Below are 72,089 nucleotides of genomic sequence, written 5' to 3'. Positions count from 1 at the left end.
CCTGTTAAATTCCTACTGACAGGCAGGCTTGTCTGGTTACAGTATATAAAGCTACCTGAAGAAAATTACAGGTGTTCTATTTGATCCTATTAGTACCACGGTCAGGCAGCTAGACTATTTACATTTAGTACAGTGCGTCCTGCTCACAGTGTTCAGCTAGATCCGTTCCTGTTATCTTCCTACTGACAGGCAGGCTTGTCTGGTTACAGTATATAAAGCTACCTGAAGAAAATTACAGGTGTTCTATTTGATCCTATTAGTACCACGGTCAGGCAGCTAGACTATTTACATTTAGTACAGTGCGTCCTGCTCACAGTGTACAGCTAGATCCGTTCCTGTTATCTTCCTACTGACAGGCAGGCTTGTCTGGTTACAGTATATAAAGCTACCTGAAGAAAATTACAGGTGTTCTATTTGATCCTATTAGTACCACGGTCAGGCAGCTAGACTATTTACATTTAGTACAGTGCGTCCTGCTCACAGTGTTCAGCTAGATCCGTTCCTGTTATCTTCCTACTGACAGGCAGGCTTGTCTGGTTACAGTATATAAAACTACCTGAAGAAAATTACAGGTGTTCTATCCCAGCTTAGTGCAGCTACAAGCCATTAGTATGTCTGGAAGGCCAAGAAGGAGAGGCAGACAGTCACAAGCCAATAAGAGAGGGCAAGCAGGCTCTGTGTCTAGTGCTGGTCGTGGAGACGGTGCATCCTCATCAGCACGTGGCCATGGGACACGCTTGGCCTTTTTTTCGGCAGCTGGCCGTGTTGAGCCGCAACATGCGGAAGACTTGGTCGAGTGGATGACCAAGCCGTCCTCATCCTCCTCATCCTCTCTCACCCATGCCCAGGGTGCTTTGTCTGGCAAAGCAGCGTCCTCTTCCCTCAGCTCAATGTCATCAGTGACTCCTTCCCTAGCTCCACCATGTCCTCATGAGGATTCCCTCGAACTGTTTGACCACAGTGTTGGGTACATGCTCCAGGAGGATGCCCAGCGTTTGGAAGGCTCTGATGACGATACTGAGCTCGATGAAGGCAGTAACATGAGCACGGACAGAGGGGGTGCCCAAGAAGGACAGTAATCTGGCAGTCATGCTCCCCCTGCTGCAGCATACTGCCAGGTTTGCTCCAGTGATGAGGAGGGAGGGGATGATGAGGTCACTGACTCAACGTGGGTGCCTGATAGGAGAGAGGAGGAGGAGGAGGAGGAGGAGGAGGAGGCGGCGGCACATCACCAACGAGGCAGGATGCCCTCCAGGGGCCAGCCTAAGGGCAGCACATTGACTGCATCACACCCCAAAGCTCCACATGTGCAGGGCGCTGCAGTCTCTGCGCGTTATTCAAAAAGTTCTTTGGTGTGGGCCTTTTTTGAGACGGGTGCATCAGATCGCACCGCTGCTATTTGCAACATATGTCTCAAGCGTATCTCGCGTGGCCAAAACATCTCCCGCTTGGGTACCACATGCTTGACCAGACATATGTTGACCTGCCATGCAGTTCGTTGGCAAGCGTATCTAAAAGACCCACACCAAAGAACAAAGAGGATCTCTCCTTGCTCCTCATCAGCTGAGATTTCCAACCCCACTAGACCTTCAGTCCTCTCTGAGACCTGCAGTGAGAGGAATGAAGGTGTAGAATTAGGTGTGTCACAGCCAAGTACTTGTGGGCAATCTGCTTTTGGTACACCGACGTCAGATTGTACCAGGCAAATTTCCCTGCCCCAGCTGCTGCACCGCCGAAAGAAGTTTGCTCCCAGCCATCCACATGCCCAGCGGTTGAATGCTAGCTTGGCAAAATTGCTAGCACTTCAACTGCTGCCTTTTCAGTTGGTAGACTCTGCCCCCTTCCGTGAGTTTGTGGAATGTGCGGTTCCTCAGTGGCAGGTACCCAAACGCCACTTTTTCTCACGGAAGGCGATTCCGGCTCTCTACCGGCATGTGGAAGGCAATGTCCATGCCTCGCTGGACAGGGCGGTCAGCGGTAAGGTGCATATTACCGCTGACTCATGGTCCAGCAGGCATGGACAGGGACGTTACCTAAGTTTCACGGCGCATTGGGTGACTCTGCTGGCAGCTGGGAAGGATGCAGGACAAGGTGCAGTAGTGTTGGAGGTTGTTCCGCCACCACGCCTCCAAAATGCTGATTGTGACACACCTCTCTCCTCCACCCCCTCCTCTTCTTCTTCCTCCATGGCCTCTTCCTCGGAACCAGCGGTGCTCCGTAGGCGTTCAAGGGGCTACGCAAGTACGCAGGCCAAAAGATGCCATGCGGTGCTTGAGCTGGTGTGCTTGGGGGACAGGAGCCACACTGGGGCAGAGGTTCTGTCAGCTCTGCAGGGGCAGGTTCAGAGGTGGTTGACGCCACGCCAACTTAAGGCAGGAATGGTGGTTTGCGACAATGGCACCAACCTCCTCTCTGCCCTCCGACAGGGACAAATGACCCATGTGCCCTGTTTGGCTCACGTCCTTAACTTGGTGGTGCAGCGGTTCTTGGGCAGGTACCCGGGCTTACAGGATGTCCTGAGGCAGGCCAGGAAAGTCTGTGTGCATTTCCGCCGGTCATATAATGCCAGTGCTCGGCTGACGGACCTCCAAAAGGAGTTTAACCTGCCCAAGAACCGCCTAATCTGTGACATGCCCACCAGGTGGAACTCAACGTTGGCCATGCTGCAGCGGCTGCACACGCAGCAGAGGGCCATCAATGAGTACCTGTGCGACTATGGCACCAGGACAGGGTCAGGGGAGCTTGGTTTTTTTTCCCCACGCCAGTGGGCCATGATCAGGGATGCATGCACTGTCCTGTCACCATTCGAGGAGGCCACGAGGATGGTGAGCAGTGACAGTGCATGCATCAGTGACACTGTCCCCCTTGTCCACCTGTTGGAGCACACGCTGCGCGGAATAATGGACAGGGCACTTGAGGCAGAACAGAGGCAGGAAGAGGAGGACTTCCTTAGCTCTCAAGGCCCCCTTTATCCAGACAGTGTTCCTGCGTGCCCGCCGATCACACAGGAAGAGGACGAGGAGGAAGAGGAGGAGGAGGAAGATTGTGTCAGTATGGAGGTGGAGCCTGGCACTCAGCATCAGCAGCAGTCTTTAAGGGATCAGTCCCAAGAAACACATGGACTTGTACGTGGCTGGGAGGAGGTGGCTGCGGACCATGTCGTTCTTAGTGACCCAGAGGACTCCGGACCGAATGCCTCAGCAAACCTACGCTGCATGGCCTCCCTGATCCTGCAAAGCCTGCGTAAGGATCCTCGTATTCGTGGTATCAAGGAGAAGGACCAATACTGGCTGGCAACCCTCCTTGATCCACGTTACAAGGGTAAGGTTGCGGACCTTATCTTGCCATCGCAGAGGGAGCAGAGGATGAAACATCTTCGGGAGGCCTTGCAGAAAGGTCTGTGCAACGCGTTCCCAGAGACTGGGAGGTTACAAACTCCTGTTTCTGGACAACGTGTTGCTGAGGCTTCGGTCAGTCAAAGAAGGAGCGGTGGAGAAGGTGGCCGTCTGACCGATGCGTTCAGACAATTTTTTGGTCCGCAGCCCCAAGGTATGATCGGTTCCAGCAACCATCGCCAGCGTCTGTTTTACATGGTGCAGGAATACCTAGGGGCAAGATCAGACTTGGACACCTTTCCCACCGAAAATCCTCTGGGTTACTGGGTCTTGAGGATGGATCACTGGCCAGAGCTTGCACAGTATGCAATTGAGCTACTGGCCTGTCCTGCATCCAGCGTTCTTTCGGAACGCACATTCAGTGCTGCTGGAGGCGTGGTAACCGATCACAGGGTGCGTCTGTCCACCGACTCGGTCGATCGGCTGACCTTCATAAAAATGAATGAGTCTTGGATCACCACCAGCTACCAAGCACCTGATGCTGATGTAACCGAATAATTTTTTTTGAAATCTCAGATCCCTTCAAAGACTGCCTATGCTGATGCTGAGTGACTATCCCTGAGTAATTATCCTCTTCCTCCTCAATCATCACGCTGATAGCTTGTAAGAACATTTTTGGTTCTGGGCGCCACCACCAGTGCCTAAGGCACAATTTTTCAGCCCCTGTTTAACAGGGGCGTGTAATTACAATTTTTGATGTAATACTTTGCAGCAGGGCTCGTTCCTGCATTCCAACTAGAGTGTCTGTGAGGGGTTGCAGTGTTGTGGCACCAGCACCAGTGCCTAAGGCCCAATTTTTCTGCCCCTGTCTAACAGGGGCGTGTAATTACAATTTTTGATGCAATACTTTGCAGCAGGGCTCGTTCCTGCGTTCCAACTAGAGTGTCTGTGAGGGGTTGCAGTGTTGTGGCACCAGCACCAGTGCCTAAGGCCCAATTTTTCTGCCCCTGTCTAACAGGGGCGTGTAATTACAATTTTTGATGCAATACTTTGCAGCAGGGCTCGTTCCTGCGTTCCAACTAGAGTGTCTGTGAGGGGTTGCAGTGTTGTGGCACCAGCACCAGTGCCTAAGGCCCAATTTTTCTGCCCCTGTCTAACAGGGGCGTGTAATTACAATTTTTGAAGCAATACTTTGCAGCAGGGCTCGTTCCTGCGTTCCAACTAGAGTGTCTGTGAGGGGTTGCAGTGTTGTGGCATCAGCACCAGTGCCTAAGGCCTAATTTTTCAGCTCCTGTTCAACAGGGGCATGTAATTACAATTCTTGATCTAATATTTCACAGCAGGGCCCTGTGAGGGCTTACAGTGTTGTGGCCACAGCAACACCTAAGGCCCAAATTTCTGCTGAGTATATAGGGCAGGACCCTACTTTCAAACATCTAACTTACAAACGACTCCTACTTGCAAACGGAAGGAGACAACAGGAAGTGAGATGAAATCTACCCCTAGGAAGGGAAATTCTCTCCTGTAAGAGTTAATATGGGAAAACAATTTCTCCTTTCCACTGATGCTTTCCAATCCTTGTTCCACAAAAAAACCCAAATTTTCAAAAAACATTTTTCATTGGGACAAAAAAGTGAGGTGAAATCTTCTGAAGAGGAGGAAAGACAGCAAAACAAATGTCACAGGGGTGATAACCCTTCCCTATGTTTTCCAAAAAGCTTAGAAAAGATTTTTTGGCTGGAGCTAAACACGTTAAAAATGTTCAAAATTACAAACAGATTCTACTTAACAACAAACCTACAGTCCCTGTCTTGTTTGCACCACCTGTATACTGCTGTTCAGAGTATATAGGGCCTGGTGGCCCCACACCTTTCCTTATTTTAATTTGGGTGCGGGGTTCCCCTTAATATCCATACAAGACCCAAAGGGCCTGGTAATGGACTGGGGGGTACCCATGCCGTTTGTCTCACTGATTTTCATCCATATTGCCATGACCCGACATGACATTAAACCCGCAAGCAGTTTTAAATGAGATTTTTTCCTTTAAAAATGACATTTGGTGCAGGGACTGTTCTAAACATGGGAAACACGCGTCACTTTACAGGCATACTATAGACACCCCCCAGGTACGATATTTAAAGGAATATTTCACTTTTTTTTTTTTTACTTTAAGCATCATTAAAATCACTGCTCCCGAAAAAACGGCCGTTTTTAAACGTTTTTTTTGCATTGATACATGTCCCCTGGGGTAGGACCCGGGTCCCCAAACCCTTTTTAGGACAATACCATGCAAATTAGCCTTTAAAATGAGCACTTTTGATTTCGAACGTTCGAGTCCCATAGACGTCAATGGGGTTCTAACGTTCGTGCGAACTTTCGGTCCGTTCGCGGGTTCTGGTGCGAACCGAACCGGGGGGTGTTCGGCTCATCCCTACTTCAGAGCATATGTCTTTTTTGGTCGGTCGGACCAGCATACAGACGATCGGTTTTCCCGATAGGAATTGGGTCCGTCGGAAAGATTCAGAACATGTTCCATTTCTAGGTCCGTCAGATTTAAAAAAAAAAAAAAAGTCTGATGAGGCCTACACATGATCGGTATATACGATGAAAAGCTTCCATCTGACTTTTTCTGTCGGACAGTCCACTCGTGTGTACGCGGCATAAGCCTTGGTTACCAACCATCTTGCCTTTTGTTGTTTTGTCTTTTAATGTGTGTGTTTTCACTTAAGCCTGGGTATGCCCAATTTGTTTGTATTCAAATTGATATTCTTACAGTAAAAAGAATAAAAAACAAAAAAAAACAAAAGAGGTGACAGTTAGAATGACCTCCATTTGTTGCCTGTGTCAGTAAGGTTATCGAAATTGGTACAAATGCTTGCTTGATAGGCACAGGTAGTTGTAATGGAAACTACGACCAGAAAATAGTCATAAATGGTTTATTCAGTTCCCCGCAAAGTGTATTGTCCCCTTGCAATCACAGGTAAAACAACTCATGTAGCTATATCTGAAAATTTGACTGTTGGCTTTTCTATTTATGGGGAAATGATTTGGGCAGCTGTAGAGCCACACAATTCTTTTGAACTATGCAAATTGCATCTGATGATAAACTCCTTGCTGAATGGCTTTTGCATATCAAATCATGAAAGATTTAGAAGGCTGTACAAGATGCCAAATCAAACATTTATCAAGTGCATCAGCGTGACTTTAGGTTGCACCAAGTGACTTTCCTTCCTCCACTTTAGTCACAATCCTATTATTTATTCAATTTTTTTTACTAACCACTTGCCGACTGCCCTATAGCAGATTTACTGCTGAGTGGCTGTTCTGTGTAGAATTGCGTATTTATACGGAATTCTGCACTTCCGCTTAGAGGGCACACGCTGCTTCTGCTGTGATAAGTCACAGCAGAAGTCGATCAGCAGGTGCCGGCCAATGGATGACCTCTGGCACTCGCTGATCATTCAGGAGAGACACAGGACTGAGCTCTGCACTGTTTACATGTACTGTTAGCAGGGATGTGGTGAAATAAAATCCAGCACATTCCTTAGTAAAAACACCTCACTGTGTACACATAAACACTGGTTAGGCACACCTTTGATGGCCCTAAATGTTTAACCTCTTTCCAAACAGTATCATTAGTACAGTGACAGTGCATATTTTTAGCACTGATCACTGTAGTAGTGTTACTGGTTCCCACAAAAGGTCAAAAGTGTCAGTGTCTGCTGCAATATCGCAGTCCCACTATAAGTCTAGGGTTGCCAGCTTTTCTTTAAGCCAAACCCGAACACTTTAGCGGCGCACAGCAAAGGGGAACACTGTTAGTGCAAAGGGGAACTCTGATGTAAGGGAGTTTCTGCTCACCAAACCTCCCACTTACATCAGAGTTCCCAGCATTCCCCCTTAAATTAGGGTTCCCAAATCCCCTCTTACATCAGAGTCCACAGGGCACCCCTTACATCTGAGTCCCTTTTACCTTAGTGTACTCACTCACTTGGAAGTAGGAGAGAGAAGGGAGAGAGAGAGAGTGGAGGCTCAGGCATCGACACCTTTCATCCACAATGTATCTGCCGGTTGCTGAGCTTCAAACTTCCAGCCTACACATCCCCTTCCTGAGGCACAGAATGCTGGGGATTTGTGTGTGGGTGGGCAGACAGAGGGTCAGGTGTGGGAGAAGTAGGAGCAGATCAAGCCCCCTCTCCTGTCTGTGTATGGGGGTGGGGCCTGTGTGCACACCTATGCACTTGGTATGTGTGGTACTTGGTTACTTGGGGAGCCACAGTCCACTTTGAATATTGTGTCCGGGTTTCAGGTGGTCTGAAACCCGCACAAAAAATTCAAAACCCGGACTGTCCGGGCGAATCCCAGACAGGTGGCAACCCTATATAAGTTGCTGATCACCACCATTACTAGTATAAAAAAATAAATAAAAATTCCAGTATATATCCCGTAGTTTGTAGACACTATACCTTTTGTACAAACCAATCAATATACACTGAGATCTTTTTAACCAGAAATATGCAGCACAATAGCACAATATTGTTTATACTGCAAAAAATAAAAAACCCAGTGGTAATCAAATACCACCAAAATAAAGTTCTATTTGCGGGAACAAAATGACATAAATTTAATTTATGTACAGCGTTGTACGACCGCCCAATTGTCAGTTAAAGTAACACGGTGCCGCATAGCAAACAATGGCCTGGTCATGAAGGGGAGTAGATCTTCAGGAGGTCAAGTTAAAGTAGAACTCCATTTCTAGTTTTTAAATCTCCCCTCTCCTGCATTAAAAAACTTTATTGCAAATTCCTACTTACCCCCTCCATGCTCCAGCATTATTATTATTATTATACATGATTTATATAGCGCCAACAGTTTATGCAGTGCTTTACAATGCAGAGGGGGGACAGCACAATTACAGTACAGTTCAATACAGAAGGGACAGGAGGGCCCTGCTCATAGAGCTTACATTCTAAAGGGAGGGGGTGGTGGTACCAAAGGTAATAGATGCAGAGAATGATTTGAAGGGGGTGGCTCGGGGACAGTTGTTAGGTGGGTGTGGGATAGGCTTCCCTGAATAAGTGAGTTTTCAGGGATCTCCTAAAGGTGGACAGGTTAGGGGCTGATCGGATATCCCTATCTCTATCGCACTATCCCTATAGCACTATCCCTAGCTTCCTCCTCAGTCAACTACCACCAATCCTCTTACAGCAGAATGACACTCAAGTATTTCTGTCCATTTCCTGTGAGCCCAGCCTGGGATTTAAATGCTCCCTGGGGGGGGGGGACTGGATTCATAGTATTCCAGGACATGTTGTTCATGAGTAACACTCAGTCCAGGATAGGGTTGCCATGCATACCATATAATACAGGATTGTCCCTGCTTTTAACTGCTTGCCGACTAGTGCACGCCGATGTACGTCGGTAGAATGGCGCTGGTAGGCAAAAGGGCGTACAGGTACGTCCTCTTTAAGAAGCGGTGTCACGGAGACTGCCCGCCGCGGTCTCCGTGACTGCGGACTCGATGTCTGCCGGGTGCCCGCGATCGTGTCACGGAGAGGAAGAAGGGGGAGATGCTTTTGTAAACAAAGCATTTCCCCGTTCTGCCCAGTGACAGGACAGAGATCACAGCTCTCTGTCATCGAGAGCAGTGATCACTGTCCTGTGTGTTAAAGCCCAGCCCCCTAACAGTTAGAATCACTCCCTAGGACACACTTAACCCCTTCACTGCCCCCTAGTGGTTAACTCCTTCACTGCCAGTGTCATTTACACAGTAATCAGTGCATTTTTATAGCATTGATCGCTGTATAAATGACAATGGTCCCAAAATAGTGTCAAAAATGTGCGATGTGTCCGCCATAATGTTGCAGTCCTGATAAAAATCACAGATCGCCGCCATTACTAATAAAGAAAAATGAAAAATGCCATAAAACCATCCCCTATTTTGTAGACGCTATAAATTTTGCGCAAACCAATGAATTTACGCTTATTGCAATTTTTTTTAACAAAAATATGTAGAAGAATACATATTGGCCTAAACTGAGAAAAAAAATAGTTTTTTATATATATTTTTGGGGATATTTATTATAACAAAAAGTAAAAAATAATGCCTTTTTTTCAAAATTGTCGCGCTTTTTTTGTTTATAGCGCAAAAAATAAAAACTGCAGAGGCGATCAAATACCACCAAAAGAAAGCTCTATTTGTGGGAAAAAAGGACGTCAATTTTGTTTTGGTACAACGTCGCACGACTGCGCAACTGTCACAGTGCCGAATCGCAAAAAGTGCTCTGGTCGGGAAGGGGGTAAAATCCTCCGGGGCTGAAGTGGTTAAAGCAAATGCTGAATCCCATGATTATTCAAGATATGATGCAATTTGTCCTGTATTAAACTAGGGTGTCTGCTACTGCTTGCTAGAGCTACAAACGCCTATTGCTGCCTCCTCAGCCAATGGGAGCTGTAACTCACCTCCTACCCCAGCCTGCTGCATGTAACGGAAAACACAAGTGATCAGCAATAAGGAGAAGGTAAGTTGAAGTCTGACCTTTGCGCTTTGTGCATTACTTATGTTTGACCCCTGCACTTTGTATATTACTTACTCCTGCACTCTGTGTAACCTGCTTCTGACCCTCTTACTCTTTGCATTACTTACTCCTTCTGACCCCCATACTCTGTACATTACTTGCTCCAGACCCCCACAATCTGTGCATAGCTGACCCCTGCACTAGGTGTGTTACTTATTCCTGACGCCTACACTCTGTGTATTACTTACTCCTGACCTCTGCACACTGTGTGTTACTCACTCCTTAACATTGCATTTGTGTTTCACACACTCCTGATGCCTGAACTCTGTGTGTTACTTATAAAGACTGTATTTTTGTAATACATGCTCCTGACTACTGTATTCTGTATGCTACACACTCCTGACCCCTGGACTCTATCCATTACACATTCCTGACCCCTGTACTCTACCAATTACACACTCCTGACCCCTGTACGCTACCAATTACACATTAATGACCCCTGTACTACTACCAATTACAGATTCCTGACCCTTGTACTCTATCCATTACACACTCCTGAACCCTGTACTCTATCCATTACACACACTCCTGACCCCTGTACTCTATTCATTACACACTCCTGACCCCTGTACTCTATCCATTACACACTCCTGACCCCTGTACTCTTTCCATTACACACTCCTGACCCCTGTACTCTATCCATTACACACATTCCTGACCCCTGTACTCTACCAATTACACACTCCTGACCCCTGTACGCTACCAATTACACACTCCTGACCCCTGTACTACTACCAATTACAGATTCCTGACCCCTGTACTCTATCCATTACACACTCCTGAACCCTGTACTCTATCCATTACACACACTCCTGACCCCTGTACTCTATTCATTACACACTCCTGACCCCTGTACTCTATCCATTACACACTCCTGACCCCTGTACTCTATCCATTACACACTCCTGACCCCTGTACTCTATCCATTACACACTCCTGACCCCTGTACTCTATCCATTACACACTCCTGACCCCTGTACTCTATCCATTACACACTCCTGACCCCTGTACTCTATCCATTACACACCCCTGACCTCAGTACTCTATCCATTACACACTCCTAACCCCTGTACTCTATCCATTACACACTTCTGACCCCTGTACTCTATCCATTGCACACCCCTGACCCCTGTACTCTATTCATTACACACTCCTGACCCCTGTACTCTATCCATTACACATTCCTGACCCCTGTACTCTATCCATTACACATTCCTGACCCCTGTACTCTATACATTACACACTCCTGACCCCTGTACTCTATCCATTACACACCCCTGACCCCTGTACTCTATCCATTACACACTCCTGACCCCTGTACTCTATCCATTACACACTCCTGACCCCTGTACTCTATTCATTACACACTCCTAACCCCTGTACTCTATCCATTACACACTCCTGACCCCTGTACTCTATCCATTACACACTCCTGACCCCTGTACTCTATCCATTACACATTCCTGACCCCTGTACTCTATCCATTACACACTCCTGACCCGTGAACTCTGTGCATTACACACACCTAACCCCTGAACTCTGCATTATTTACTCCTGACCCCGGAACTCTACACACTGCTGACCCTTACACTCTATGCCTTATATACAGTCTTAGTCCAGAGCATGGCAGCCTCATGTTGTATTTTACCATAGCCTTTAACCGCTTGTCATATGACGGCCAGGTGGCGCGGCTCTCGTTCTGGGAGAGCGTCATATAACGCCCTCGCCTTCCCGGCCTACCAGAGGGTGCACGCGCCACCACCGGCACTCACGCGCACTGCGTCACTGGGGACCCGGTGCGCGTGCCCGGCGGCCGCAATGTCTGCTGGGCACCCGCAATTGCCCGGTAACAGTGCAGGACCGTGGATCTGTGTGTGTAAACACACAGATCCACGTCCTGTCAGGGGAGAAGAGACCAATGGTGTGTTGCCAGTACAGAGGAACACCGATCGGTCTCCTCCCCTTGTGAATCCCCTCCCCCTAGTTAGAATCACTCCCTAGGAAACATAATTAACCCCTCGATCACCCCCTAGTGTTAACCCCTTCCCTGCCAATCACATTTATACAGTAATCACTGCATTTTTATAGCACGGATTGATGTATAAATGTGAATGGTCCCAAAAATGTGTCAAAAGTGTCCCATATGTCCGCTGCAATATCGCAGTCACGATAAAAATTGCAGATCGCCATCATTACTAGTAAAAAAAAATAATAGTAATAAAAATGCTATAAATCTATCCCCTATTTTGTGGACGCTATAACTTTTGTGCAAACCAATCAATATACGCTTATTGCGATTTTTTTTACCAAAAATATGTAGAAGAATACATATCGGCCTAAACTGAGGAAAAAATTTGTTTAAAAAAAAAAAAGTAAAAAATATTGTTTTTTTTTCAAACTTGTCACTCTTCTTTTGTTTATAGCGCAAAAAATAAAAACCGCAGAGGTGATCAAATACCACCAAAAGAAATCTCTATTTGTGGGGAAAAAAAAAATTGTCATTCAAAGTGTGACAGCGCTGAAAGCTTAAAAATGGCCTGGTCAGGAAGGGGGTGAAAGTGCCCTGTATTGAGATGGTTAAACACATTTTTTCTGCTAGTGCATACGTTTGTTTTTTAATAGTGGATGAGTTTTTTTTTTAAATGCTAGAGTTCTTCTCCCCACTGACAACTTCTCACAAGAAAGTTCTTCTACTAACATAAACCACTCATCTCTTTTCCTCCCTCCACACCGCCCCGCAAAATATAGACAAGACATGCGCAATTCGAGTTTTCCGTTACAATTGGACAGAGCTTGCGGCTGTAGACGGCAGGTGTAGTGTCATATTACGCTCCCCATCATAGAATGCTACGGAAGCGACGTTCCATCGCCGCCATCTTGCTACATCCCACACTCGTCCAGAGTAAGGATACACAAAGAAGGGGGAAAGCGGACATGTTGTTACACCCACCGGAGTTTTGCATTTTTACACATATTTATAACAGTAAAGCCAGTTTATATAGTGAAATACAGGACTTTGAACTTCGTCAGACTGCTTAGATGTTGAATTTTAAAAGCAGCGAACTTCTGTCAGATTAGCAAACCTGTGAGATGAGTAGGGTTACCGCTGCTTTTAAAATTCAAGATCTAAGTAGTCAGAGGGAGTTGAGGGTACCATACCTCCCAACATTTTGAGATGGGAATGAGGGACACCTACTTGCAAATGTATGTAGGCATAGGACACGCCCCCCGACACACCCCTTAAAGGAGAATTAACCCAAAAAAGGTTAATTAAATCCACAAGGACTTTTTTTTGCCACTCCTATTCCTTCATATTGGCTTTTAACATTTACAAATGCAGCAATTTTGAATTTAGATGAAATGTTTAGCACTGGGAAACACTTTTTGAAAGATAAAAAGTGCATTTTATATACAACTATATAGATCAGACCAAAATGAGGGACAAATGAGGAGGAATGAGGGACAGAGCTCCAAATCAGGGACAGTTGGGAGCTATGGGGTACTGTATTTAACTATATAAACTGACTTTACTGTTATAAATATGTGTAAAATACACAACTCCAGTGGGTGTAACATGTCCGCTTATCCCCTTCTTACTGTGGACAAGTGTGGGGTGTAGCAAGATGGCGGCGACGGAACGTCACTTCCGGAGCATTCTATGCTGGGGAGTGGAATACGACACTACAGCGGCATTTTTCTGCACACGGAGACTTTGTCCGTGAATAACGTTATTAGTCTTCAAGAACATGTTGGCTTAACGTGTCTTTGTCTTTCGCCATCTTTCGGTGGACAACGTTACAGACACTCTCCGCTGCCATTTTGTTGTAGACTCTGTGCGGAGCGGCCTGGAGAGTTATGAAGGTGAGCAATTGGGGGCTGGAGCCGGGCAGGGGGGATTTAAGTAAAGGGGACGAAAAGGAGAAGGTGAAAATTAGGGGGTGAGGGAAACGGAGGCGGTTGTGTTGGGGTCTTTTTTTCTTTTTGATATATTGGAGGAGAAGAAGAAAACGTATGTGAGAGACCTGCTACCGGGGAGGAGAGTGTGCGTCGTATGTTATGGAGGGGAAGACTTTCCTGCCCTGTCCCCTCCATCCGCTACAACCTCCCTCCATACACACACACTACAACCTCCCTCCATACACACACTACAACCTCCCTCCATACACACACTACAACCTCCCTCCATACACACTACAACCTCCCTCCATACACACTACAACCTCCCTCCATACACACACTACAACCTCCCTCCATACACACACACTACAACCTCCCTCCATACACACACACTACAACCTCCCTCCATACACACACACTACAACCTCCCTCCATACACACACTACAACCTCCCTCCATACACACACACTACAACCTCCCTCCATACACACACACTACAACCTCCCTCCATACACACACACTACAACCTCCCTCCATACACACACACTACAACCTCCCTCCATACACACACTACAACCTCCCTCCATACACACACTACAACCTCCCTCCATACACACTACAACCTCCCTCCATACACACACTACAACCTCCCTCCATACACACACACTACAACCTCCCTCCATACACACACACTACAACCTCCCTCCATACACACACACTACAACCTCCCTCCATACACACACACTACAACCTCCCTCCATACACACACACTACAACCTCCCTCCATACACACACACTACAACCTCCCTCCATACACACACACTACAACCTCCCTCCATACACACACACTACAACCTCCCTCCATACACACACACTACAACCTCCCTCCATACACACACACTACAACCTCCCTCCATACACACACACTACAACCTCCCTTCATACACACACACTACAACCTCCCTCCATACACACACACTACAACCTCCCTCCATACACACACACTACAACCTCCCTCCATACACACACACTACAACCTCCCTCCATACACACACACTACAACCTCCCTCCATACACACACACTACAACCTCCCTCCATACACACACTACAACCTCCCTCCATACACACACACACACACTACAACCTCCCTCCGTGCACACGCTACAACCTCCCTCCCTCCGTGCACACGCTACAACCTCCCTCCCTCCGTGCACACGCTACAACCTCCCTCCCTCCGTGCACACCCTACAACCTCCCTCCCTCCGTACACACGCTACAACCTCCCTCCCTCCGTACACACGCTACAACCTCCCTCCCTCCGTGCACACGCTACAACCTCCCTCCCTCCGTGCACACGCTACAACCTCCCTCCCTCCGTGCACACGCTACAACCTCCCTCCCTCCGTGCACACGCTACAACCTCCCTCCCTCCGTACACACGCTACAACCTCCCTCCCTCCGTACACACGCTACAACCTCCCTCCCTCCGTACACACGCTACAACCTCCCTCCCTCCGTACACACGCTACAACCTCCCTCCCTCCGTACACACGCTACAACCTCCCTCCCTCCGTACACACGCTACAACCTCCCTCCCTCCGTACACACGCTACAACCTCCCTCCCTCCGTACACACGCTACACACTACGGCCTCCCTCCGTACACACGCTACACACTACGGCCTCCCTCCATGCACGCTACAACCCCCCCCCTCCATGCACGCTACAACCCCCCCCCCTCCATGCACGCTACAACCCCCCCCCCTCCATGCACGCTACAACCCCCCCCCCCTCCATGCACGCTACAACCCCCCCCCCCCCTCCATGCACGCTACAACCTCCTCCATATTAAGGATGAGCACCAGCATGTTCACACACGTGCCGAGTCGCCAGGGAGCCGGGACGGTGCTGCGCTAATCACAGGCAGTGAGACATTTCCCGATCTCTGCAGCCGCATATGGGTAAAATGTCTCACTGCCTGTGATTAGCGCAGCGCCGTGCCGACTTCCTGGCGGGCTCGGCACGTGGAGTGTGCAAACACGCTGGAGCTCAGCCTCCTTCCATATACAGACTACAACCTCCCTCCATAGCCTGTCCTGTGTGTAACATGCTGGGCATTGCCTGAACTGCACTGCTCTGTATTCCATGGTATATACATGTATATACAAAGTCTGTGGTTACAGAACGCTGTACATTTATTTGGAATTACAACTTCTCACCCATCAGTGTTATTAAACCACAACGTCACCCAAAAGGGGACGTTCCGCTTCTTTGCATCTCCCCCTCCCCAATTATTGGCACTTTTTTTTGGGGGGGGGGGGGGGGGGCAGGTACCTGTTTTTGACAGATACCCAACTTCCATCTCTTCAGATCACCATGGCGGTTTGAGCAGAAGTCCCCAGCCCCCCTCCCCCTCCTTTCCCTGCAGATTTTTGGGACACATCACAGGTCCCAGTAGACTTTGGACCATTCACTAAGTGCCCTTACCTAAGATATTGGCACCTGGACCCCGAAGCCAGTTGACATATTGGCTTGGGCAAGGACGTGATGGGTTCCCTGGACAGGCAAGTGTCCTTATATTCACCCCTTGGAGCCAGCGCCTCCCGGCCCTTTAAGGAGTTACAGATGCTTGGAGGTGGGGCTGTGTTTATGATCATGTGACTGCAGTGATTAGCCGCTGCAGGGCACGTGCTTTCGGCACAGCTGTGTCTGCAAATTGTTACGCAAATATTCGACCACTCGGTGCCGAGAGGCCGCATGTTTGCATACCGTCAGCAGCTACAGTATTTGTAGCTGCTGACTTTTAATCTTTCTGGTATGGTACCCAAACGTGCATTGCGTGTTGTGCGGCGATTGCCACATGATTTGGAATTGTGACGGTTCTGCGTGTTATACCAAATCGCTATACCCAGTCGCAAAGGATAAGTTCACCTTTGGAACATGTTACATTTTCCACCTGTATTTAGGCTTCGTGCACACAGGATGTTTTTTTTTTTATCTCCCATGGACACCTTTGCTCCAGTGGAGGAAAAAGCGGCTTAACTGCTCATGTAGGAGTATGGTGGCAAAGCAACTCTCCTGTGCTGGTTCCCCTTCTAATACGCCTATATTATACACTGGGGCACGTGCCTTCTTATAAATCGCACTCCCACATTACCTCCCTCACCATTCTGCTTCTCCTAACCTTTGGATACACATCCCCAAACCCTGGGCCTCCATTTAACTGTACTCAACACACCCATTACCCTCTGGCTGCAGCTGCAATCCACACAATTTAGCTCCCATTTCTCTTCTTCCCAAGACCAGAGTCCCTTTTCTCATGCGCCCTTTGGAATGCCTGCTCTGTCTGTAACAAACCCGCCTCTCTCCATGACCTCTTTATCGCTAACTAATTTAATCTACTTACCATTACTAAAACCTGGCTTCATGAATCTGACACTGCGTCTTCTGCTGCCCTATCCCACGGTGGTCTTCTCTGTACTCACTCCCCCAGTGGATGCAAAGGAGGGGGTGTCAGAATCCTTTTAGCCCCACATAGCACCTTTCAGGTACTTCAACCACCTCCCCCTCTGTCACTCTCCTCATTTGAGGAACACTGCATTCGTCTTTTCTCTCCAGTTTCTCTAAGGATAGCTGTGATCTACCAGACCCCTGGACAGGTATCAATCTTTCTTGATGACTTCTCTGCCTGGGTACCCTACTTTCTCTCTTCTGAAATCCCCACAATCATTCTTGGTGACTTCAACATCCCTATTAATACTAACACTCCTGCCACTTCCTTGACCTCGTTTTCTCCCACCTATGCACTTCGTGCAACCTCTCCATCTATCCATTCCCTCTCACTACCTTTTTATTAGTTTCACTCTCTCCCTCTCCTCTCCCTCCAACTGCCTAACAGTTACCCCTAGAAACCTACACCATCTCAACCTTTTTCTTCTCTACTCTGCTACCGACCACCTCTATGACAAATTCTCACCCCTATCCTGCACCGACCTAGCCACTTCTGTCTACAATGCTTCACTTATAGCCTCACTGGACACACTGGTCCCCCTTACTGCACACAGAATCAGGCCCCGGCCCCTTCAGACTTGGCAAACGGATAACACTAGAAGTCTGAAAAAACCTAGTCATGCTCATGTGGCATAAGACTAAGTCTCAGAAAGATTTCAACCAATATAAATCTGCCCCCCAAAAATACAATTCCAGCCTCCTCACTGCCAAGCAGACCTATTTTATCACTCTCATTAACAACTTATCATCCCGTCACCTCTTCTCTACCTTCAACTCTCTACTTCATCTTCCACCCACTAATTCACTCACTGCCCAGGAAATTGCCAATCACTTTAGTCAGAAGATCGATACAATTCGTGAGGAGATTTCTTCTGTTAATATACCCCCCACACTTTACACTTCATGCCCACAGGTACAATCATTACTTCCCTCTTTCAAACCCCGCCACTATAGACGAGGTTGCCAAACTACTTGCTAACATCCAGCTAACCACCTGCCCTCTGGATCCTGTTCCCTCACAAATGCTACATTCACCCTCTGGCTATTCTACACTCTCTAACCCACAACTTCAATCTCTCCCTGTCTTCTGGCATCTTCCCCAACTCTCTAAAACACGCGTTAGCCAGCCCCATACTTTAAAAGCCCTCACTGGTCACCCAACCAATCTTGACAACCTACGCCCCATCTCCTTGCTCCCCTTCGTCTGGGCTACAACCGACTGAGCGACCACCTTGCTGAGAATAGCCTTCAGTCTGGATTTCGTCCTCAACACTGCACAGAAACTGTTCTCCTGAAACTAACAAATGATCTACTAATGGCCAAAACCAATGAACACTATTCTGTACTCCTACTCCTGGACCTTTTTGCTGCCTTTGATACGGTTGACCATCCCCTCCTCCTCAAAAAAAACTCCACTGTCTTTGTGGGTTCTCTTCTTACTTATCCAACCGCACCTTTACAATTCTACTTCCTCCTCTCCTCTTCCTTTCTCTGTTGGTGTCCCCCGAGGTTCTTTTCTTGGACCTCTATTTTCATTTTATACCTCCTCCCTGGGTCAGCTGATGGCCTCCCTTGGCTTCCAATACCATCGCTATGTTGACGTCACTAAAACTATTTCTCTACCCCTCAGCTCACTCCCTCCGTCTCCTCACGTATCACTAATTTACTATCAGATATAGCAGTCTGGATGTCACACCACTTCCTCAAACTCAATCTATCCAAAACCGAACGTATAATTTTTCCTCGCCCACGTGCCCCATCCCTGATCTCTCTGTCAAAATTGATGACACAACTATAAGCCCATCCCCACATGCCAAGGTCCTTGGTGAAGTCCTGAACTCGGAACTCTCCTTTTAAGTCCCACGTCCAATCACTGTCCAAATCTTGCCGCCTCAACCTCCGCAACATCTCCAAAATACGCCCCTTTCTAACCGATGACACAAAACTCCTAATTCACTCCCTGGTCATCTCTCGCCTCCACTACTGCAACTCCCTTCTCTTTGGCTTACCTCTACACAGGCTATTCCCCCTTCAATCCATCATGAATGCGGCTGCCAGACTCATCCACCTTACCAATCACTCTGTGTCTGCTACTCCTCTCTGTCAATCCCTCCACTGACATATGCTCCCTCAACAAATTGAGTTCAAAATACTAACAACTACTTACAAAGCCATCCACAACTTATCCCCCAGCTACATCACTAGCCTAGTTTCAAAATTCCAACCTAATCGTTCTCTTCGTTCCTCTCAAGACCTCCTGCTCTATAGCTCCCTTGTCAACCTCCTCCCATGCTCACCTCCAGGACTTTTCCAGAGCCACTCCAGTCCTATGGAACTCCTTACTCCAATCTGTCCGATACTCTGTTAGCTTTTAGACTATTCCTGAAAACCCTCCTCTTCAGAGAAGCCTATCCTACCCACACCTAACAACTGTATTTTAATTTTCTCCATCAGCTCATCCCCCCATAATTATTACCTTTTGTTTCACTTGACTCTCCCTTCTAGATTGTAAGCTCTAACGAGCAGAGCCCTCTGATTCCTCTTGTATTGTAACTGTACTGTCTGCCCTCATGTTGTAAAGTGCTGCGCAAACTGTTGTCGTTATATAAATCCTGTATAATAAGGATATAAACGCCAATAGGGTTGCACCGATACCGTTTCTTTCTTTTTTTTTTTACCGGCAAGTACAAGTACCAATACGTTCACTCTAGTACTTGCCGATACCGAGTACCAATACCCAATGGACTAAAATTGCACTGCAAAGAATCGCATACGAATTGAACAGGAATGCGTTGCGATTTCTGTCCGAATCGCATACAGTTTCCCGCACTGCTCCTGTGGGAACCCAGGCTGAAATCACTATGAAAAGGCTGGGATCACACAGGAGTGGCGCGGAAAACTGTATGGGATTTGGACAGGATTCATACTGCATTCCTGTTCAAATCGCATGCAATTCTTTGAAGTGTGATTTGAGCTCATTAATTTTGTATGGGCTCAAATCGCAGCGCAAAGGTATCGACTCCTAGATTGTAAGCTCTAACGAGCAGGGCCCTCTGATTCCTCCTTTATTGAATTGTATTGTACTTGTACTGTCTGCCCTAATGTTGTAAAGCACTGCGTAAACTGTTGGCGCTATATAAATCCTGTATAATAATAATAATTTCAGGTATTGGAGCATTTTCATGAGTACTTGTGAAAAAACTCTGTATCGGTGCAACCCTAAATGCCAATGTATGCATTGTGATGATAATGTGAACTGGGCAGTGGTGTGAGAAGACTTTTCTCACAGCACTGCCCAGTTCACATTATCACAATGCATACATTGGCATTTCTCAGAAGACAGGGCAGCCATGTTGTTTTGAAATTCATAAGTCAGCCAATCCATTTGTTTTAGAACAGGAGACACCAGAGCCAGCTTATCCCAGAACATGACTCAGGAATGCACAACTTTTCCAGCAAGGCCATAAAACCTACTTAGCCCAGAGAGCTGTTATTAGCTAAATCTGTAAATATCTAATTGAATGCCTTAACAAGGGTATGGAAACTTCAAAAAGAACGGCTATTTCCATTCAGGAATAACTTAACCATTCTGCTGTAATAATAGATAGACAACTAATAAACAGGGATTAGCTGTAAGCTGTAAATAACCAATTGAATGCTTTAGAAGATCTGGAATGAAGGCCAGGTGTTGCTTTATTTTATTCCTCGTTCACACTGGTGCGTCTTGTCATGCGATTTGACAGGCCAAATTGCATGACAAGTCACACCCTAATGTCATGCAATGGAACTGTTCAAATCCGTGTGACACCGACTTTGTGGTACTGTCAAAATCCACACATAATCCATGAAAGCAGACATGACAAAGCTATATTACTATTGATTATTTATTTGAATATGCAAGAAAATACTGAATGGATCAAGATCACACATGACTAGGCTTTTGTATATAAAAGGTAGGATAGCTGTCTCCCATATCCTGGGTGACAGGCCTATATGCGGGATATCATTTGTAGTGTCTTTGAAATGGAAATTGCATGCTGTACAATAAAGTAAATGGGTTACCAGATTATAACACATGGGGTATACTCAAAATATTAATACATTTAAAGTGGTTCTAAATGCTCATGGTTTTTTACCTTCATGCTTTCAATGCATGAAGGTAAAAAACCTGTATGCAGCAGCTCCGCGAATACTTACCTGAGCCCCATTGCAATCCAGCGATGTGCATGAAAGTCTCGGCTCTCTGGGACTCTCCTTCCTTACAGCCAGCGAGCCAATGAGAAGAGTGGGGCAGGGCCGAGCCATGGCTCCACATCTGAATGAACACGAAGAGCAGCGGCTCGGGAGCAAGCCTGCTCAGCTCTCCCCACAGCCAGCATTTTGCTGTGGGGGAACTTGGCATGGTGGTGGAGCCATGATCGCTGTCAGGGGACCTGAGAAGAGGAGGATCAGGGCTGCTCTGTGCAAAACCACTACACAGAGCAGGTAAGTATGAGATATTGTTATTTTTAAAAGAATAAAAACTTAAATTTAAAGAGTAACTGCAGTCTGCTCACATAATTTGTAATAAAAACATCTTTGCCATTCTGAAGCTTCTCTCCAACCACTTTGCATATTATTTTATATATACTGTGATTCTGTACTTGCCAGATATGCTGCAGAAATCTCCCTCCACTGAGTCTGGCTGCAATCATTTTAACTGTGGGCAGCTGAAGCTGCTGCCTGTTCACTTCCTGGATTTACACGGACACACAGTTGCACACCTCCAGCTCTGCAGCTCTCATTGGCCCTCATGATTCATCCCCTCTTCCTTCCTGGCAAACTCTCACGAGAGTGAGAGAGAGCTGTGCATGATTTCATAACCCTAGGCTTTTTACCGGACAAGAAACAGGAAGTGGGCTGTATAAGGTATTTACTGGCAGAAAAACAAATGTTTTACTATCCAAAGTTAAAATAAGGGCAGAAGATTTAATTGATGGAAAGATGAAAAAATGACTGAAGGTCCGCTTTAATATCACTATAACTATTTGATGACCAGCGATGTACCGGTACGTTTCTGGACTTCAAGTGGTTATACCGGAATGATGCCTGCAGCTGCAGGCATCATCGCGGTGTCGTTTTTTTAGACCCAATGGTCGGTGATATGATATAGGAAATTGGTAGCAATGACCTTACATCACTTCCAGTTTACCCAGAGGTTAACAGTGTCATATTTAAAAATGAAAAGTATTTAATCATCTTGATCTTGGTGTGATCAAATGCTTTTAAGAGTAGAGGAGGGACCCCAGATCTTTCCTTAACCACTTAAGCCCCGGACCATTTGTTTGGCCAAAGACCAGAGCACTTTTTGGATTCGGCACTGCGTCGCTTTAACTGACAATTGTGCGGTCGTGCAATGTGGCTCCCAGACAAAATTGACATCCTTTTTTTCCCCACAAATTGAGCTTTCTTTTGGTGGTATTTGATCATATAAACAAAAAATAGTGACAATTTTGAAAAAAAGCATTATTTTTTACTTTTTACTATAATCTATATCCCCAAAAAATATATAAAAAAAAAAAACATTTTTTTCCTCAGTTTAGGCCGATACATATTCTTCTACATATTTTTGGTAAAAAAAAATCGCAATAAGCGTTTGGTTTGTGCAAAAGTTATAGCATCTACAAAATAGGGGTTACTTTTATGGAATTTTTATTAATATTTTTTTTTTTTTTACTAGTAATGGTGGTGATCATCGATTTTTTTTTTTTTTTTTTTTTTATCAGTGTGATTAAAAATGCATTGATTACTGTGTAAATGTGACTGGCAGTGAAGGGGTTAACCACTAGGCGGCGCTGTAGGGGTTAAGTGAGTCCTGGGCAGTGATTCTAACTGTGGGGGGGGGGCTGGGCTACGTGTGACACGACACTGATCACTGCTCCCGATTACAGGGGGGAGCTGTGATCAGTGACCGTGTCACTAGGCAGAACAGGTAAATGCTTGTTTACATCAGCATTTCCCCGTTCTCCCTCTCGGTAAGACGATCATGGGTATCCCCGCGGACATCAAGCTCATGGAGTTCGCGGAGGGCGTGCGTCCGCAAGCTGCTTCATAAAGGGCAACGTACAGGTACGTTAATATGCCTGTACGTGCCCTTCTGCCGACATTTATCGGCGTGAGCCGGTCGGCAAGCGGTTAAAGAGTACCCGTCACGTGCCTATTGCTCTAACAAGGGATGTTTACATTCCTTGCGACAGCAGATAAAAGTGATAACAAAAAAAATAAATAAATGAAAGTGACAGTGTAAAAATTAAAAAAAATAAATAAAAACTTTTTTTTTTTTAAAGTGCCCTGTCCCCTCGTGCTCTGTGCACAAAAGCAAATACATGCATTGGTCACGCACGCGTGCAAACAGTGATCATCCCACACATGTGATGTATCACTGCGAACATCAGATCGTAGGCAGTAATTTCTAGCATCAGACCTCCTGTGTAAAATCTAAAGTGGTAACCTGTAAAGGCTTTTAATGTGTTCCTAAGAATAGTAAAATTTACGCCGTTTGTCGCCATTGCACAGGTGTGCACAGTTTTAAAGTTTGACATGTTTGGTATCTATTTACTCGGCATAACATCATCTTTTAAATTTACCAAAAATTGGGTTATGTTTTGTGGTTTTTTTTGCATTAAAATTCAAAAAAGTGTATTTTTTTTAAAAAAATAGCATTTTAAAAACCACTGCGCAAACACTATGTGACATAGAAAATTGCCACGTGCATTAATTCATTCTCTAGGGCCTCTGCTTTAAAAATATATATAATGTTTGGGGGTTCTAAGTAATTTTCTAAGAAAAATATACTGATTGTTGCATTTAAAAAAAAATGTGCTAGAAAAGGCCTAGGGGTCAAGTGGTTAAAACTGTATCTTAAGGGAGTGACAGCTAAGGCTGGATTCACACCTATGCATTTTTAGTGCATTTTGCAGATTTGAACTACAGAATGTGTTCCATAGGAAACAATGTTAAATGGATCTGCAAAATGTAAAAAGCACTATAACTGCATAGGTGTGAATCCAGCCTAAATGACCGTAAAGGCTGGGAGGTTCCATCCAATGGTGTCACTGGGGGGGGGGCAGAGGGGGCCCTGACCCCCCAACATTATGCTGTGCCCCACCATGTGCCCCCCCAATTAAAAAATATATATATTTTTTTTTTTTTCCTACAAATAGGCAATGTCTTTTTGTTTGTATCCATAGCGGAAGCGCCACATCTTACTCGGGCCGCCGCTGGAGTAACACAGTCTCTATTGAGAGGGAGAGCGTCCCCAGTCAGCTCCTGCGGGTGATTCCTCCCCCTCCCTCTGCTCGCTGACACTGCATAATGCGAGCGCTCACACAACCATGGCCGTCCGATCTGCTCTTTCCCCTGAATCCTTATTGGCAGGGAGAAGAGCGAGTTGCAGGAAGGACTCCACCAGGACTCTCAGTTACTGAAAAAACAGACTGATTTCTCCCGTCCTTAGGACAGGAGAACCAGCCTGTAAATTCCAAGAGATGCCAGACCAGCGCTGTCAATAGCAGAGGCAGGACAGCAAGAGGAGGCTGGGGAACCCCACAGTGGCAGAACACCAGGGCCCGGTGGCAACAACCTTTGCAACCCTGATAGTTCTCCCACTGCATTGGACCCTTATATTTTCTTGGTATGCTGGTGACATATATCTCTTGTTTTCTGCCACCCTGGAGGGGCCCCAATACAGTAGGAAGGGAGCTCACTGCAGAACATGTGAAAGGGCCATTTGTGGGATTGTAGTAAAGGGCCCCAGGGTATATATATATATATATATATATATATATATATATATATATATATATATATATATTATATAATTTGCATTTTATAGTTGCCCCCTACTTTTGTCCCTGTCCCCCCATGTGCCCCCCCTAAATAGGAAAGCTGGAGATGCCACTGGTTCCATCAGCCACTTTTCAGGCCTTCTCATTGGTCAGATCATTTCTATCAACACCCTCCTCAGGGGCCAGAAAAGAGAGACTGTTCTGTAGTCTGGAGCCCACTTTTAACATTAAAGCAAGGAACATCTTAGATCAGCCTGGATATATGAGAGCCACTAATCTATTCTGCTCTCTGATTGGATATTGCTAAACTCAGTGACTTTTTTTAGTATTTTCATGTTTAAACTTGTTTTGTTTTTCTGTTGTATTATCTTCATTTTTTCTGTAAATATTTTGTTTGCTTTTTTTTCAATTATCTTTTATTAACTACTTGCTTCCCAAACCTATTATGACACTTCTCTCTCTTCATGTAAAATGTATCCTTTTTTTTTTTTTGCTAGAAAATGACTTAGAACCCCCAAATATTTTATATATATATATATATATATATATATATATATATATATATATATATATATATATATAATATTATAAATAATTTTTTTTTTTTTTTAAGCAAAGGCCCTAGAGAATAAAATGGTGGGTTTTGCAATTTTTATGTAACACGGTATATGTGCGGCAGCTTTTCAAATGCAATTTTTTTGAAAAAAATACACATTCATGAATTTTTGTGAACACAAATACAATAAAATACCAATTTTTTTTTTTTTTTGGTAAAATATAAACGATGTTACACCGAGTAAATAGATTGCCAAACATGTCACACTTTAAAATTGCGCACGCTCATGGAATGGAAACTAACTATGGTACTTTCAATTATCCATAGGTGATGCTTAAAAGCCTTTGCAGGTTACCAGTTTATATTTACACTGGAGGTATTGTGCTAGATTGTTCTTGCTCTGACGTTCACTGTGATACCTCACATGTGTGGTGCGGTCGCTGTTTACATATATGTGCGTTCGCCACTGCTTGTTAGGATGGGGGCACTTTAAACATTTTTTTTCTATTATTTTACTATTTATTTTATTTTTATTTTATTTTTTTACACTGTTTCTTTAAAAAAAAAAAAAATTGATCACTTTTATTGCTGTCACAAGGAATGTAAACATCCCTTGTGACAGCAATAGCAGCGACAGAGATGGGGGTCTCTCTATTTGTAGCGCAAAAAATTAAAACCTCAGTGGTGATCAAATACCACCAAAAGAAAGCTCTATTTGTGGGGGAAAAATGATAAAAATTTTGTTCGGGTTCAGTGTTGCATGGCTGCGCAATTGTCATTCAAAATGCGACAGCGCTGAAAATTGGACTGGGCAGGAAAGGGGTGAAAGTGCCCTGTGTTGAAGCGGTTAAAGAATACCTTTCTCTTTGAATAGCGGTACTATATGGTAAATCTCTGGATATACCTGTCTGTGGTGAGTGTGTTACAGATACTTATTTTAAGGCATAAGTGTTATTGTTCATATTGTGAACGTTGATATTTATGATACAGTAAATCAGGGCTTGACGAATTTGCTTTGAATCTAGCCAGCTAAAAAAAGTTAGGTGCCAGTTTTTTTTTTTTTTTTTTTGTTTTGTTTAACAGGACTTTATTTTAGACGATGGAGATGGTATCTCTTGAATTTGCACATGGAAGGGACTGGAGCCGGGCATGGTGTTTGGTGGGACGGCTTTCTTACTGGGTGGTTTAAGGGGATGTGTCTCCCTTTGGGGTTCTGGAAGTGTGGGGATTTGACACTTGAGGCTGGTGGAAGCCCAGGTGCCGAGATGCGGTTTCTGGTTGCCTTGGGATTTGTCAAGCTCTGTGATAAATATCTGGTGGCAGTCACTGATTTGGGGTATAAAGGGTTAATAGCTTAGTTGACCAAACCCAGCAACGATTGCTCTGTCTGCTGTCTCTTGTGGTCCCGCAAGCTGGAAAATCTTTGTAAACCAGAAAATGGTGTGCAGCGCTCAGCTGTGACAAACATACAAAAGTCTTAGTAAGTGATGTACAAATAAAGTTCCAAAATAAATAAATCTGTGACGTGATTGAGGAAAAACTTCCGTGTGTTCAAAGTAATTCTAATGACAGGTGTGTTGTGTCTAAAACACTCACCAGAAATGAAATAACAAGCAGCATCAAATAAAACACACTTCACCCAGCGTGTAAAGGATTTGGACAGCCAGGACCGTGCACCTCCACCAATGTAGACCCTCATCTGGTGAGTAGACGCAGACGTTTTTTTCAATCGCATCACTGATTTATTTACTTTAGAACTTTATTTGTACATCTCTTATTAAGACTTTTGTATGTTTGTCACAGCTGAGCGCTGCACACCATGTTTTGGTTTATTGATCATTGAAGGTTGTACATTCACATTTGTGTGCTAAGCTGCTTATTTTTCTATACAGCGCTCACGTTATTTTGGTTCTGTTGGAAAATCTTTGTGTAGGGTGAGGCTGAGAGTGTCATTGTGGTGTATCAATGCCCTTGCCCTGTTTAAATTTTGAATAATGAAAGAATAATAATTTTGGAATAACATGTTTTTTTTTTCTTTCTAAAATCAGGTATCCTCCACAATGGAGGCTGAAGCGGATTCAGCTACAGAAATGAATGGTCAGGAAGAAGCTGACAGTGATGGGGAAGATAGTGCTAGCCAGACAGAGACTGAGGAAGAGAGTTCTGGTTTGTATCTCTAATATGCTTACTATAATATCTAAGAGCCAGTTCACACCACAATTTCTGTGCGTTTACTCTCATGATTTTTATGTGTTTTGATGCATTTTTGTTGCGTTCTGGTGCATTTTTTTTCCACTCCCTTATTTTTTTTTTTATCACTGATCCACACATGAAGGATCGCTCTAGCTGGACCCAATCTCTCAGGCCATGAGGGAAATGCCAACCCACTAATCTAGTTAAATGGCAGGCCTTGTAGTACAATTTGGATGTCCGGGGGCCAATCCCACCATTGCTTTTAGGCAGGGAGAGAGTGGTAAGGCTAATCCTGGGGGTCTTATTTTTCCATATATACATGCTGGAAAGCTTATACAAAGCGAGTATTTTGTTTGGAATCGCTTGAAATAGGTACAGTAACTTTGGGAAAATGTTAATTTTCAGGATTAAGGCTCTCCCAAACCATGAGAAGCATAGTTTTTTCCCAGCATTTAAAGTCCTGTTGTATGTTATGACGTAAGGAAAAGTGGTTATGAGAGTAAAATGTGCCTAGGTTGGAAGGTGATTGAATCCCTAAGTACGCAATTGCATCTGTTTTCCAGACTAAGAGGAATCCTCGTTGACAGTGGCACACCAAATCTGATGAAAGAGTCACATTCAGCACCTATGATTTATTGTCATTTATCTTTAGGTTCAAGATTTGATCAAAGCTATCCAATTCTTTCAATAAGTTTGGGATTGTTTTTTTATTTCATTTTTTTAAATAAATCAGGAGTGCTTTATTGAAAAACAAGACAATACAGCATAAACAGAGTACAGTGCCATACACAAGTAACAATTAAATGCAAGTCAACAACTTGACTTGACTGAACTTCCATTCCTTAACCTTCTCTGTGATGTCAGAAACTGGAAGCGATGGAGATTTTGTCACTTCCATTTTCGGTTTGTTGACAAGCCGTTACCGGCTTCTAAAGCAGACAATTAAACTGATTTCCGTTTAATCGGCTGCTTTGGAGGGCAGAGGAGAGATCTGAGGTCTATTAGACCCCAGATCTCCCATTAAAAAGGCCCTGTCGCTGCCCATGCTATCACAAGAGATTTTGTTCATCCTTTGTGATAGCAATAAAGTTCAGTAAAAAAAAAAATTAAAGTGACTGTAAGAGAAAATGTAAATAAAATTAAATATTAGAATAAAAAAAAAAAATGAAAGCGCCCCCTCCCCCTGTACAGAAAATTACCTGTTAATGCTGCCAGAAATCCAGAGAGATCTTTCCTTCCTGACTGAGCTTACAGTGTTGCCTCTGCTACACTGAAATGCCTAGAAGTTTTGCCAACTGTGCCTGAGATCTCCCCCATAAGTCATGTAGATGAGAGGAGGAGGTTTTTTTGTAGTCCAGCATGTAAAAAACTCAGGCAAAGCTGACATTGCTGCCTAGGATTTTAGTACAACAGAGGCACTGTGTTCTCAGCTCAAACAGGAATTTTGAAATGCTCTGATTTTTGTCAGGATCATCAGTTATTTTTCAACAATGGCAGTAATTGTAAAGAGGCAAAAGTGTGCAATAAAAGACAATCTATACATTTTTTGGCAGACATGGATGATATGGATTGTGAACGACGCAGAAACGAGTGTATTGATGAGATGTGTCAATTAGAAAAGCAATTCTCAGAGCTTAAAGAAAAGTAAGTGTTGCAGTCGCTGCATCTGCCCATATCTAGTAGTTACAGGTAATCCACACTTGTCCTTTTGATGTATTGGAAGAACTTGCTGGTAAGTGGACTTCTTTATTGATTTTTCTCTTATTTACTCTTCATGGAAATGATTTGCAAAGCATTATGCATGCCACATTTGAAAAAATGCTCTCATGCTTATTTTTGTGAGTTTCAGTAATATTAATCATAGCATTATTTGTACAGGAAATGTCTCCTCTCTTAGTATTAGAATTGCGTTTCACAAATTTAGGTTTGGTTTAGTCTTGAAGCATTAAAGCGTTTTTTACCCTAAAAAAAATAAAAAAACAATCCTGTCCCTTTTAAAGCATGAATAACAGCACAGTGCTTGTGCTGCGTCATTTGGCCCCTTCTATCACCTGAAATACCTGGTTGATCCTGCCTGGTTCTGCCCCCCCCCCCCCTGTAAACTGACCACAGTTTATAATTGCTGCTGAGCCCTGACACCATGGTCAGTTTACAGGCCTCTGTCATCCGTTCTCTCCTTTGTCCTCTCCCCCCTCCCCAGCCTGCCTGTCAGCTTGTGACAGTGCCCACCTCCCTTCCTGCTATCATAAATTTATCATTTTCCGGCAATCCCCTGTGTTAGATATGCATCCGTGCGCCGCACGGCGCCCACATGACCAGCCGCCGTTCCTGTGAGCGCCACTCGGAAATAAGGTATACACGGGCATTTTTTTAATAAAGCACAGACACTGGAGACATTGCGTTATTTAACTCAGGTGATTGCCAAAAAATGATAAAGTTGGTTTGCACCAACTTTAAATAAAATAAAGTATGTTTTTGTTTTTAGTTGAGAATCATACTTAAAGGAGTTGTAAAAGCAGAAGGTTTTTTATCTTAATGCATTCTGTGCATTAATATAAAAAATCTTTTTTGTGTAGCAGCCTCCCCAGCACCCTCTAATTACTTAACCTGATCGCGATCTCTCTTCAACGATGTCCACGAGTGTCTAAACCATCTGGGACACTCCTCCAGATTGGCTGACACACAGCAGCGGCGCCGTTGGCTCCCGCGGCTGTCAGTCAGCCAATCAGGGGAGAGAGGGGGCGGGGCGGGGCCGGGTCGGGGCTCCGTGTCTGAATGGACACAGGGAGCTGTGACTCGGCTCCAGTAACCCCGTAGAAAGCTGCTGACTGTGGGGGCACTTGATAGGAGGGAGGGGCCAGGAGCAGCAAAGAGGGACCGGAGAAGAGGAGGATCTGGGCTGCTCTGTACAAAACCAACTGCACAGAGGAGGCAAGTATGACATGTTTGTTGTGTTATTATTTTTTTTTTTAACAAGACTTTACAATCACTTTAAGCCTCATACACATTACGGGGTTGAATCCAATCCAATGTTAGTACAGCGATCTTCCCTGCTGAGCTATTGAGTTCTGACAGGGCGACGGCCCCTGCCAGAACACTTCGGTCAGCACTCTCAGGTATTGGCTGAGAGCGTTGATCAGGATTCATTCGGCAGACCTTATCTGGTCATGCCCCCTCGACAGAAGCCGGCTTCTGTACACACAGGCCGAATGTTGGCTGGTTTCTGTTGAATCAGCCGATGCTGTCCGACATTTGGCATATTTGTATTCGGCTTTACCTAGGTGGATGCAGCATTGGTCCGATGCTCCATCGGTCCCCCGCAGGCTCTAAGACTGAGAGCCGAGTGATTAAACACAGCTGATCACTCAGTTCTCCATGCTCCAGGAGCAGAAAGCTGGTAACTGTCAGTCACTAGCTCTGGGCTGTGGTGGGGGCGGGAGCGGCTGGCTCAGGCTCTCAGCGGGTCACGGAGAGGCTGAGTTTGCTGCCAGTCCATGTTCCTGGGTGGATCCCGACCATATGGTTGCTATCTTTTCCCAGCCTGGACCGACACTGTGATATCAGCTGACAGGGGGCTTCAGCCTGCTGTTTGCTGAAAATGGGACACAGGAGTGCAGAACGGACTGCACATCATGTGATCCACAAGAGAAGTACAGTCAAACAAGCCATACTTCTCCTTTAATTAAATTTCCGAGAAAAAATTTAAATTCCCATCTTACGTGTGAACAATGGCAATTACATGTCTAAGTTATACTTGGAAAACCTGGAGTTAAAATAAGTTATCCATCCTATTGAATTGGGCTCCTTGTCTCTGTGCATGTAATGCTCTAGGTTATTCAAGGAAAGACTGAACCAGCTTAAAGCCAAATTGGAAGAGGTGTCTTCTGGTAGAGCTATGGAGTATATTAACCCTTTGGCTGACCTACAGAAAAACATGAAAATTCGCATTGAAGTTGCAGGTAAATCCTTTAAATTGTAGCTTCTCTGTCACAAAATGAGTTAATGATGCACAAAGGACCTGAGCGTCTTAAAATATAAATTTTCATATATTTAGTGGAGTGTTTGCAGAGCTATAAGCTCACAAAATCTCTTGTAATAGGACCTAGTCCTCCAGCCTATCTGTACTGTAATATTGTTTTTATTAAATTATTTAACTTCATCTGTTAACTAATGAATGGTTCCATTTGTTTGTATAGGTATATAACTGCACTTTGCACATCATATTTGCATTTTGCTGTTCCTTTTTAAAAGAAGCCCTGTACTTCCGGTGTCTAGCTGTGATTATATTAGAAAATGGCACCATACCTTCTAGCCAGAACTTTTTTTTTATTTTAATCCCTTTTCTCTGCAGAAAGGAGCAGTTGGTGCTCCTTAGCCTATTGATTGGAGCATTTCCTCCTGCACTGAGAAGTTCATTATCTCTCTGATATCAATTTTATATGCAGTTATTGTAGGCAATATTCGTATTGAATAACATTTTAAATTCAGACCCTATATGGTCACCCTGTTTGTAGATTAACACAGTTATGTCTGCTTTATCTGGTTGAGTTCATTAAAAATGTTTATAGCACTAGAATAAGACATTTGTAATGCTAAAATGCCATGATAATGCCAGGAGTGTTATATTTCCTCCAGCAGTATTTATGTAAATGCAGAAAATCCAACTTAAAAATCAGTCAGAAGCTCTAATTCCATGGAAATTACAACCATCAGTAGAGGTTACTATCAGATTTGGTTGTTTTGTACCATGTCAGAGTCTAACTAAAAAACATGATTTCTTTTTAGTCCATTGAAAGACACAGGAAGTCTTTCGGGTTATACTAAACGAAAAATAAATAAATGGTGCGCTGTCCCTTTTAAGGAAATCAGTGAGCTTGGTGAAAATACACCAATAATAAATAATAATGTTGATATGCTCATGTGAAACTACTAAATTGTATGACCATCAAAATTTCCACAAAAAGATTGTGACATATACATATAAACAAAGTTACATAAGTATCTTTTTAAATAAGAGTTCTTTTAATGTCAAATTGAGTGTCCAGAAAACATTTGTGCCTTTTTGTGTGCTCTAATAACCTGAACAACAAATATATTTCACGCCAAACAATCTTCCATACGAATATTCTTATTCACATGTGACCTGCCCTAAACCATCAATCCACCATTGTATTCAATGCCTGCTTACCTTAGAATTTGACCTAATATAATAGGTCACGTCTGCTTTAGCATTTATTCCATGCAGGTCCACCTGCGTCTGTTAAGGGTCACTTCGTATATGATCCCTTTAAGAGACTGATCCTTAGGGCTCTTTCACACGGGGCGGATCAGTGATGATCCGCCCCGTGAACGCCCGCTTACTCAGCGGGGATCGCTCCGCCAATCCCCGCTGAGGAGAAAGATGACAGGTCCATCGCTGCACACTGTGCAGCGACGGACCTGTCAGAGCGCCGCTCTCCCCTATGGGGGATCGGGTGATGACGGACCGTAGTGTCCGTCGTCACCCAATCCGATCCGGAAAATGAATGGAAAAGTAGGGTTTTCCTCCGTTACACTTTTTGGATCGGAGCGGGTCGGATGTCAGCGGACATGTCACTGCTGACATCCGACGCTCCATAGGGATACATGTATGTCCGTTTTTCATCCGAAAACGGAAGGATGAAAAACGGACATATGGGCTCCCCGTGTGAAAGAGCCCTTAGTGTCTCCAATACAGGTGTAGCTCAAAAGAAGGGAAGAATCTCATCATACAACCCCATATAAATAAGTAAAACTGTTTTTATTGCCAAATATTGCACTGACAGGATGAAAAAAATATATAGAGCAGTGTTCTTCCAAAATGGAGTCACCCCACTTCTGGTTTTTGTGACAAGCGTAAGTGGCCTCTCTGGCTCCGCTCGATACATTTCATCATTGGTCACATGACTTCCTCACCTTCCCTGATCTTGCCTTTCTGATTGCAGCCATCCTCAGCCTGGCTTTTGGAGTGCCATTCCCAGACCTGACTGGACATTGCAGGGAAAGCTTTGAAATTAAATATGTGGAAAATTGGGCACAAAACCATATAAGCATGTGAATATCAACCAGACCCACATAGGTGTGACATAATAATCAGCACATATTAGGGGCGGCACAGTGGTATAGTGGGTAGCACTCTCACCTATCAGTAAAAAGGGTGGCTGGTTCGAATCTCAACCATGACACTACCTGCCTGGAGTTTGCATGTTCTCCCTGTGCCTGCGTGGGTTTCCTCCGGGTACCCCGGTTTCCTCCCACACTCCAAAGACATGCTGGTAGGTTAATTGGCATCTGTCCAAAATTGGCCCTAGTATATGAATGTGAGTTGGGGACCTTGGATTGTGGGCTCCTTGAGGGTAGGGACCGATGTGAGTGTGGGATGCATGTGTGGAGCGCTGCGTAAATTGATGGCGCCATATGGGTACCTTACATAAAAAAATAGGGATAATTGTAGACACGCACCCACACTCAGGTTGAACTGGATGGACTGGTGTCTTTATTCATCCTTACTAACTATGTAATTTATATATCATAAATTATATAAACCAGTCCTAATATGAAAGAATGTGAAAAAAATATTTATATCTGTGAGACAAATAAGGATGGGTGTATTTCTTCTGTGTGGGTAAAATCTCCAACACCGTGCCTTCATAAAGTGCAATATGCTAATTTCTTGTGATTAAAAGCTTCACCCAAAGTGACAAATAAATCTGCTCACCAGATGTATCTGGCCACAGAGTGACCACCAGGCATAAAATTGGAAAAACTTCCTCAGCAAACCAGGATCCTCCAAGCCGATAAGAACTTTAATTGAGCATCTCCAATAACGATCAAACATCATACATTCATAGATGGTGAATGGTGATCCTCTGATAATAACACTCAATGCAAGTCCCGAACGGTCCTTATCCTTCTCTTATTCTGTAAAGATTGGCTCTCCCAGAAATTAGCCAAAAACGGCAATAGTGTAATACTGTCTTTATTGTCAGAGCATTTACATACACTTACAAGTACAGTAGATGACAGCTGTGGGATGAGGCAGGGGCCAATCCATCACTAGAATGTTAAACCAGGAAGCACGGCATGCATCTCAGCTGGGGGTGGAGGGGATAGCTCCTGTGTCTAGCATCTACAGCCTCAATTTCTATGCATTTCGTGTCCAAGCACACGTCTTCAGGAAAATTTCTTTGAAATTACCTTCAAGCTCTGAATTCCATGTAGGATGCTTTCCAGACTCTGCTCTGGTAAAAAGTTAGCTTCCAGTTTTAAAGTCCATGACATTGCCTTAGAGCTTACACTGTCTCAGAAGACTCACTTTGTGAGTGGGCCAGTCAGGTTGAGCACCTCAAGAACTTACAGTACTGTGCAAAAGTTTTAGGCTAGTGTGAAGAATTGCAGTAAATTGGGAATGCTTTCAGAAATAGAAATGTTAATAATTTATTTTTTATCAATTAACAAAACAGAAGAACAAAAGAGAAATCCAAAACAATTTTTTGCAAACTGCGTTTGCTACAGCCAAATAATTAAAAGTTAGCTCATCAATCCAGAGCACCTGCTGCCATTTTTCTGCACCCCGGTTCTATGTTTTCGTACATAGGACATGGAAATGAGGCTAAACGGCTCAACTATAAGTGAAAACATAGGAACTAGGGTGCAGAAAAATGGCAGCAGGCGCTCTGGGCTGATGAGCCAAATTTGAAATATTTGGCTATAGCAAATGCCAGTTTGTTTGAGTGTCTGTAGGCAACAGTGAAGCAACAGTTCCTTGCAAGTTTAGGGCTGCATTTCTGCAAAAGGAGTTGGATATTTGGTCAGGATCAATGGTGTCCTTAATTCTGAGAATTACAGGCAGATACTTATCCATCATGCCATACAGGGAGAGGTTTTATTGGCCCCAAATTTATTCTGCAGCAGGACAATGACCACACACATGCAGCCAGTGTCATTAAGAGCTATCTTCAGTGTAAAGAAGAACGATGAGTCCTGGAAGTGATGGTTTGGCTCCCACAGAGCCCTGACCTCAACATCAAGTCTGTCTGGGAATTACATAAAGAGACAGAAGGATTTGAGGTAGCTTACATTCACAGAAGATCTGTGGTTTGTTCTCCAAGATGTTTGGAACAACCTACCTGCCGAGTTCCTTCAAAAACTGTATGCAAGTGTACCTAGAAGAATTTATGCTGTTTTGAAGGCAAAGGATGGTCAAACCAAATATTGATTTCATTTGGATTTCTCTTCTGTTCATTTACTTTCCATTTTGTTAATTGATAAAGATAACATTTTTAACACTTCTACAGTGCATCCGTAAAGTATTCACAGCGCTTCACTTTTTCCCACATTTTGTTCTGTTACAGCCTTATTCCAAAATGGATTAAATTCATTATTTTACTCAAAATTCTACAAACCATACCCCATGATGGCAATGTGAAAGAAGTTTGTTTGAAATCTTTGCAAATTTATTAAAAATAAAAAAAAATCACACGTTCATAAGTATGTACAGCCTTTGCCTTTAGCATCTTAATAAGACACAGTGTACAGGGATAGGGGCAATTGTAGACACGCACACTCACTCAGGTTGAACTGGATGGACCGTTGTCTTTATTCAACCTTACCAACTGTGTAACTATGACCCTCAAAATTGAACTGCATCCAGTTTCCACTGATCATCCTTTAGATGTTTCTACAACTTGATTGGAGTCCACCTGTGGTAAATTCGTTTGATTGAACATGATTTGGAAAGGCACACACCTTTCAATACAAGGTCCCACAATTAACAGTGCATGTCAGAGCACAAACCAAGCCATGAAGTCCAAAGAATTGTTTGTAGACCTCCGAGACAGGATTATATCAAGGCAGAGATCTGGGGAAGGGTATAGAAAAATTTCTGCAGTATTGAAGGTCCCAATGAACACAGTGGCCTCCATGATTCATAAATGCAAGAAGTTTGGAACCACCAGGACTCCCAGAGCGGGACGCCCAGCCAAACTGAGTGATCGGGGGAGAAGGGCCTTAGTCAGGGAGGTGACCGAGAACCCATTGGTCACTCTGACAGAGCTCCAGCATTTCTCTGTGGAGAGAGGAGAAAGTTCCAGAAGAACAACCATCTCTACAGCATTCCACTAATCAGCCCTGTATGGTAGAGTGGCCAGACGGAAGCCACTCCTTAGTAAAAGGCACAGCCCACCTAGAGTTTGCCAAAAGGCACCTGAAGGACTTTCAGACCATGAGAAATAAAATTCTGTGGTCTGATGAAACAAAAATTGAACTTTTTTTGGTGTGAATGGCAAGCGTCATGTCTGGAGGAAACCAGGCACTGCTTGTCACCTGGCCAATACCATCCCTACAGTGAAGCATGGTGGTAGGATCTGAATCTGGTTCGCTCTGTGCTTCATAATGCACCATTTGAACCCATAAGACCCATTCCCCTTCAGGCTCAGAACTTTCCTCTTGACTAAGGTAGATTCTGCCCTTTACTTCAACCAGGGCATTGTTTTTCCTTTCTGTATGGCTCCATTTCACCAAAAATAAAATTTCCCTCCATTTGTCTGGATTTGTTTCAAGGAGTAAAGCGGGCCATAGATGGAGCGATTTTTTTTTTTTTTTTTTTTTTTTTTTTTCCTGCAATTTCCTCATCATCCTGTGGAGCCAGTATGTTCTGCTGGCAAGGAGGGGTGAGCCGTACCTGCTGGGAGAACAGAGTGAGTAATGCTAGCTGCTGTGATAGCAATTATCGCATTTAAAATCTGACAGGCTGGTTGTACCCAAGTTGATCGATGAACTTGGGTACATTCAGCCTGCCCATAGATAGTTTGAACCGTCTATGGCCAACTTAGAGTGTTACTAAACTCACAACAGTAAAATCAGTCTGTATATACAGTAAAGCATGCTTGTTATACTTAACATGGAACCCGCCCGAGGGGTTAATCCTCTGCATTGTGTAAAAAAGGCTGTTTGATCCTGTCTTCTCTGATCCTCCCCTTCTTCCAGAGTCCCCTAAACCATCTCCCGATAGAACAGAGCCTTTGGGGCAAGCTGCACAAGCTCAGTTTGGTGTGTATTGCTAGTGTTTTTTTTTTTTTTTTTTTCTTCTCTTGGGAGAATGCATGTGATCAGCACAGGGCCAATCAGCACTGTCCAGACAGAAGGTCAGGGGTCCTGCAACTTCATAGAACAATCAGGGGGATAATGAAAACTCCTCCTACAAGCTTTAACCAGACACTGATAGAAGTCACAAGACTGCTGATGAGAAAAGGTATTTAGCAGTTTATATTTACTAAAACTGCTAGGTGGCTCATCAGACCAACATCCACTTTTGGTCTCAAGGTCAGGTCCCACCCTTTCATGTCAAATTGCACTCTACTACATTTGTAAATGCTTCTTGAGGTTTTTGGCATCAAGCAACTGTTTTCCAAATTTGAAGACCACTCTGTCTTCTGTCAATAACTTCATAAGGTCCTTTAGGCAGCTCTTTGAGCTGTAGGGAATATCCAGTTTCCTTTTTGTTTTCTTGTGCCTGTTAGCATTTGTTTGCTGTGTTGCTCATCTCTCAGTAGGAGAACTTTTGGATGTTTTGAAAGGTAAAAGACTTCCTATATCTCTAAATAGACTCCAATAAACAGATTTTATGGTGAATACAAGAATCCTATTTAGCATTACAGAAATGTAAAGATACTATATTTTCCTTTTAGGAATTTATAAGGGATTTTGCCTGGATGTTATAAAACACCGATATGAATGTGAGCTTCAGGGAGCTAAGCAGCATTTAGAGGCAAGTGGCTTTAATTGTATGCTATTATAAATGTTTTCTGTGTTTCCATTTTATGCATAGTTTGACTTTTACTGTGTATCTGTTTATTTAAATGCTTGGTGTCATTTTTCTTAGCTAGAAATTACATCTACCAACTGATCTTTAGGATGTATTTTTTTTTTTTTTTTCTGGCTGGCGCTGACTGGAAGATGTTATATGAGACCTGTTTGTCCAACAGGCAACACATAGTAGGACAGGAACCACTAATTCAGTGCAGTAGGCACCAGTTTGATGAACCATGAAAGCGTATGTATTCCCTTTTCCTCACAGATTGATTACAAGGGCCTTCCAGTGTGGAAAATCTGCGCTTTGAGTCAGTCATGACGCATTCAGTAGGTGTTCACTGTATATAAAAATCAGCTGTTGCATGGCTAGCTGTGCCCATAGTAAATTATAGACTTTATGGATGGATGTTGAATACATATTGTTGACAGTAAAAATGACTTGTGCGACTTGTCGTGCAAATTTGGACCCCAGAGCCGCATGACAAGTCACACCCAATGAGTATCATTCATATCTGTGTGACTTAAAGTCGCAGCGATTTTAAAGTGGTTCCTGCACTACTTTGGTCTGACTTTCATGCGACTCGAGGGCTATAGACTTCAATGTAAACCCTCAAAAGTCACATGAAAGTCACAGCTGCATGATATACATGCGTGAAAAGAATACCGGCAATGAAAGTCTGGTATGAATTTTAAGGGGAACCCCGTGGCAATTTTTTTTTAAATAGCGTGGGGTCCCCCCCAAATCCATACCAGACCCTTATCCGAGCATGGAGCCTGGCAGGTCAAGAAAGGGGGGGGGGGGGCGAGCAAGCGCCCACCCTCCCCACCTCCTGAACCATTTCAAGTTACATGCCTTCAACATGGAGGGGTGCTTTGGAGCAGGGGGGCTCTTCTCCCCCCCCCCCCCCAAAACACCTTGTGCCTATTTTGATGGGAACAAGGTCCTCTTCCCCAAGACCCTGGCTGGTGGTTGTGGGGGTCTGCGGGCAGGGGGCTTATTGGAATCTGGAAGCCCACTTTAACAAGGGGGCCTCCAGATCCCGCCTGCCCCCCCTTGTGAATGAGTAGGGGTACATAGCTCCTACTCATTCACCAAAAAGAAAAAAAAATTAGTGTAAAAAATGACAGGGCAGTTTTTGACAGTTCCTTTATTTAAAAAACCCAGCATTCCCTCAGTCGATGTCACCAGGGGGTGGGGCCACCTGGTGGTGACCTCACTGGATGGCCCCACCCCTTAGTTATTTGAAAACTGTCAGAGGACTTGTCAAAAACTTGTGTTTTATTTATTTACTTTTTGGTGAATGAGTAGGGGTACCATGTACCCCATACTCATAGGGGGAAGGGCCAGGATCTGGGGGCCCCCTTGTTGAAGGGGGCTTCCAGATTCTGATAACCCCCCCCCTGCTCACAGACCCCACAACCACCGGCCACAGTTGTGGGGAAGAGGCCCTTGTCCACATCAACATGCTTTTGTGGGGGGGGGGGGGGCGGGCATATTGCCTGGTATGGTTCAGGAGGGGGAAAGAGCGAGCGGCTGGTCTGCATGCTCGGATAAGGGTCTGGTATGGATCCTGGGGGGGACCCCACACCGTATTTCTTTTTTAATTTTTAATTTGAAGAGCCTGGTATGGATAGGGCGGAGGGACCCCACACTGTTTTTTTCATTTATTTTATTTTCCATTGCCGGCATTCTTTTGTTTACATTCAGCTGTCAGCTAATGAGTCGTTGGTTGTTAAGGACGCGGCAACCAGCTTCCCGGCCCGCTTCTCAACCAGCTATTCTTCACGCAGAATTTGAATCGGTCAATCAATTTTTGATCGATTCAAATTCGAATCATTCTAAAAAAATTTGGAATTCATTAGAAAATAAGGAAACTAAACAAAACTAATCAAATTTTTTCCTCTGCACACGTCTAAACAAAACAAAACGATCACATTGATCAAAGCCAAAGTCACAACAAAGTCGCACTCATCCAAAGTCGTATCAAAATGGCATCAAGTTGCATGGTAAAGTCAAAATGGAAATCACACAATTTTTAAGTCACACAAGTGTGAATGGACACTAACAAAGAACTCTTCTCATTTGCACCCTTTTGGTCTGTTAATTATGCCATTGGAAGCATTTTGTTATATCTGTTGGATGGGTGCAGAAAACCCTGTTGAGCTTGTCAGAGTTTTCCCGTGTCCTCAGCATACAACCTGTGTTTCTTCAAAGGGTCTGCTTAGCCCTCCTAGTGGTTGTCTTGGTCTACAGAGTGATTAGCTCAGCCTAAAAAAAAAACCTGACAGATCGCTATACCAGCACAAGCAATGTTGGTGCCTCCCTGCTGCGCTATTGTATTTTGACAGCCACCCCCCCCAAAATACAGTAATCGGTGCTCACAGCAATTGGCTGCAAACACTGATCGATGGCTGGTTTTCCAGCAGGTCTCTTTGAAAAATGCTGGTCATCAGACAGATCTCTGTTGGACAGACTGCTATACACACTGACTGAAAATTGGCCAGTTTCTGTTGAACTGGCCGATTTTTGCACAGTGTGTACACAACAATATGTTGTAGACATCAGAGAGTGGAAGTGGTTGAGTAGTTTAGCAAAAGACTGGGCAGGGCTGACAACACTTTGTCCACATAAAATTTTGTGTGTAGTCAGTCCACAACATGGCATAATAGCTGAATGCATTTTTGCCACATCAACAAGTATTTCTTTGTACTTACAGGGTCTTTAAAATAATAAATCAAGGGGAAATGTGCATGTATTGCAAAGATGTATGCTTTTTATACTGTGCCTCATCATACACTTGAAAGTTTTACTCTAGTTTCTTGTTTACAGAGTGAGAAGGTTCTCTTATTTGACAACATGCAATGTGAACTATTGGAGCGAATCCAACGTCTTGAGGAAGATCGTCAAAGCATAGATATCTCCTCAGGTATGCGGCAAACAATTCTTCCCATTCAAGGGGCTACAGAGGTCAGCAGGTAGGCGGCTGGATGTCAATCTGTCTGCGGTGCTTGAGGCTGCAGAAAGCTGAAGAGATCTGCAGGAAAACATCTGGTGTACTCAGACTGTCAGCAATGCTGGGATCTCAGACACAGTGCAGATATCGGCAGGAGGGGACTGGTGCTGGGTGATGCTGGGCAGCAGCCAATCTGTCAGAGGGGCTAGGAGCTGGAGCGCAAGCTGTGTGGCGGCTTCTGGGTACTGTCACCATGCTCAACTGTGTTCGGCTCTGCACGCTTCCTTCGGTGATACGTAACGTCGACACCGACGGGAGCGAGCACAGCCGAACACAGCCGAGCGAGGTGACAGTACCCAGAAGCCGCCACACAGCTTGCCTAGGCTAGCCATTAATGAGCAAATGTATAGTCAGTCCAAGAATGAGTGGTAGTAAAAATCCAGGAACCTGCACTTTTTCTTGCAACTTAACCTAACCACTGTACCTAACCACTTATGGTCAACCACACTGATCCCAGTGCACCAAACTGTTTTTTTTTTTTTTTTTTTTTTTTTTTTGTGGCGTTGTAATATGGTAGTTTGTGTTGTAACCTGCTGCACTGAGAAAAGGACTGCATGCAGTTTATTTTCTTTTCCATGCATGCCATTGCAACACAGTGGTGTGAACTACTCCATAAGAAAAAAGGCTTTTTTCTATGTCTTGTACTGGGACTGCACTGGGCAACGGGGCCCAGCACAATCCAAATGCGCCTGGTGTGAATGAGCCCGTCAAGAACCAGTACACTTTTGCAGTCTCCGCACAAGACAAAGCAAAAAGCCTTTTTTTTTCCTATGGAATTGTAAGGTCTAAGGTATACCCAACAGAAATTACCTGAATGCAGTTTAAATCATCTGGTTTATTCTGGCCTCCATATTGTCGGAGATAACAGAACATCTGGTACTACAGGTCCCGGGCACTTTCTGCACATTCATTCTAGTACAACAGGACTTAGTATGTCTATGGAAGTGTTGAAGAAAGCTAAGCTATTTAGAAATGTAAATGTTAAAGTGATTGTTACAACAACATTTCATATTCCTGAAGTGCCTATTGTACCCATGTACTTGTAGTAAAAAGTGTCCTGTTTTCCTTGTATTGCTTCTTTTGTGTGAAATACCTGGTGATCCTGCTAGTTCTTCTGCTTTGCTCTTTCAAACTGACCACGTTAGACATAGAAGCACATCCTTCCCAGTGTGGTCAGTTTTCTGCCTGTGCTGGAAACACAGCCTGTATGTCCTCCAATGGCCAATACGTGTGCTGATAGGCACTCCTGCCGAGCTTTTCACTGGGAAGATCAGTGTATTGCTGTGTTCCTGCCTCTTGCTGTGACACCCCCCCCCTGTAGTCACCACCCCTACCTCTCTAAGCCCCGATGCATGAATAAATTTATATTTTAATCTGAATTGGTCGTTTTAAAGGGTTAGGTGTTTACATATACTTTTATGTCCCAATGATCACTTGTCCCAATGAGCAGACCACTTTAACATTTGTACAGACAGACGCCAAGAATGTAAATCAGTTACTGATCAGGGAATATAAAGCACCAGTTTACTATGGACATTTGTTTGTGTGTGCACATTCATTACCATTTATTGCAATAAAACAATGTGTGTGTGTGTGTGTGTGTGTGTGTGTGTGTGGTTTTTTTTTTTTTTTTTTTTTCTTATGGAAATGCACCAGATTGAAAAGTAGATGTGTGAATGTCTGTAGCCTTAAACTCACCCCTGCTTAGCAAGACCATAGGGCACCTGCTGGTACCATTCATTTTCCCCTCTTTCTTTTGTCTTTCTTTCTTTTTCTTTCATCAGAATGGTGGGATGAAGAATTGAGATCTAAACGAAGTAGAAAAAAGTGGGATCCATTTCGTTCAGAGAAGAAGCGGAGAGTTCCATTGGTTTCTGGTATCCTTTTGTTAAAGACAGACTTTGTGTGCCAAATGACTGTAACATATCTTACTATGTCACCATGTTGTGATTTGTGCCTGAGAACTAAAATGTTGTTATCTACATTTAAAAAAAAAAACACATTATGATTCCATAGAAACTGTCCAAATTTATACTTTTTTTTTTTAATCTGCTCAGAGAATGTATCCACACTACAATTACCTTGTTGATAATAGCAATTTGCTGCCTGTAAAGGCATATAGAAAGTTTAGCGTAGCTACATTCCTCCTGCAAACAAGAAATGATGTATGAGGAATAAGGATGAGCTCAGACATGTTCGCAACCCGCACGTACAGAGCCCGCTAGGAAGTCACAGGTCGCTAATCACAGGCAGTGAGACATTTCTCGATCTCTTCAGCAGCGGATCGGAAAAATGTCTCACTGCCTGTGATTAGCGCTGTGCCGACTTCCTGGCGGGCTCTGCACGTGCGGGTTGCAAACACGCCTGAGCTCATCCTTAATCAGGAAGTACACTTGCAGTTTCAGGTTTAGAGGTGCGCTGCAGTTAACACTGGAAAGTAAACATTGACATGCATATGGGGAATGCATCCCCACTGCTCACTACTGTAAAATTTCACCCATGCATTGCTGTAGTGCAGTAGTCTACCTCAGGGCCTTTTATCAGTAGTCTGGGGATCAAAATACCCCTGCTTGTGATAGAGGAGAGAGAGAGAGTCCCAGACACCGCCAATGTAAATGCAGTTTTGCTGCTGTAATTTGCATGAAAAAGCTTGATGTAAAAAAACAGATAGTAAGAAATTGTTTTCAACCACTCGCCTGACTCAGTCGTGCCTTGGAAGTTTGTTATTGATGATACCGGAAGCTAAGTGCGAGGTGGCCTCACAGCACACGCTCAGTGCCGTCTTTAACGCAGGGCAAATGGGGCATCTGCCCAGGGCCCATTCATTGTTGGAGGGCCCCAAACGCTGATAAGTCAAGTGCATTCATTTTCTCCACCTTTTTATCCAGCTTGGCATGGGTTAAGTGAAGTCACGTCCCCGCAGTGTCTCTTCTACTGGCCTGCCCCTTCCTCTTATCTCAGTCTGAGTGGACTGAGTCTCTTCCCCAGCGACATGCTGCATTCCGCCCCTCCCATTCCCCCTCTGCGGGCTGCCAGACTACATGGCTCTGCACAGTGAGTAGATTACCTCCCTCGGAGACACTGTGTGCTGTCCTGAGCCAGTTTCCCCCTCCCACCACCTCTGATAACTTCTCAGGGAGTCTCAGCTGCTGCAGAACTTCTTGGGGGAGTGTAGGGCTGCTGTGTGTTGTAGGGCAGGGATTGGCTGCTGCTGCAGAACCTGCAGGGGGGAGATCTGCTGGGTATTGTAGTGCAGGACAGTGATTGGCTGCTGCAGAACTTCTTGGAGGGGGAGGGCAGGGCTGCTGGGTGTTGTAGTGCAGGGCAGTGATTGACAGCTGTGGGCTCAACAATAACCCCCCTCCCTGCTTCTCCACCCTCAATAATAACCCCAATACCTGCCTCTCCCCCCCAATAACCCCCCGTCCCTGCTTATTCACCCTCAACCCCCCTCCCTGCTTCTCCACCCTCAATAATAACCCCCTTCCTGCTTCTCCACCCTCAGTAATAACCCCAATCCCTGCCTCTCCACCCCCATTAACCCCCCTCCCTGCTTCTCCAACCTCAACAGGAGGGGGGCTGTGTAATGATGGGGGTTATATGGGGGACGGATCCTGTGTAATAATGGGGGTGGGGGGATAGTATGGGGGAGGGGGCCTGTGTAGTGATGGGCATAGTATGGGGGAGGGGGTCCTGTGTAATGTGGGAGGTAGTTATGGGGGTCCTATGTAGTGATTTGGGTAGTATGGGGGGAGGGAGTCCTGTGTAATGATGGGGGGGCAGAAAAATGTTTGCGCAGGGTCCAATTAATATTAAAGACGACCCTGCACACGCTTGAGGAAGAACACTTTTAGTGAACTACCTGGGATATTGCACTGAAATCAGATTATGGTGAGTTGGTTGCATCTGTAGTGTTTACTGGATAGCATTAGAAGTTTTCTGATCCTCGATTTCAATCCTAATTACATTGTGTTTTTTGGATGCAAAGAAGAGGAGCAGGGTTCAATAACATTTCAGAGAGAGGCTGGTTAGGGTTGCCACCTCATCCCTTTAAACCCAAACACATATGAATTACATTAAGTTCTGAGGCTAATTTAATGCAGATAATTGTCCCCTCAACAGTTCTGCTCACCCCTACCAGTAGTAGTTTGGAAGCCTTCCAGCCTTTTAACACCTAATGTAAATGAAAAGCAGGAGCTTTAGGAATGGTGATGGGGTGGACTGAGCTGCCTGAGAGAAGGACCAGCTTTAGCACTTCTGCTGCAAACTTCACCTCAAACGGCACCTCACAAACAAGCACTTGGCTTGCAGGACCATGCATGCACAGTTTGCGCTCTCTCACACTCACAAAGCACTGCACTCAGTGCGCTTTTACTGTTCGTCATGAAGGTGAACAAACAAATAATAAACTATTGTTGGTCTTCAGTTCTCCTTGACAGAACGGATAGGTCCATATATTGTTTATATGTTACGGGACTTGGATATCCTTGAGGACTGGACTGCTATCAAAAAGGTATTTGAAAAGTTATGTCTTTTCTTCTGCAACACTTTTTTTTTCTCTCTAGGAAATTTTGCCTCCAGATAAAAAAGGGGTATTTTTAATCTAGTTCACATTTATATTTTAACCAAAAAAGTATGTATATTTAATGAATGCCAGTTACTACTAAGCACTAACTTTTGCAGGTACTTTATTGATCTATTTATGCTCTTCTCAACACATTTACCACTTGTCTACCGGCGCTTTTGGAAGATAGGAATTTGTAGGTGAGCTTTGGCATACATATACTCCATCAAACAGTGGTTGTTCAAAATCGCTATCAATTCCGAGCTGGAAGGGGGGTGGGGGGCTTTCCAATTTCTGGCTAGACGAGTGGCTATAAATACATGGAAGATGACTGTGTGGGAGGACCAGAGCCAGGTATCCATGTCCAGACCCAGTAGTACCATTTGAGTTGATGGGGATATAGGAGTTGGTGAGATGGAAAAGAGGAGCTTAGAGAACATAGTCCAGAATTTAGTGAGGCACGGGCAGTTCCATCAGATATGCAATGAAGTCCCTGGGTTTCCACAATTTTTCCAGCAGAGATTTGTGGAAGATAGATAAATGCGGGAGAGTTTAGTTGGGATGAGGTACCAACTGTGGAATATTTTTTGAACAGCCTCCTAGTGTAGTGTACAGCGTGAGGTTCTCAAGGGTGTTTGGAGCGAGCGGTACCATTGTTGGGGGGTGTAGGAACATTGTAGTAGTTGTTCCCATTGTAACATCGCTCAGGTCTTTGAATTGTGGCAGGTATCAGTGAGGAGTTTGTTGATATAAAAAATTCCACGTCGTTGGGGGGAGTTTTGGGTAAAGAACTTTATTATGTGCCAGCGTGTAGGTCTTCTGACCATTTCACCCTGGATAGGGCTGAGCGTATCCTGAGGAAGTGCTTAGAGGTAATATGCCAAGTATACTGTTGAAAGAACATGGGCGTGGAGTCCTTATATAAGTGACCGACAGTGGTAATGCCTGCGGTGGTCCATTCGGAGAAGGTAATGTCAGGTGTGACAGTATGAAGCGCCGTTGGAGGTTTGGTTGAGAGCAGACAGTGCGGGATGCCCTTATTGCGTTAAAGAGTGGTTTTCCATGTTTTTATAGTAGCGTGGATGGTATCGAGGTATGTGCAAATCCCTTGGTGTTGGAGTAGGAGGGCACTGAGAATCTGTTGAGAAACTAATACTGCTCTTTCTATCTGGAGCCAGGTGGTGTGTTGTTGTGTGTTCCACCAGAGCGTGGCTTGGTCAAGAATGGTTGCTTTGTAATACGCTGGAATGTCTGGTGCACCTATTCTACCAGAAGTAACAGGTGTGCAGAGAATGTTTTATCTGGAGTGTCTTTGAAGAAAGGGTATCGGAATAGTTTGGAACATATATAGGACGCGTGGGAGTAGGTACATTTTGGTAAGGGCGATTTTACCTGCCCATGAAGTTTAAGTGTGCTGCTGAAGATCATGGACAACCTTCTGGAGTTTAGAGACAAGATTATTAAAGTTGAGAGACAATAATCTGGAGGAGGGAGTGATCAATTGAATACCCAAATACGTATAATTTTATACAGGGAGGCCCTACTAAATAAGTCCAAAGTGTGATGGAGTTCGGGGAGTGAATTCATAGGGTCAGTCAGGGATATGATGACATCGTCGGCATAGATGCCAATTATATGCATTCCGTCACCAACTGTAATACCCAAAATGAGTGGGTTGTCACAGATAGATTGAGCTAGGGGTTCTATAATAAGGTCGAATATCAAGGGTTAAAGCGGGCGCCCTTGATGTGTCCCATTTGAGATGTGGAAGGAGTCTGATAGTAGGCATGAAGTTATAACTCTGGCGCTGGGAGAGAAATAAAGGGAAAGTATTCAGTGCACATGTTTATCAAAGCAGATATTTTGTAAAAAATACACTATTCTTAGTTTTAGCACACACAATATATTAACCAATTTATGGTAAAATATAAAAGATGAGGTTCCAATGGGTAAATAAATACCCAACATGTCAAGCTTTAAAGGTGCGCATGCAACAGACTTTGGTACCCAAAAATGTCTATAAGCATTGCTTTAAAAGCCTTTAGGGGTTATCAGTTTAACGTTAACCATGAATGACGCCGCTAGAATAATATGCTCTAACCCTGATGCCAATATGTATCGTGAAGCTCAATTGTTATTTCTCTAAGCGTCTTCCAGGACAGCCCATGAGACCTAGGGCTCCTCCTACCGGGATAAAAGGGTGGTCCTCCAGGCCCCATGTCAGTTATTAGTGTTTCCTTCGGACGGAGGGTAACATGTTCCTGGAACCTGGTCCCCTAGGTCTCATGAGCAGGAGCTATTATGGCTGTTTGGGGTGTATCACTGACCTTTCTCCTCTGCCACAAGCAGCATCTCCGCTGGGGAAGCTGGTTGTACTGCTGCTGTTCCCTGTTTTCAGTGCCTGGAGAGGGCCAAGACCGTGGGCCCCATAGCGCGGGTTGCATAGCAGCACGATGGTATCCTTTCCCCGCTGACAGCGTGGCTTGTATGTGCAGGGAAAAGAGGAAGTCGTGGTGCTCGAGGGGGCGGAGCTACTGCGCTCCAAGCTGGTCCACAGGAAGTAAACCAGTGAGGGTCGCTTCCGGGGCATATGACGTCATCATCGGGCGCCGGAGACGCTGGTTTCGGTCTCCGTAAACGGCGCGAACAGGGGACACTGGCTGCTGGTGTTTGAATGGTGAAGAAGCAGCAGAGGCTGTGGACTACCAGAGGAGCAGGATGGATCCTTCTGCAGTACCTGCACAGGCAGTGGATGCGGTCACCAGAACCACACCGCCTTGAGTGTTTTGTCACCCTCTTGCTATCCTTGCGAGTCCCCCCCCACCTCTGTAGAATTGGGTGTAAAAGGACAAATTTTCCTCCTTCCTGCACGAGGTGTTACAGAGTGATGGGTGGCTTAAGATTACATTATGGGTCATTTATTTTGTCTTGCAGGACAAGGCCCAAGCGCAGCCACCAAAAAGGAAATGTGCGGTTTGCGGAAACAAATTGAGCTCCGCATGGAGCAAAGCAGTTTGCCGCACCTGTATAGAAGGCCTGGTAATGGATGACCCGGTAGCCTCCTGTCAAAAAATGCTGACTTCTGTTAGAGATGAGCTTGCGTCTACCTTTTAGCTCATTTAAAACTCTAATTAACAAGCTTCAGGCTCCTGCAGAGGGTCCATCTCCAATTAGGGCTTCAGTCGGTATCGCTCCACAGCAGATTGCGGAGAGTGAAGACTGAAGCCAGATCTACCCGTTCTTCTCCGGAAGAATCAGGGTCAGATACAGGGCCCAGGGATAGAGAATCCACAAGGGGCTTGAGGTTTAAGTTATCTTTAGAAGATGTTGATGACTTATTAAAGGCTATCTTTACAACACTTGAGTTGGAAGAGGAGGAGGTACAATTATCTAAACATGATCTTATGTACAAGGGTTTGCATAAGAAAAAGTCTAGAGTTTTTCCAGTGCATAGTTCCCTTCTTGATACTATCAAACTGGAGTGCGAAAATCCAGAAAGAAAACCTTTCTTTTCTGGTAACCTAAAAAGGAGGTTTCCATTTGATGAGTACACAGCGCAGCTGTGGAACAAAAATCCTAAGTTAGACGCACCTCTTTCAAAGGTTTAAAAAAACGCGGACCTAGCGTTTGACGATATGGGCACGCTTAGAGACCCGATGAACAAAAGAGAGAATGTCCTTCTCCACAGAGCCTGGGAGTCAGCTGTTGGGAATCTTAAACCAGCTCTGGCCTCCACATGTGTAGCCAGAAATTTGGAAATATGGTTGACACAATTATAAAAACACATTTGTTGGCAGGTACCTCTAGAGAGCAAATTTTGAAGTCTTTCCCTCTCCTCTTTCGTGCAGTGGGGTTTTTAGCTAATTCTTCCGCAGAGTCGGTGAGAATGTCATCCAGGATTTCGGCCTTAGTGAATTCGGCCAGAAGAAGCCTATGGCTTAAAACTTGGTCAGGTAATGCAGCCTCAAAGTTGCGCCTATGTGGACTTTCCTTAACAGGTGATCATCTTTTTGGCCCAGGTGTGGAACACACGGCTGATAGAAAAAAGGCCTTTCAAAAAAATAAGAAAAAGCCGACGGCCAGAAAGTTTTTTTGTGGCCAAAGTAGGCAGCAAGGTCCTAGAGAAAAGGACAATAGGCCCAAAAAACATTGGACAGGGCACAAGGGCAGAGGTAGAAGGGGTGTCTTATTTAACCCTCCTCAACAACCCTCCAAGCCACAGTGACTCATGTCTCCCAGTGGGAGGAAGATTGAGGGCCTTTCTCCCACAGTGGGCAGCAGTCACCTCAAGCCCATTCATCCTGGGCCTAGTGACCAATGGGTACAGGCTGCAATTCTCTTGCCAACCACCAATTTTTGGTCACCTTCCCTCCCCAAGATCAGGAAAAAGCGAGGGCCCTGGGTCTCCAAGTTGGAGACTTGTTAGATCAAAAAGTCACGATCCCTGTTCACCGGTCAGATCAGGGCAAGGGGTTGTGTGCCCATATATTTGTCATCAGAAAGCCGTCAGGAAAGTATCGGCTTATTCTGAACCTTCAGTCTCTAAACCGTTCAATCAGATACAAGCAATTTCGTATGGAGACGGTGTTCACAGTCAAGAACCTGCTTTACCCAAACTGCTTCATGGCCACTTTGGATTTGAGGGATGCTTATCTGCACATCCCTATCCATCCAGCCTTCCAAAGCTTCTTGAGACTAGCGGTCAAGGTGGGAACCGAGATTCGGCACTTTCAATTTCAAGCCCTCCCCTTCGGTCTGTCCTCAGCCCCACGCATTTTTACAAAAGTGTTGGGGGAGGCACTGGCTCCGCTAAGGTTAAAGGCGATAACTATTATCCCTTACCTGGATGACCTCCTAGTGGTGGCAGAGTCATACCAAAAGTTATTAGCGGATCTCCAGACTGTATGACTTCCTTCATTCCCTAGGCTGGTTAATAAACAAAGAGAAGTCTTCCTTAATTCCGGCCCAGAAGGTGACATATCTGGGGTACGACTTTTGCTCAGTAGACCAAAAAGTTTTTCTCCCGCAGGAGAAGGTCTCAAAAATTATGCAAACTATGTCAGCCTTACAGACCAGTCAGCCAGTCTCTCTGAGAGAGGTTTCAAGAGCAGTGGGTCTGATGACCTTGTGCTTTCCCGCAGTGCCATGGGCTAGATTAACTCCCATTGCAGCTGTTTCTGCTAAGGAACTGGGAGGGAGACGCAAGTTCCCTGGAGTCAAGGGACTTGTTACCCGCCAGGGTAAAAAGGAGTTTGTGGTGGTGGAGGACAAGCTCGAGGGAAGCAAGAACTTCATCGAATCAGAGAGAGCTTTTAGCAGTTCAGAGAGCCTTGCAGAGATTTCAGACGGAAATCAGGGGTCACAATCTCCAGATACTATCAGAGAATATCGCGACGGTTGCGTACCTCAACAAACAGGGCGGTACGAGGAGTTGAATACTTCAATCTATTGCCCGGGAGATTTTATCATGGGCACAAGGAAATCTAGCCTCAATTAGAGCAGTACACCTGAAGGGGACACAAAACTGTCTGGCAGATTATCTTAGCCGCTACCGGGTAGATCAAGACAATTCGTCCCTTCATCCCGAAGTCTTTGCGGATCTCACTGACAGATGGGGATGTCCCGAAACGGACCTGTTCGCAAATCAGAACAATCGCAGGACAGAAGTTCTTTTCTCTGAACCCAGCAGATTGATCATTGGGGATCAATGCTCTAGCGAATCCGTGGGCATTCAGCCTCTGTTACGCCTTCCCGCCGATCAGACTTATTCCGGAAGTCCTCCGGAAGTTTCGTCTAGAAGAAACAGATCTTATCCTAATCGCCCCTTTCTGGCCCAAGAGGTCATGGTTTTCCCTGCTACAGACTCTGGTCTCGGAGCCTCCACTGAGTCTTCAGAAGAGAGAAGACTTACTATCGCAGGGTCCAGTGTCACACCCACAGGTGGTTTCCTTAAACTTTGACGGCTTGGTATCTGAAGAAAAGATACTAAGCGCCCAGTGGTTCTGCGACAAAGTTGTCAGGACTCTGGTAAATTGCAGAAAATAAGTCACCAGAGCCATATATTCCAAGGTTTGGAAAAAATGTAACTCCTGGTTATCTGAAAATCAAAGATTAAACTCATGATGTTCCTTCAATTTTGGATTTTTTTTCAAGAGGGTGTCGACAAAGGTCTTTCAGTTAGTACCTTAAAGGTACAGGCGGCAGCTATCATTGTTTTCCTCCAGTTTTCTCTCCTGGAAAATCCATAGGCACAGGTGAGGCTGTACTGATGGGCACAGGTGAGGCTGTACTGATGGGCACAGGTGAGGCTGTACTGATGGGCACAGGTGAGGCTGTACTGATGGGCACAGGTGAGGCTGTACTGATGGGCACAGGTGAGGCTGTACTGATGGGCACAGGTGAGGCTGTACTGATGGGCACAGGTGAGGCTGTACTGATGGGCACAGGTGAGGCTGTACTGATGGGCACAGGTGAGGCTGTACTGATGGGCACAGGTGAGGCTGTACTGATGGGCACAGGTGAGGCTGTACTGATGGGCACAGGTGAGGTTGTACTGATGAGCACAGGTGAGACTGTACTGACGGGCACAGGTGAGACTGTACTGACGGGCACAGGTGAGGCTGTATTGATGGGCACAGGTGAGACTGTACTGGTGGCCACTGTTCACGCTGTATTGGCGGGCACTGTTCATGCTGTATTGGCGGGCACTGTTCATGCTGTATTGACGGGCACTGCTCACGCTGTATTGATGAGCACTGGTGAGGCTGTGCTGAGGGGCAATGATAAAGTTGTTAATATTTATTTTTGTAACTTAATTCTGCAAAAAACATTTGTGTCATTTTATGAAATAATTTATGAGGCCGTGTTTAGAGGTGAGGCATGATTGGGGTTGGGTGGGGCAACTGGTAGCGAGTAACCCTTGAGGCCTGGCTAGTAGCTCAGGGCTTGAAATTTTGAGCCCTGAGCTAGAATACATTGCTTTGTATGAATGGCTGAGCACTGCACAGATACTCTATTGTGTTTCGGGTATGAGACAGGAAGGTCTCGGCTCTCACCCAGAACACAGTGCTGTAGCCTCAGCTACATACAGTATATACAGCACATCCAGTGGTCTCACGTGTTAGTGAGGGAGAAACCAACTGTAAAGTGTAACAAAAGGGAGTTCAGCTTTAAGTCTTTGTTTCATAGAAACATACTAAAATAAATTCTCAATAAATAAACTTAACTAGATTATAGGAAATAATAAGCTGATTTTGTATTGGGACACTTTTGTGAAGCTTGGCAAAAAAATTTTTTTCATGGCGCCAAACTTTACATGTCCTAAATTGCATGTGAATTTTTTGCTGAAAAAGGATGCAAAGTCTTTGCTAATTGGTGAAAATCTGCCCACAATATAGATTTAATTTGAATTATTTTTGTCTTGTCAAATTATGTTGAATATAAGTAGAAAAAAATGAAGAGGTAAATCTGGGAGACAAGATATTTCCAATTGTAATATAATAGGGTGTCATTGTCTGTCTTTCATTAATAAGCCACTCAGTATGATGCTAAGACAAGGATTTTGAAGTTGTCTTTTTTTTTTTTAAATGAAAAACAATAGTCATAATGTGACTCTGCATAGAGTTGGATTTAGACTTGCATGGGGTTGATTTACTAAAACTAGAAAGTGCAAAATCTAGTGTAGCTCTGCATAGTAGCCAATCAGCTTCTAACTTCAGGTTGTTCAATTAAGCTTGACAAATCCTGGAAGCTGATTTGTTTCTATGCAGAGCTGCACCAGTAAATCAACCTCAATGTCATCAAATGTTTTTCTGTTTGCAAGGTCCTTGGGAAGACTGAGGATCATATCTAACAGTTGTCAGTTGTCATGGTTGTGCTTTGCAATCTCTTATTAATAGCATGTACAAAAAACCCTAACTACTATTTGAAGGACTTTACTGGTACTCACTCATAAGATAAAATGTCAAAAAAGTTTATTTGTACAAAAATGAAAACAAGTCAATAACATTGATCATATTACAAAACTATAACATTATGAATCATTCATCATCCTACTGCAGCCGGGTGGTGATTTAGCTCGCTGCAACTTCAATTCAACGCAGGTGCATTTCACGAGTACAAAAGCCCGCTTCTTCAGAAAAAATGGAATTGCAGTGCAAATTCTAAAACAAAAGGTAAAGACATGTCAGTCAATGTAACTGTTTAACCAGGTATGTGACTCCTATAAGGTATAAATACATACCTAAACATATGTGAGGTATAAACATAACAATGGTCATCCCACAATCAAGTATCAAAGCAAGTGTTCAAACGAACAATAATCAAGAAAAAAAAAAATATACTGGTAATCCTAAATCAATGGGATTGATTAGGAAGCATGTGCTTAATTTAAAACCAACAGTGCACAAAAATCTATATACAAATATATAGTTATAATGTGGGGGCCCTAAGCATTACCAACTTCACCCCTACTCCCCAAAGTTTTTGGGGAGTAAGGGTGACGTTGGTAATGCTTAGGGCCCCGCATTATAACTATATATATATATATTATAAGGCTAGTATGGTAGCCTGAATTTATGAGAGGGGCCCGGTGGGTATTTAAGCTGGCCGCTCGCCCTTGCTCTCTTTCGGTTCCAGTGTGTGATACTACACGTCGCTGGACCGGATCTTCCCAGCTCGTGTTCGTGAGTCAGTTCGTTCGATTACACTTTCTCGTACATGCTCTTCATCTACGGTTCTCACTCGCTGTTGCAGGTAGGGTTCGTACCTTTTCGTTCATACGCAATGTTACGATTCGTTATGTTTCCTATCCTGCATCCCTAGCTGAGTTGTTTTCGGTCTTGTCCCGACATCGGGGCCGCCATCAGGGGGTACAGCCATTACAACTGTAAGGGGACCGCCCGGGCCAGAAGAAGGCAGGACGGGTGAAGGGGAGCTGTGCTGTGTATTACAGAAACAATCTTACAGCGTGTGCTATCTGTGGCATTGAGCTCAGACATCAAGCTCTTTACTGCCATCTCTGGCTACTATGTGCATGTGCACCCCTCATGTACTGGGCTTTTCTGTGTCAGCAACATGTCAGCTTTGTGAAAACGAGCTGGGACCAGGTGAGAAGAAATTCTTTACAAGTAGGGGCTGTGAAGGAAAGGGAGGGGGGCTGTTTGTGTACAGGGAGGGGTCAGAGCCTTGTGTGTTTACAAATTTGTGTATGTGTGGGGCTGACATATATATACAGGCAGTGACAGTGCACCCATTAAGGGTGGACGGGCGCCTCCCCCTCTCTCCAGCCACCCACCTCTATGTATCATGAATAGATTCATGCATTGCATTGCATTTATCTATCAATGGCCACTGTAGCCACCCCCTATTCAGGCGCCCGACCCCTTTTCATGGCGCCGGGCGCCTGAATTACAGTGGCGGTTGTGTATTTTTGAAGCACCTGTTTAGAGCCATAGGCTCTAATAGGTTTCAAAAAAGGTGAACTGCGAGCGCAGTTCACCCAGGTGTGTTAGAACAGCGAATGAATATTCACTTTTCTCACACTAAACCACCTCTCTGCCAATCAGGAAGAGCGAATGTGTTACCCGTCACCTGATTGGCTAAAAGGACAGGCGCTGTGATTGGACGCCTATCAGGAGGAAGAGAGGAGACTCATGGAGGACACAGCTCGCCGCCATCACCCGCTGCCCCACCAAGATAGGGTAAGTGCCAGGCAGACAGCGGGCGGGGTCACGGTGTTAACTTTTAAATGGGCACAGTGGCAGCATTTGATGGGCACAGTGGCTGCAATTGATGGGCACAGTGAGGCTGCAGTTGACATTTTTTTCCGGATTTTTCAGTTTGTTTGTGCCCCCCAAAAATTTTTGAGCACCAGCCGCCACTGCATACAGGTGTTTGGTGTGTGTGTATGGGGGGGGCTGGCATTTATACAGGTGTGTGGGGGGGCTAGCATATATACAGGTGTATGTGGGAGGGCTGACATATATACAGGTGTGTGGGGGGGAGGGGCTAGTGTGTATGTGTGTGTGTGTGTGTGTATGTATATGTATATATGTATATATGTGTATATATATATATATATATATATATATGTATATGTATATATGTATGTGTGTGTGGGGGGGGGCTGACCTATATACACAGCTGTGTGTGTGGGGGGGTGACATATATACAGGTGTGGGGGTAGAGGTTGACATATATACAGGTGTGAGGAAGGCTGACATATATACAGGATTGAGGGGGGCTGAGTGGTGGGGTGGCCGGTATGCAGATTCGGTAGGATGGCCCATGGGCAACCCTGGGGAATGTTGGTGGTCAGGCTCGGAGGGGGGGGTTTGGGGTGGGGGGGCCCAGGCCTAAAGCTGTGTAAGGGGCCCAAAAAAAAAAAAATATTCTGATGGCTGCCCTACCCGACATCATTCGGCACAGGTTTAATAGATTTGTATGTTCCCCTGGCCTTGCTTGTCACAAACATAAATTTCATTTGTAGATACAAGCCACCGTCGGTTGTTGTTCAATTTTACTCGATACTTTGTTGCTCATAGGGTTCACAGTCTATGGGGTTGCCGTCTCATCCATTTGGAGATGAGCATGTATTGTTTGCACGGGTTCTGTGGCTGATTGAGGTGGTAATTAGACCCACCTGGCACTTAATTAGCCTGGGGGGTTGGGTGGTTGGTATGGGTTCAGTTTAGAGTCAGGCTCGGTTCACACTAGGGGCGGCACGACTTGCAGGTCGCCTCACCGAGGCGACCTGCACACGACTGCCACGGCGACTTGCAAAACGACTTCTGTATAGAAGTCTATGCAAGTCGCCTCAAGTCGCCCCAAAAGAAGTACAGGAACCTTTTTCTAAGTCGGAGCGACTTGCGTCGCTCCTATTAGAACGGTTCCATTGTACAGAACGGGAGGCTGTGTGTACCGGGGCTCAGGGCTCTTTCACGCGGGGCGGATCAGTGATGATCCGCCCCGTGAACACCCGCTTGCTCAGCGGGGAATGCTCCGCCGATCCCCGCTGAGCAGGAAGATGACAGGTCCGTCGCTGCACACTGTGCAGCGACGGACCTGTCAGAGCGCCGCTCTCCCCTATGGGGGATCGGATGATGACGGACCGTAGAGTCCGTCGTCATCCGATCCGAAAACGGATGGAAAAGTAGGGTTTTCCTCCGTTACTTTTTTCGGATCGGAGCGGGTCGGATGTCAGCGGACATGTCACCGCTAACATCCAACGCTCCATAGGGATACATGTATGTCCGTTTTTCATCCGAAAACGGAAGGATGAAAAACGGACATACGGATCGTCCGTGTGAAAGAGCCCTAAGGGGTGGCATATACTCTGCAACCAATTTGTATCGCATTCACTTCATACTTTTCAACCAATTTCATTTATCCTACTACCGATTCATATCAAATACGTTGCATACCTACCACAGTCCGATTCGAACCTAGTCGCATCAGACACGTCCTGCACCGATTTATACCACTCACCCTCATACCCTACAAAAGATTTGCTGTTATGTCATCTTACTTACTGATTCATATCACTTTCATGCCATACACATCACTCCGATTCTAGCCTAGTCGTCTTGGCGGCACAGCACTTCGCATCAGCCGCATCCCACACCGATTCGTATCGGTACGTACCATACCCTACGATTCGTTCTTTATATGATTTTTTTTCTGACCGATTCTTACCGCTCACCCCCCCATACCCTACTAACAATTTGTTGGTTCACTCACTGGTTCATATCACTTCTTGCCACACGCATCATTCCTATTCGAGTCTAGTTGCCTTGGCGGCACCACGCTTTGCACCGATTCTTAGCGGTTCGTACCATACCCTACGATTCATTATTCATATTGCTCTGACCGATTTGGATCATGTCAGCAGCTTCGTGCATCACACTCAAAACCGAACCTAGTCGCACAACGGTTCGCATCACTCACTCTGATTCATAGCGCCTCATACCATACCCTACGATTTGTTACTCATATCATTGCTCTGACAGATTCGGATCACGTCAGCAGCTACGTGCATTACACTCCGATCCGAACCTAGACGCATCAGCGGCACTATGGTTCGCATTGGATACATCACTCACCGAGTCATACCGCTCACTCTCATACCCTACAAACGATTCATTGTTATGTCATCTATCACTTTCGTGCCGCACGCATCACTCCGTTTCAAGCCTAGTCGCCTTGGCGGCACAACGCTGCGCATCAGTCGCATCCCACACACCAATTCTTAGTGGTTCGTACCATACCCTACGATTCATTATTCATATCATTTTCAGACCGATTCGGATCGCGTCGGCAGATACATGCATCACAATCCAAACGGAACCTAGCCGCATCGGCGGCACAACGGTTTGCATCACTCGCATCCCACGCACCGATTCGTAGCAGTTCATGCCATACCCTATGATTCGTTATTCATATCATTGTTCTGACCAATTCGGATCGTGTTCTGACCGATTCGGCTATGTGCATCACACTCCAAACCAAACCTAGTCGCATCGGCGGCACAGCAGTTCGCGTCACAAGTATTCCACACTCAATTCGTTACACTCCCTATCATAAATCTACGATTTGTTACATGTGCCATTTTCAAAGTTCGTTCCTACACATACAATTTCCGCTATCCTTTTCTTTTCGCCTATCAGTAGGTTACCTTTCTTGCAAATGCTGTAAAAACATGCATCTCAGCATATGCCCATTGCATTCGCTACAAACATGCGTCTCAGCATAAACTCCTTGCGATCGCTGCAAATACACGCATCCCAGCAGTTGCCCATTTTGCAATTGCTGCAAACATGCATCTCAGCCTAAACTCCTTGCAATGGCTCCAAATACACGCATCTCAGCATTTACCCATTTGCAATTGCTGCAAAACATGCATCTCAGCGTAAACTCCTTGCTATCGCTGCAAGCACACTCAGTGGCACTCACACAGCCACACTTCATTTTAGTAGCACCTAATCGGCCGCTCGTCTCCAGTGGCATTCATACAAGCCGCTCATTATTTTCCGTCTGTCCTTTCTCCCTTAGGTCAGTCGAGTTCAGGTTCCATCTTGTACCAGGTTGGATGTATTTCCCCTAAAAAAAAACACATTGGTTGCATCTTCACCAGGGCCAGTCGCATACAAGGGGGACAAACAAATAAGAAAAAAAAAAGGCGGGGAGTAAGGAGTCTTGTTGCACTTATATCACCCCTACTGCAGGTGTTCTTGGTCGACTGAATTCGATCCTAACCAGGACCTCACTACTAGAGCGTCAGTCAGGTGCATAGTTGACGGGTTTCTCCATTACATCATTCTGCAGAACCCTTTCACCCACAACAGACCACAACATTCCTACGTAGGCCGTACCAGACTTCAATTTCACGCTCCAGTACGCCCTGGGGTTCTGGTCTTCAGGTTTGTGCTCGCCGCAAACAGGCACCGGAGCTATCGGTTATCTGGCCAGTCACCTCCTGGCCATACCTCGGTCACCTCGCACTCTTCTGAGTTTTCTAAATTCTCACTCTACATAGTTCTGCCACAACAGAACACTGTCAGCTTCTGTCTACGCCTATCATTCCTTTTCCTATTCTTCTCCCCTTTTTACCTCCTCTGAGGTTTTTTTTCTCTTTACCACTCCGCTCTCTATCCTACGGCTATGACTCCTCTTAACATGAGCACCCCCGCCTAGCCGGAGCCATGCCACAGGCCGGCAGCGAGCACTTCACACCTGCCCCTCTGTCACCCTCCGCGGGCTCAGAGCGCGGCAGCGTACAGTCCCTCAGGGGATGGACCATCTCCAAATGCATTTCTGAGCTGAGAAGCAGGGATATTCTCTTTTCCGCTAAGGCCAAGAAGACGGAGCTGTTCTGGCCCAGCACAACCAGGCATCCCTGCAATCCATCTCCGGGGCCATTTCCCAGCTGCATTCTTTGGTCTCCTTAACTGCAACAGTTTGGACATCCAGACCAGAGTCACACTTTGGAAAGTTCGCCCACCCTCAACACTCCCTGACCTAGTCTTGGTCCCGATGACAGCTTCTCCTTCTACAGGTACACCGGGGGGACGTCTCAGTGCTTCAGAATAACCCCAGGCTCAGTCAGATGCTGTCAGCCACCGCGTTCGCCCTGACCTTTGGGATGTTCAGAGACGTCCTTTTGTTCAGCCTCCCTCTGGTAGTACCAGTAGTCAGGTACTGTACAGACACCTGCTGACTCGCTTCCCAAACCATTATGTCCTTCATCATACCGTCTCCAAAATGCAACAAACCAGACCCGGAGTCTGCTCTCTCACCTACCCAGCCAGCCAGTCTCCAACCCCTTACTGCCTTTTCCGGTCAACCCCCTGACTGCCAGTGAATTTATCAAACATTTTGAGGTCCTACTGCTCAACTTAGGCCTAGACCCCGGGTGGTATTCTGGACATTCCTACTGGATTGGCGCAGCATCTCAGCACAGAGTACCAGACCATGTGATCAAGTAGCTAGGCAGATGGAAGTCCACCTGCTTCGCCAGATATATTCCGAACCCTCAAGTGGAGATGGCCTTCGCCTTCTCTAAGCTTGCTCATTGAGTTTAGAACCAATAAAGATAAACTCCTACCTGCTTATTTTTGGCCCCTTTTCTTGGCTTACCTACCAGACGACCAAAAGCCACACCTCAGGTCTATTTATGTTGTAAGTCTTGTCGCGTGTTTATGTGATCCACATCTGTCTCGGTCTTAGGGCCACGAATATATATATATATATATATATATATATAGGCGTTCGCAGAACTTTTTTCAGGGGGAGCATCATTTTAGGGTCACCCATGCAACGCCCCTTTTTGACAATGTCATTATCACATTATCATGGTCAGAGACTGCAGATGTAGTACAGTCCCTAGGATAAGTAATGGATAATGGCCAACAGGCCCTCTTACAAGACCCAGCAAAACTACAGCAGTGATCCCTCCGGCTAGACGATTGCTTACTCTGGGTTCCCCGGGGGCGACTCTGGTCAGTAGTTCTCTCTCTGGTGGTGCTGCTGGGCAGCGTGGCTCTCTCTGGCTTGATGGTGTGACCCCACTGATTCCAGGGGGGGCACTTGACCCCCCTTGCCCCTACCTGCGGACGCCCATATGTGTGTATGTGTGTGTGTGTGTGTGTGTGTATATATATATATATATATATATATATATATATATATATATATATTTTTTTTTTTTTTCACTGCTGGGTTTTAACCAAGCACATACTCCCTAATCAATCCCATTGATTTAGGATTACCGTATATATTTTTTTTTCTTGTAGATTGTTTGTTTGAACATTTGCTTTGATACTATCGAACCAATAGGAACTCATGTGGACCATTGTATTTAACGAGGAAGTTGGTGACAGCTAATTGTGGGATGACCATTGTTATGTTTTTACTTCACATGTGTTTGGGTATTTATTCCCTATCAAGGGGTCACATACCTGGTAAAATGGTTACATTGCCTGACATGTCAATACCTTCTGTTTTAGAACATGCGCTGTAATTCCATTTTTTCCTGAAGAAACAGGCTTTTGTACCCATGAAACGCACCTGCGTTGAATTGAAGTTGCAGCGAGCTAAATCACCACCCGGGTGCAGTAGGGTGATTAATGATTCATAATGTTATTGTAACCTTGTCTTTGTAATACGATCAATGTTATTGACTTGTTTTAATTTCTGTACAAATTTTTTTGACATTCTATCTTATGAGTACCAGTAAAGTCCTTCAAATCGTAGTTACGTTTTTTTTGTACATGACATATTAGGATGTGGTGCTGGATCTACATACAGTATGTCCTTTCTTTTAGAGAGATTTTTTTTCCATCTGTCCCTCCTCCCTATTCCTTTGTTTTTCAATTTCTTATCAATAGCAACCTGTTCGCAGGCAAATGGGAGTCTAAGATGGTCTCCTAAACTTTCCACCCATATACTTGCATTGTACTAAAACTTATGATGGCTATTCTGAAATATCTTGCTTTTTTATCATTTTGGATTATTACAGGCTAAAGCAGCAGTTTCTCCCCAGAAGAGGAAATCAGACAGTGAGTTCTTAGGCAAATTATTTTGACTTTCATTAGTTGTACCTTGTATTTTATGGCCTGGGTCAATGGGCTTTGTTTGCTTCGGGCAGGTTTTGAACTCCTATACAAATCTATTCTGCTTGAAGCAGGTTAAATTCACTTCAGAAGGAGGCCAACTTCAGGTCATACTCATCTGTCAATGAATTCTGAATACAGTACTGTACCTCAGGAGCTTCTCAAACTGATGTCAAACAGATGCCAATGACACAATCCCAAAATCTGTCAACTCAGGCTCTTTCAATAATTATATTGTTGATGCTGTTGAGCCACTTTCCTAATGTCATACTTACTCCCTGGGTTACTGTTTATAAATAATATTTTCCATTTTCTTTTTGCTGTTTTTCTCATGCCTTTAGGTGTGAAGGTTGAGAAGCAGCATTTTAATGCTCGGTGTGAAGATGGTTGCCTATATTATGAAGGAGAGAGCTTCACCAAAGGGGAAGCCATTATTCTTGACATAAAAGATGAACCCCCGTCACAGTAAGAATAATGTTACCTTTGGACACTTTGGCTCCAGTGCATAGTTAGTCCAGTCCATAATTAATGGGTATTCATAAGATGAGCCTTGGAGTAACAATCTTCCCTGGCAGTCAGCATTTGTGTATATGACCAAGCTCGGTCTAGCTTGAGGGAACAGAAATGTTTGTGAAATATGTTCAGTGCCGGCCCTTTGCTGGTGTAGCACAGATGGCTAATATCTAGGTAATAGGCTTGCTGTTTTAGTAGAATAGGGTATATAAAGACTGGTCAGGCCACAAGAATTAAGTCGGCCATACATATATATCAAAATTTGGCTGGTTCAGCGGGTACAGGCTGAATTTGAATCCACTTATTGGCACCCTGGTTGTACACACGTCAGTCTATCATTCAACTTGTGTACAACCAGCCTGTCGGGTTTTTCCTGGACAGTTCTTGCCACCGGCTATAGCCGGAAACACTAATCAGTGTGTTCTGCCAGCAGTGAAGTCTCTCCATCAGCAGACCACAATAGCATTGTAGGAGGGATTCCACCATCAACACTGTGTTGATGGGGGAATCAAGCAAATCAAGAAAATTTCAATTTATGACCTGCCTTAAGCTTTAGGCTGATGCATTCACATTGACTAATATGAGGAAGGAAAGCAATTCAAAAGCAGGCAAATGTACAAACATCCTTAGTCTGTTACCATAAACATTCACTATAGACCACTCAGGCCAGACTGTCCCCAAGCCAAGTGCAACCAGCCCTCCACTGCTGTAGACAAAATGTTGAATTTGGTTAGTTGGGCTTTGCAGGGATTAACATTTTATTTTTTTCAATTATTTATTGATCTTTTGTAGGGCTGTGATCACTGCAGTAAGCACAGGAGAAGTTTGGCTGAGGCGAGGAGACAGCAGCAAGACAAAGATATATGTATCTCAGCTACAGAAAGGCAAATACTCGGTGAGAAGAGCAGGAAAATAAGAAAAGTAATGCTTCCTCCTCCATGAAATCTGTGAAGATAACTTCTGCAAAATATTGATTTGGATTTTTAGGATAGAGCAAAATGCTTTAGGATACTGTGTGTGCGTGTGTGTGACAATATTTCAGCATATAGGATGCTGTATGTAGATATTGTAAATAAAATGAATTTTGTATGTATGGCAAGCTGTAGCAAGAACCACTTTTCCAGAGAGTAGGGCTGGTGTTTAGTGTACGGTGCTGAGCTGTTTCCAAAAATAGTTATTTTCCTATATTTCCATTTTTTGCTAAAATTTAAATGTATTTTTATAACCAATTCATTTAGAAAGCAATAAACTATTGTCTTAAAACTAAACAATTTTGTTTGTGTATTCTTACTACCAGTGGTTCTTGTGGTTCCAGTGTCATACAGCCTTGGACAGGCAAGCAATCAGCCCTTTTCTATATTATCCCAATGTACTATGAGGGATTGTAATTCTGAAGGGCAACAGACACGCAATGGGGGTTCTTTTACTAAAACTGAAGAGTGCAAAATCTGGTGCAGCTGTGAATGGTAGCCAATCAGCTTCTAATTTCAGCTTGTTCAATTAAGCTTTGGCAAAAAAAAAAAACTGGATTGGTTTCTATGCAAAGCTCCACCACCTTTTGCACTCTATAGTTTTAGTAAATCAACCACAATGTTTCTCTTGGACATTTTGAAAAATGAGATTGGGTGTCAATGTATTTTTGCGCCATTAATATAAAAAACTGGTCACCAGTGTTGCCTTTTATCTCCCTGCAGCTAATTGTTTCCCCTTTACGGACTTACATCTTGTTCTACACTGTGTCTCTATAGGAGGCAGCCATCTTGTTAGAGGCAGAGCTTTGCTTCCTCATGTCAGTGCATTCAGCAAGGAGAGGAGTGAGCAGCAAAATGGTGAAATTACTAAATCTCATTTCAGATCTTCTGAGGCTAGAGTGACAGTGCCTTAGAACTCACACTGAAGATTTACAGCTATGATGCAGAGGCAGAGAAAGCATTGCCTAAGCATATTTACATACCAGGAAGTACACTGCTACTTTTCAGAAGGAATTCCAAAACTAAAGGTACATTTTTCAGGTTAATGCTTTAAGCACAATTGATGTTACAAGCAAACCCTTCTATAGTGCATTGAAAGTTCTGACAATGTTCTGTATCAAAGAAAGAAGACATGGCATTAAAGTAAACGTAAAGTCTTGTTTTTTTTGTTTAAAAATAACAAACATGTCTTACTTGCCTGCTCTGGGCAGTGGTTTTGCACAGAGCAGCCCATCTCCTCCTCTCCTGGGGGCCTCGCCGGCACTCCTGACCCCTCCCTCCTGCTGAGTTCCCCCACAACATGCAGCTTGCTATGGGGGCACCCAAGCCGCTGTGTGTCCATTCAGACATAGAGTCGCGGCTCGGCCCCGCCCCTCTCTCTCCTCATTGACTCACTGACTTTGACAGCAGCGGGAGCCAATGGCGCCCGCTGTGTCTTGGCCAATCAGAAGGGAGTGTCCCGGACAGCCGAGTCTCTCGTGCAACATCGCTTGATCGAGATGGGGCTCAGGCAAGTATGAGGGGGGCTGGTGCACACAGAAGGTTTGTTATCTTGATGCATAGAATGCATCAAGATAAAAAACCTTCTGCCTTTAGAACCACTTTAAGCTCATGATTTAAACTGGTGTTGTAGAAAAAGTAGTTTAACCTTTTAACAACTAGCAACACCACATAGACAATACTGTTACTTCCTTATGATGGAGAGATGTCTGATATCATTGGAATGCTACAAGGCTATGTTTTAGTATAAAGTGGTTGTGAGTTTCATTGCAGTGGTACCGTGGCGTTTTATTGCTGCACTATAGGTCAGCAAGTGGTGCATTTGTTTAAGTGCCTCTGCTTTTGTGCTTAGGACTATGCCTCCCAAAAAAGTTGGTATGAATAACTTGAAAAAGGTACCCAAAGCATCACCCACGGGTGCTGAGGTTTTAGTCATACCTCCACCATGCCATCTTCAACTGAAGTACCAGAAGTGGCTAGCCAGGGTGAGCCATTGGGACCAATGGGTGTTGCAGCTGCTTCTAACACCTCAGCCCCTGTTTACGTGACTGAAGATGCCTTTTCCTCCGCCCTGCTGGGGCTAGAGGAGATATTAGCAGCTTTAATCGCATCTTCCATCCACGGGGATAGGAAGTCCGGTAAAACCCCCTCCCCCTCCTCAGACCCTTTATCAAGGGAGCAGTGGGTGGAGGATGATGTATTACCCTCAGGGGATCAGGAGGAAAGACAATACATTGATTCCTCTTGTGAGGAATCAACGGTGGAAGAACCTTTTTCAGCCTCACCATCTGAGAAATTGCTGGTACAGTCTCTTACAGAAATGGCCAGTTCAGCTTTCAAGCTGCTCTTAACTGAGTCAGCCAAAAGTTCCATTTCTTCTTAAAACCTCCGCAGACTTTGCATGCGTTTCCCGTCCATGCATTACTGGAACAGCTCATTTATGCTGAGTGGGGTCATGCAGATAAGCATTTTCTCCCTCTAAAGAGATTTTCAGTACTTTATCCCATGGAGGAGAAATTCACCAAAAGATGGAATGTACCCTCAGTTGACGCTGCTATATCCTGTGTGAATAAAAGTCTAACTTTCCAGTAGACAATGCTCAAATGCTTAGGGATGCAACAGTTAAAAGATTGGAATTCCTGTTAAAATCCTTTTTTTTTTTTTTTTTTTCTTTGGCAGGTGCAGTTACTCAGCCTGCAGTCACTGCAATAGGCATCTGTCAGTCCCTGAAGGACCAGTTTAAACAGGGAGATTCCTGTACAACAGGCCCGGGACTTGGCCGAACCGCCAAGGGCATTATGTTTTGCCATTGACGCCATTTAAGGATTAAATTCACCAGGCGTCTCGCCTTGCGCTTGTGCTGGTGCACATGCTTAGGATCCTGTGGTTGAAAAATTGGTCAGCCGAAGCACCATGCAAAAGTCTCCTGATTGGTTTTCCTTTTCATGTGGATTGGCTATTTGGGGATGATTTGGACAAATACATCCAAAAGATTTCTAGTGGGAAAAGTACTCCTTTTGCCAGTCAAAAGAAGGCATAAACGTCCTTCATTTAAGCGGGCTCCTTCTCCAGGGCCAGGGGCAATCAGCCTCTAGACTAGGGGTGTCAAACTCAATTTCATTGTGGGCCGCATCAGCATTATAATTGTCCGGTTGTATCTGTAAGATTAGATGTCCAGCGCATCCCCTCCCCTTACATTAGATGTCAAAAGGCACCCCACCATCAGAAGTTGAGTCCCCTACTCTCCCTAACATCACAGTGCACCCCCTTTCCTTATGCTGCCGCTGGGAAGAAGCTGGATGCATTGCTAGAAAGCAGAAAGTAGGGGTCTGGAGGAGGACCAGAGGAAGGCTGGAGCTTTCCTGCAGCTGCAGGAGAGGTGTGAGGGCCACATGAAATGGCCTGGAGGGGCGGATTTGGCCCGCGGGCCTTGTGTTTGACACCTGTGCTCTAGACAGTCGCGACGCCCTCCACCATCAGGATCTAGCGGAGAGCCTCAGGGTCTGGCCCAGGGACAAAAGAAGTGCTGAGGGAGGAAACCTACAAAACAGAATTTTAAGGCCTCATCATGAAGGGGTGCCCCCGCTCGCCAGGGTGGGGAGAAGACTTCTGCAGTTCTCAGAAGTTTGGCAGGAGGAAATTCAGGACAGATGGGTCATCTTCACAATAGCTCTAGGGTACAAACTAGAGTTTCGAGAGTTCCCATCGCCTCGTTTTCTGAGGTCAAACGTTCCCAAAGATCCAGGAAAAAGGCAATCTCTGTTTCGGGCATTAAACTGATTACTGTCTCAAGGGGTGATCCTGGAAATCCCCACAGAAGAGCAAGGTTTGGGGTTCTAGTCCAACCTCTTCACCGTGCCAAAACCAAATGGAGATGTCAGACCCATTCTGGATCTCAAAAAACTGAATCAATTCCTGAAGGTCTGCTTTTTTTTGCATGGAGTCGATCAGGTCGATGGTTTCTATCCTACAAAGAGGGGAACTTCTGGCATCTATCGACATCAAGGATGCATATCTGCATGTACCTATATTTTTCCGCTCACCAAAGGTTTCTGCGGTTCAAGGTAGAACAGCACCATTGTCGGTTTGTAGCCTTGCCCTTCGGGCTGGCTACAGCACCCGGGTATTTACAAAGGTTCTGGCTTCACCCTAGCCAGGCTAAGGGCGCAGGGGATAACAGTCCTTGCTAGAGATATGAAGGCCCGGAAAAAAAAAGGAAAAATTCGGAAAAAAAACGTTTTTTTTTCCCAATTTTTTCCGAAAAATTGAAAAAAGAAAAAAAAATGTGGAATATTTTATTTTAACATGATGAATAAAATATTTTAAGACAGGGTGTTCAAATATTTTCCAAATCATTTCTAAAAAAAAATGTATGATATCGGATTATTCTAATCTCTGTGCACTGAGTGAGGACAAGCAAGTCCTAGCTAACAAACTGAACCCTACAATTTAGGAGGTACTGTGCTGCTATTGTTACAAGAACAAGGTTTCAGTTTTGCTTTTGCATGTTAGTGGGTGTGTTTGGTTTGTTCTGTCCTCTTCACTAGGCCTCAAAAGCATTGGAAGAAAATACAGAGCAACAAAAAGGACCTGAAAGTATATACTTAATTAAAAAAGGTAAGAGTTTACATTTATCTGATTCTGAATCATTTAGCTACATTAGTTTATCTTTATAAACTTTTGTGTAAATAATAATTTAATTACCAGTAATCTGGTAATTCCCCCACCCCCACACACGGAGAGAAGCCGATGAGCCCCAAGGATAGTGCGGACACAGAGAGAGTGCAAATTAGGGTACACTCAAACAGTATATATAAAAAATATAAAAGTTCACTTTATTGGTACAAAATAGAAAAATATAACAATGAATAAGTACACATATAAAAGCATTAATACATCTCAATTGAGGATAGAACAAGCTGCTAGACTAGAATCGCCAACATGTTTCGGAACGCCAAAAAGAATTATTTTTGACATATGTGTGTCCTTCAAGGTTAAATAGAAAAGCAGACTATTCCATATTCTATCAAGAACAAAAAAGGAAAAGAAGGGGGATATTGTATCAGTATTGTGAATGAGTAATTTACAAACAATGGGTTAAAGCATGGTAGTATTACAGCACATGTAAGATTTAAATATAATGTCTATTCGTACTCACAGATGTATTTTCAAATCTTAGAAACATGCACATCAGTGGATGAAAACGTCAGGCCAAAAGGTATTTCACTCAGCTGTGCCTCAAAGCTTGATCTGTATGATTTTAATGGACTAGGAAATAAATCCCATGGGAAGTAAGTGAGTCCCATAAGTAGAATATGAGCTTGGACAAACTACAGCCAAGCTCAAAAAAGGGGGGGGGGGGGGGGGGGGGGGGGCAGGTATGGTGCTTGTCCCGAAGCAGTCCACCAATGCTCATGAGGATACCACACAAGAAAAGGGGGGACGGATATGTAAAAGTATGATAGAATGTAGGTATCAGAACAACAGGCATAAAGGTGTATAAATGAACCAAAGAATTGCAAGGAAAACGTATCAATAGTAGGGCATTTATGCCATATTTGTATTACCTGGGGTGCAGTGAGCAGAGCTTGCTTACAGGAGTCTCTGGCGTTTCCTGGCTGTGCAGCAAATGGTGCTGTTCACGGCCAGGATATATACACCCAGAGATTAGGTGAATGCAATAAAGGCAATTAGTAATAAGTAAAGGTCGATATAGAAGGGGGAGGAGGGTAAAGATCTTGGCGGGTTTCACAGAGGGTAAGCTCATACTCGGGGGGGACTTTAATACACCCCTAGATCCACCCTTGGATTCATCGACATCCCGTTCCTCTATATCCTTTCCTAAATTACGGGCCCTAAAACGTGCCATCTACAATATGCATCTTGTAGACGTATGGCGGATACTGTACCCAGAATCAGGAAACTACACACACTTTTCCAACGTTCATCGATCATACAGTCATCTAGACTATTTCTTAGTCGACCACAGCTGCTTAGATTGGTCCCCAAATTGTGAAATAGATCCTATGGTTTGGTCCGACCACTCTCCTATATCCCTGACACTTACAGTCCCCTCTACCCCTATAAAAGAATGGACATGGAGGTTAAATGACTCGTTTCTGACCCAGGGTTCGATACTCGGATAGCTGAGACTATCTCAAACTTCTTTACAGACCACGCCTCTGATGACACCTCACCACCTATTAAATGGGAGGCATTAAAGGCGGTATTACGGGGTAGTTTTATCCAAATGGGTACCCGCATAAAAAAAGAACGCTCGGCTGCGATAGCCACGGCGGTACACAAACTCAGGACACTAGAGACTACCCATAAACGCTCCCCAACTGTGGAGGTGCTTGCGGCGGTTTCCTCCGCTCGCTCTCAGCTTAGGGAATTATATGAGGCTTCAGCCCGCACCTTTGCAAACAAGCTAGCCTTTCACCAATACAAATTCCGAGATAAATGTGGTAGATCACTAGCCCGCACCCTACATGCCAAACAACCTAACACCTTTATACCTCACATACGGGACAATTCTGGGAAAACTGTCTCGTCACCCTCTGAGATGGGACAAGTTTTCCGGGACTTCTATCAATCTCTCTATAGCATACCTACAACAAACCCCACCGAACCCCCCCGGCACTAGAGCGGACTCGCAAGCGTCATATATCGCACAAAATCCGTTACCAACTCTAGACGACGAATCGATAGAGGACCTTGAAGCTCCGATATCGGAAGACGAGGTTGCCCGCGCCATTGCATCTACCCCATCGGGTAAAAGTCCAGGCCCTGATGGCTTCACCCCGAAATTCTATAAACAATTTGCCCCCCTTCTCACTCCCTTCTTAACAAAAGTATTTAACTCAATCTCTGAGCGATCGGTATTCCCGCCGCAAACTCTAGAGGCACATATCACCCTCATCCCAAAACCAGACAAAGACCTGAATATATGTGCTAATTACCGACCCATTTCGCTGATAGGGGTAGATCTGAAGGTGTATGCAAAAGTGCTAGCTAATAGACTTCAACCGTTGTTACCCCGATTAATACACCTAGATCAAGTGGGCTTTGTGAGTGGACGAGAGGCACGCGATAACACCCTAAAAACACTTCTCATAGCGGATTATGCTCAAGCCCACAATGTCCCACTATGCCTTCTCACGGTAGATGCGGAAAAGGCCTTCGACCGCGTCGACTGGCAATTTCTTCGCCTATCGCTGCAACAACTGGGTCTAGGCCAAAATATGCTCTCCAGAATAATGTCCCTCTATACCTCTCCCTCCGCTAGGATTAGACTAAACGGATCTCTAGCTCCAAAATTTACTATTCGCAATGGAACGCGACAAGGGTGCCCCTTGTCCCCCATTCTCTATATTCTTGTTATGGAACACCTAGCCATCGCCCTTAGAAACAACCTGGCTGTCCACGGTGTTAGTATTGGCCCCATACATACTAAACTTGCCCTATTTGCAGATGACTTGCTCATATTTGTGACCCAACCGCAAGTCTCCTTACCCTCCATCATGCAGGAGTTTCAGAGATATGGAGATGTTAGTAACTTTAAAGTCAATCATAGTAAGTCAGAAATACTCAATATTTCACTCCCAGAAGCAGCTCTCCAACAGCTTACGTCTTCCTTCCCTTTTAAGACAAACTCTACATCTATACGTTATCTAGGAATTCACAGAATTCAGCATCTCTGTTGTGGGATTATCTGTCCTATTGTATTTAAATTTTTTTACCTTTATTAATTATTTATCTATAATACACTAGAATGTTTATTATGTTATAACTGCATTATTATATTGTGGATTATATGGGAAAATAATTTTCTGACTTTAGGGATTTTTTTGCACTTTATAGTAGTCTATTTTGGTTCACTTATAAGATTCACTTTTTTATCAGCATTAGATTATATCTGATCTTCAGCTGGCACGTGTGTTACATTGTTAAACTTCGTTTATGATTAAGGATTTTTTGCTGTTCAGCTATTTTGGGAAGCTAGTTCACTTTATTCACAGGTCTACTTTTTATTTGTCACTTGATGTGAGGTGGTTTATATATTTATTTTTTTCTGAGTACTGAGACAGTCTATATTTTATTGAGTATTCCAATTATTGATACTCACTCACCCTTCTTCACCCTATAGAACTGATCTCTTCTTTGATCTACTCCTGTATGGTGACATCTTCC

At 44.7% G+C, this 72,089-nt stretch overlaps 1 protein-coding gene across 2 annotated transcripts; it reads left to right on the top strand.

Annotated features, from left to right (window-relative positions):
• Positions 1-13,539: 13,539 nt before the first annotated feature.
• BRMS1 (BRMS1 transcriptional repressor and anoikis regulator) lies at positions 13,540-64,196 on the top strand. 2 transcript variants are annotated; one of them, XM_073605233.1, is made up of 11 exons: positions 13,541-13,774; positions 27,751-27,868; positions 29,449-29,539; positions 31,727-31,854; positions 38,602-38,681; positions 41,556-41,652; positions 43,524-43,616; positions 46,188-46,252; positions 62,319-62,358; positions 62,754-62,877; positions 63,718-64,196. In XM_073605233.1, the coding sequence occupies exons 1-11, from the start codon at positions 13,769-13,771 to the stop codon at positions 63,839-63,841; spliced, it is 966 nt and encodes a 321-aa protein (XP_073461334.1). In that variant the 5' UTR covers positions 13,541-13,768; the 3' UTR covers positions 63,842-64,196. The 2 variants fall into 2 exon arrangements, with proteins under 2 accessions (XP_073461335.1, XP_073461334.1); XM_073605234.1 differs by lacking the exon at positions 62,754-62,877 and having other exon boundaries at positions 13,540-13,774.
• The last annotated feature ends 7,893 nt before the right edge of the window (positions 64,197-72,089 follow it).

This window comes from Aquarana catesbeiana, linkage group LG11 (genome assembly GCF_042186555.1).
Source record: "Aquarana catesbeiana isolate 2022-GZ linkage group LG11, ASM4218655v1, whole genome shotgun sequence".
In the NCBI taxonomy this organism is placed as follows: domain Eukaryota; kingdom Metazoa; phylum Chordata; class Amphibia; order Anura; family Ranidae; genus Aquarana; species Aquarana catesbeiana.
This window is presented reverse-complemented; position numbering and strand designations above follow the sequence as displayed.

What these genes read in the sequence shown, in the direction of transcription:
- BRMS1 (XM_073605233.1), top strand. An exon ending in GACTGAGGAAGAGAGTTCTG is followed by an intron (nt 27,869 to 29,448) that starts GTTTGTATCTCT and finishes ATTTTTTGGCAG; the next exon opens with ACATGGATGATATGGATTGT. An exon ending in CCAGAAGAGGAAATCAGACA is followed by an intron (nt 62,359 to 62,753) that starts GTGAGTTCTTAG and finishes TCATGCCTTTAG; the next exon opens with GTGTGAAGGTTGAGAAGCAG.